We start from the raw sequence: 72,089 nt of genomic DNA on the forward strand, positions 1-72,089 counted from the left end.
TAAAAAGCCTGTCTTCTACCTTATATCGATTTTTCCCAAAAATTTAATAATAATTGTTAATTTTAACCCAGATTTAAAATTAACTATGGATAACTGTAGATAAATGCATAAATATGACTTTTAAATGCTCTAGATTCGTTTGCTCTTTTTTAACGAGCGTATATGATTATTTTAAAGACCTTGAAAGTGGCAGGAAATTGAAGCTGACAAGCTATGGTCACATTTAACAAGAACAACGAGAAACTTTCGTAATTGCAGAAGCAGGAAAAATGAAATAAGTATATTTTTAAAAATAACATGTTTTATAAAAACTTGCTGAGACCAAGAAAGATGCAAAGAGTAATGGATAATTTATTATTGAATAATAATGAGCGTATGAATTAATTATCTTAATAAAAGTATATATTTTTAGTTGAAGCCTTATAGTATACCTACTGAGATTTAGAAGCGCAACGGCAATAATGTAAGCATTTAAGACTTATATTATCTCATAAATAAACATTAAAAAGTATTTTTCAGTGTTATTAAGTTTAATTTGATGCCATCTCTCTCTAAATTTTACGTATAATAAATTTATACGAACCATTTCATCATAAAGTGGATTCTTGCTCTCATTTTTTGCCCATCGTAAACAATTGCTTTCTTATATTCTCATTTATGAAGTATAATACTTATAAAGTATTCATAGTAAGATATATTTATGATAATATCTATAAGCAATTTCTTAATCTCTCGTTGGATTAAACAATATCTTTTGAACCATAATCTTTTTAATCTCCCAACTTCTAAATATATTGAATACGGTTCACTGCTTTTAATTTAAAATCATCAGCATGGATAAAAACAATTTGGTTTTATGAAATATATTTAATATTGATAACGTAAAATGGAAACCAAAATCATACAGACCCCAGCATACGGTTGCTAACGTTACATCAGAAATATGCTTTGAAAAAATACGTTTTGCGGTCGAGCGCTCAGCTAGTACGATGGAGAAAAAGAAAAAGCCAGCAATTGTGCCTAGGTGCACCTCGATATTTCTCTTGCCTATATGTTTATAGTTTATACTCAAGTGGATGTTTATGCACCCATAAATTAATGAAATATTCCACGTTCTTACAACGTTCACAATTATTTTAATATACAGAAAACCTTTTTAATAAATCAAGGGAGAAACATATTAAATTACGACTGGCAATGGGTGAGACACATTCTACCAATAATGGATTAACTGTCGAGCTCACTTGATATACAGTACCTACAGCTTAAAAACAATATCGATTATAGCGCCATGACTATTCAATTAGACGCTAAACACAAGCTAGACCAAGGTTAAAGACTACAATATCAAGTGTTCGATCAACTTATAGAAATAAATCTATTTACTTACTACTTTCCTTGTTACAGATTATCGCTATTATATATTTTTGTGGCTATTCAAATGTAAATAATAATGTACGATTTTTATTACAAAGAAACATTTTTTTGGACAAACAGCGTAGTTTAAATCATGCTGTTTGTCCTTTAATTTACAGATTAGTCTGATTTCTTCATCTTTATCATATAAGGATAATGAGTGTTGTTCAGCGTCATCGGACATGGGAGAAACAATCATCTAGAGATCAATTTCGCCATATTGGTGAAAGTATGAAAACAGTTTCGTGACTGAGTCAGTGGCGCGACATCCGCCGATGTTGCCACGTTTCGTTACTAGGAGACAGACTCTGATTCAAGGAACCTTCGTTTTTCCATGTGACTCACTGGATTATGACTTGTTTGAAGCTTTTGTGAGTACTTTAGTTAATTGAGTTTAAGGCCCTTCGCTCATGGAGCTACTCAAAAAGAACTAGTCACAAACTCAAATTACTAACGAGTTGCCTGAGCGTCACAGCCCATACATGTTCTATGGAGATTCGCACACGACGCGACTAGTTACTAACTGGTGAGTAACGCGTTAGCAACCAATCACGCGCGACGCGTCGTGTCGGTCTCCACGCTACTGGTTTCCCGAGTTTCATTGTTTTTTATGATAAAAATGAACGAGCAAACATTGACAAGTGACTGAAACCTTATAACTTGAGTAGCGTTGTATGCGAGATACAATTTGTAACTGGTTTGTAATCGTAATTACTGATTAGTTCAGTCATTTTTGAGTAGCTCCATGAGCGAAGGGCCTTATATCAATTTCATTAACAAAATCAATTTTATAGGTGGAGTACACACGAGCAGACGGGTCAGTGGTCACCAAACTTCAATTTTTTTATGATTTTTTCTGCGGTCGAGTTAACGTGTCACGTGATGTTGATTGGCTGAGAGCATATTGTCAGCTCTAAAAAATGTCGACCTAGATTTAATGACGGGTTAAGAAACAAAAATTTTAAGAAATTGGTTTCTCGTGTCTCTTTCTCATCGCTCAAATATCTTTATATTTACCAGCTTTTACTTTAAGTCATAGAAAATAGAAAAAATATCAAGAAATAACATTAAGTATGAAATAAACATTAATAATATGCTACAAATGGCTCAACACATGTACTCACTAGGTACTTGCCTTTTAACTACTGTAAATTTGATCTTTTATTTTCATTATGAATATGTTACTTAAGGTTCTGATATGACTAACATGAAAACACACAACAGTCTAACCTTATTAAATTATGCCTAACAGAAAACCCTTAAAACATTACCGTATTACGTGGAACAAATTAAAACAAACACATAGACTGGCAAAAAATGGTAACATTGGCGTTTGCCGCCATTTTCCAATCCCAAGTGCATTGTTAAAAGCCGACGATCAGATTACATTTCAACCTTTATTGTCCACTATTTCTGTTCACAGAATTTACGATATCGTACATTTGTATAAGCCTACACATTATACATTAAAATCGTTATCAGCGCTTATACAATTGAGATAATATTATTTATTGAATACTAAAATATATGTAAGTAGTACGCGCACGTTACAAACAAAAACATTATTGCCTAAAAATTTACTACGCAAACAGTACTTAAATTAATACATTTATTCAACCTTTAATTCTGGGAATCTTTATCTATGACAATGAGATGAGCATGTCTTTATTGTTAAAATAGAGTATGAATGTGATTCAGGTCTCTCTTTTATAATTAAATTAATAGATTAATATGCTTCGTGTACTAATGAAATTCAATTTTGATATTAAATTTACTTAGCAAGTATATCAGTTATTAGAAATGTGATTATTAATTTATGCGGCCATTCACATCATGTCACTGAAACAAATATATTATTTTAATACTTATTAAATTAATATTTACATACCTCATATTAAAACAGACCCTTTATCAAGGTTTTAATTGCTTTGTTTCAATGATATTCAAATTTGAATAATTGAATACATGTAATAATTTAATGTAGTTAAATCAATTTTATATGTACTTAGTTAATTAAAATTCTTGATGTTTCATTTATTTTAACGTGAAAAGTCTCTACATAATGTACTATCGTAGTATTATAATATAACATTATAATATGTATATGGTAACGTTAAAAGTTTAAAACTATTATAATTTATAAGCATATAATTTTTCAATGAAAATTGTTATGTATTAAATATTTGCCTTATCTAAAAGGTACCAACTAAGTAAAGGTATTCAAACCGTAACAAGCAATTTTATATTTCTGAACAATGCTTGTTTCTTAATAGAAGTGTAGGTATAATATATTATGTACTTACCGATTACACGTTTCATTATAAACATAATCTATCGAAGCGAATCCATCATAACAATAAATACAGCTTTACAGATATAAAATCTTGAAATAGAGCAAAATATAAATAATAAAACAAATCAGCAGTGTAAAACCTGGTGAATAAATAAATATCAATATCCCCTCATCAATTCAATATTTTTGTAATATTTACTTTTCTTTCTTTAATTTAAATTATTGATCTGCTGGTTGAAATCTCTGGTCCTCAAAAATATAGATATTATTAATATTTTACACCAAGGACTCAAGTTTTCAACTTGTATTACATGCCCCAGTATTACGCGTTTATCAACTTTTTCCCCTCATTACTACGGCAAAATGTTCACCTTCCACAAAGAAATCTCGTTTGTAATACGATTCGATTTTAACTTTAAATTACTGGGTCAAATAAAATGTAGTCCTACGTATGAGCAATTTGAACAAATCAACGTAACTGGGTCACATTATATTATGATGACCGTGGACTATGCGAGATGCCGTGCTCATGAGATTTATAGACCGCTATTCTAATAGACAAATTACACCCCGCGTATTCTTTGTTAAGTATAGTGACGTGAGAAAATGTATTGCATTACATTTTATAGTCTGTGGTAAGACAAATGTAGAGGTATATTTATGCCGTCAATCCATACTAATATTATAAATGCGAAAGTAACTCTGTCTGTCTGTCTGTTACTCAATCACGCCTGAACTACTGAACCAATTTGCATGAAATTTGGTATAGATATATTTTGATACCCGAGAAAGGACATAGGATAGGTTTTATCCCGGAAATCCTACGGGAACGGGTTTTTCTCTGAAAACGCGGGCGAAGCCGCGGGCGGAAAGCTAGTAACATTATAAGGCGGTCGTCGTAGGTATATTTAGGTGAAATAAATATTAAAACACATATACACAAACAAAATATAATTTATGTAGTAAATGCTGGTAATAATCTTCGTGCAGTAGGTAACTATTACAGCTTACACAAATTAACATAAGTTCAATATTTATTAAATGTAAATGTACAATTATTCTTTGAAGTGTATGCTTAAAAGTCTTCAAGTAAAAATCTAGCCAAATAAGCGTAGAACAAAAGCCTGTCCTAATATATAAGGGAGTAACAATAAGTGATTTCCCTCCTATATTGTGCTGGTACGTGCTATGAAATGCATGGGTGACGACAAATCCATAGAGAATTCATATGCAATTCGTCGAACGCAGATTGTTTCGTGTTAACTGTATGAATATTAATTAATTGCGGTAAGGATACCATGTCGATTGTCGCACATTCCAATTGAGTACGTTCGCACCTTTTGTTTTCGTCCTTCATGGTCTTGCAAGAACTGGTTTGTAACTTCCTGGGCTAGCAAATATTACAAAAAAGGCAACAACTGTTTACTAAGGAGATGCGATATCCCTTTAAGGTTATCTGTCTGAAAATGCAAAAGCGATGTAGGCGCCTTGAAAAGAAAAAGTAGAATAAATAAAATATGCACACGCAAGTAAACACGCTTTAAGGATATTGATTTTCTCAGAAGAACTTATTTATTTAACCTAACTTGTTTTTCTACAGAATTTTCCTCTTTCATTAATAGTTTTAGGTATTTTTGACTTAACGTTAATAACAGACTTGTTATTAACATTTCCGACCTTTAGTCTGATTTTTAAAGTAAATATAAACTGCTTCACAGTAAATTTGAATTCATAACGAGTTTGAAGTTTTCAAAGGTGGTTCGTATTTTTCGAAAATCTATATCATTAAACTTAGAAATGTTTAGCTTTATTAAATATATTTTTATTTTCATTGCTAAACTAGATCGTTAATGTGTCTATAGAGTCCGTCTCGAATAATGGTGCAGTCATTAAACCATTGGACTATGGTTAGTGGGAGAATCAAGTTTCCTCCCTATAGTCAAACACCCTCATTAGATTAAAATTTCTTCAAATATAGTTTAAGCTAAACTGAAATATTGCTAAATTAATCTTAAGAGCTCAAATAATAAAAATTATCTCCAAGTTTCAGTTGGAGAAAATAAATAGAGAAATTTAATAGAGCACTGTTTACAATTTAACCTTGAGTGTGGCTATTTACCAGAAAAAACATATAAAAATCCTTATTTATATCTAAAAACAAAGCAATAAAAGAACTGTAATTCCACGTAAATAAATATTTTTATGACTTCACCATTGTAATTCACATACTCGTACAAGCGAACACGCGCATTGCGCCAATTTGACAAATTTTATTGTTATTGTTCCAATATTTTCCACAGTTATGAACGGGATTAGAAATAAAAACGATTTATTATTTTTATTAAAGCCTAGGTCTAGCCAAACATGATATTGATGACCGTTTAGCGTGTACAAAGTGCGGTGACCGACATGATCCCCATCTAACGATCAACTAACTGCCCTTTGAATAAATTAATTTCGTTGAACTTATTATAATAAGCAGTTGCGACTGTATAGTGTCGACGACTTACTATTATTGTTCTATGTTACCTTATATTTAATCCCCATATAATTAATTTTACTTGCAGACTATAAATTATTGTTCGATGAAACAAAAGTTATGGATATTCGTACATAACAATTGAAACATTTTTTTTTTGTATTGTTTAATAGTTTTCTTGAGGAATTAAATTATTAGAGGAAAATAAATATTCGTTAATTACCAGAATGTAAACCAACCCATCCTCAAGTCAGTCAAATCATCATCATTAGTAGGTATATAAATTCGTCACTACTGGCAATGTGACATTGCGAACACCAATGTTCCTCAGCCAAGTCGATGAAACCGTCGTAAAATTTAAGGCATGTCATGAAATTCTTGATGCATCATGAACATTCCTATATAAAGTAAATTTACCCTTATTATCTGTTACCCAAAGGTAACCTTCGACCTACATAACTTTTTACAATTTTACATAATATACCCTTAAACAATTACGAGTAGGTGTATCAGTGACGTTAAAAACTCCCACCTCAAACGCAAAAACAACGTATTAGTAAATTGGTCAGCACAGCAAATAACTTCAGGATTTGCAATGTGGGCGGTGTTAAACGAAGGGTTAAAAGCGACCACGACACTACGCAGGCTATGCAGGCCAAGTTTGTTAATGCAAAGACTACGAAACAACATTTGTATCACCCCCTAACCGCAAAACAAACTAAATTGTCCATACACGACGCGCTTTACCAAAGCAATTAAATTGTTCAGTGTGTGAACTTTGTTGTTTTCTTGTTATGCAACAACATGGTCGACATAATTTCATAAATAGATAGAACAATGTTTTTTCTAAACATAGAATGTATAAAAATTGTTTAAAGCATAGGTACATTGGTAAGTTCGTATAGTAAAAAATAATATCTATACTTAGTATATGAATTTTCATAAAATATGTAAGGCTGTTGTTAATTTTTTATAATTTAATTATGTCACATCATTTTAACTCAAAGCTTACCAAAGTAATAACTCATTATTGTAGCTATTTTCGTAGTTTCGCGGGGCAATTTGAGAAACTTGATAAAAACTTTATGATAAAATGATTTTAAGGGGAAACCTTCACCGTTTACTGACTATTAAAAAAGTTTGAAGTTAGAAAAGTAATTTTAAGGAAGACTCGCTCCGGGTCGTGTCTACTGTAATTTACTTAAAGTTTCAAAAGGAATTAGAAACAATTTATTTAGTATTAAACTATAGCAGAATTTGGTAATAATCAGACCATGCACGGGGTTGGCAATTTCCGCGTCTAAATGGAACAAATTTTCAAATTCATATGAATAAGTAGGTCGTATAACAGCAGGGAGACGGGCGGAATGCAACTCGTTATTTCTGTTTAGACGATAAGTAATTCACGACGTGCGACAAAGCCCAGATTGTCGCGGGTTGCGAGGAAATGTGAAAAGTTAGCAACTTCACCGATATCTTGGTCGCACATCTGCTTAGGCACGTGCTCAAGCCCCCGTTGTAGAGGGGATTGGATACACTCGCCACGTAATAGCTCTTTAATTATTTAATCGAACACCAATTTATATGTCGTATGTACGTGTGTTGTTTATAAATAATAAAACATATCTTTAATTAAAGTCAATTTGCCATTAAATATAGAAATTCTTGCAATTAGGTATTTATTTTTGTTTAAAACATAAGTTAAATAGGCGATTAAGACCATTGACGTATTTTTATTGATGAGTACATTATTATTTATTAGTTTATGTATAATTATTATTCGTATATTGTATATAATGAATGCTGTTATATTGGACTAGAAAATCATTTGGCGAACCGCGAAGTGCAAGTCAATCAAGCTCTACCAACAAAATATTTAACATTTTAAACAGAATCTCTCAGCTTATAATTCATTGAAGCGATTAATTAATCCTCAAAACATTTTAGACAATTTATTTACCTTCTCAACATTAGACAGAATATATTTATTTATTTATTTATACTCTTTATTGTGCTGCCAAAATACATAAAATACAAACAAAACTTATTCTAAAAGAAAAACAGCACAGAAGGCGGCCTTATCACTTAAGAGTGATCTCTTCCAGGCAACCAACTGATAGAAGGATAAATTATAAACTAGAAATAGGAGGTAGGTAGGTAGAAAGTATACGCAAAGATAAATAAATACATAGTAATGTTATACAAAGATAACAAAAATATTATTAAATAAAGATTATAAATTTAATAAACTAAATACTATAAAACAAACACATACATACATATAAATAAACATACATACATATATGTATAATAAACATACATACATATAAATACATATACCTAAAAAATAATAAAAGACAAAGGACAAGGAGTCATTAGAGAAATAATATATACATATTATAATACATATAATTAGCTAAATATGCTATACCGAGTCAAAAGCCAGATTTAAATAATGATTTCGGACGAGATTTTTAAAACAAGTTAGGGATTGGGCTTGTCTGATGTTTATCGGCAATTCATTCCATAGATTTATGGCAGTGACTGTAAAGGAATTACCAAAGTAATGTGTGCGACGAAAAGGAGTAGACAGAACAAGCCTATCGACCGAACGAAGAGAATAGCTTTCACAATGCAGGAAGTTGAATTTCGTTTTGAGATAGGAGGGGGTCTTAGGGTCAAAAAGAATACGATACAGGAGAAGCAAATAATGCACATTCCGGCGAAGACGAATTGGGAGCCACTTGAGTTTCTTGCGGAAAGAGGAGACGTGGTCGTATTTACGGAGACCAAATACGAACCGAATACCGAAATTCTGAAGTCGCTCAAGTTTGTCTAGTTGCTCAACTGTTAAGTCAGGAAAGCATGCATCAGCGTAATCAATAATGGGAAGGAGTAGGGACTGTGCTAGCATAATTTTTGTCGGTATGGGTAAGAAGTTACGCAGACGTCGTAGAGAACTAGACGCGGCGTAAAATTTCCGACCAAGTTCTTGAATCTGGTGGGACCAAGATAAAGTTTGATCTAAGTGAATACCTAAGTTTTTAACATGCTTACTAAAAGGTATTATAACACCGTTAATATGTACAGCAGGCAATATACCCCAGTCAACCTCAGATATTTGATAAGGACTACCAACTACAATAACCTGGCTTTTTGCGGGGTTGATCTTAAGGCCGAATTGATCGCACCAAATGACAATTTTAGCCAGTTCATTGTTAATAGAATGAACAGCATTTGGTAGTTCATCGAGCGTGGAATGGGTATAAATTTGTAAGTCGTCAGCAAACATATGGTAGGGAGAAGTTAATTGAGAAGTGAGATTATTTATAAAAATAGCAAAGAGAATAGGTGACAAGACGCCACCCTGAGGCACACCGGCGGCAACTGCGCACCAAGTTGAATGTTTTTCATGAATATATATGTATTAGGTATGTGAAAACATATATCTCGAAAAAGAAACAATATTTACTATCTACTTATATTGATATGTAGATTAATAATATATTGTACTAGCTATGCTCTGAGTGATGATATATAATAGCCTTTAGCCTTCCTCGATAAATGGGCTATCTAACACCGAAATAATTTTTCAAATTAGACCAGTAGTTCCTAAGATTAGCGCGTTCAATCAAGCAAACAAACTTAGCTTTATTATATTAAGTATAGATTTAACTTCTATTTGAACTAGCAGGTTAAGTGCTAGATTGTAGCTAATTCACAGATTGGAACAGCTGGATAATGTTGAATTAGCTGAACCGGTCCTCGTTCATGTCCTGACTCAGCACCAATTTGTCCACCCACGTTACAACCATATTTTGCAATTGAGTAGATTATGCGCTTACGTTAGTTTCCTTTTTAAAGGGTAGATTAAACAATTGTTGGAAAATATTTGCAAATAACACAATAAATTTAGTTAAGTATAAAAATGTATTTGAGTTTTTTTCTGTTTTAATATTTTTATTTTCTGTCGCTTCATTAAGTAATCGTTTATTTTACAGTTTTAAGGCAACGCAAAAGTAACAATTTTAATAACTCACATGTAAATAATAGTACATAATTTAATATTTATTTATGTTTAAAAATATGGTCTTTTTTATTTTTTGTAATAAATATTATCTTATCAAAGATTATTTTAAATGATACCTACATTTAGAAGCACAAATAAATTATAATTACACACTGTAAAATCTAATATTTACAATATGAGAGTCGTGACTCGATGTTGCATAATTGAGGCTCTCATATCTTGAGTTTATGGTAGACTAGCTTTCCACCCGCAGCTTCGCCCGCGCAGTCAAAGAAAAACCCGCATAGTTCCCGTTCCCGTGGGATTTCCGGGATAAAACCTATCCTATTTACCGGGATAAAAAGTAGCCTATGTCCTTTCTCGGGTATCAAAATATCTCTATACCAAATTTCATGCAAATTGGTTCAGTAGTTAAGGCGTGATTGAGTAACAGACTGACAGACAGAGTTACTTTCGCATTTATAATATTAGTATGGATTAGCATTACGTTGTCATGAAAAGCTTGACATTGACACACATTAAGGAAACCAAATTAAGTTTTGTCCAGAAAAGTATTTGTTAAAATATTCCTGTTTACGGATTCAAAACTTTCTAGTAATTTAATCCATAATTTCCTTCATTTTGTGTGAATTCACACATAGGTACATATTACGTTTGCTTTTTTTACATGTCGTAGACTTGTCGAAGATATCTAATCAAGTAGAGGCTTAGGTAGAGGCAATTAAAAAATATCCATGAAACATATTGTTATACATAATATTATTGTATAATGTCTATCCGTTATGTCTATAGACTGTAATGTAACAAGTAACGCCATCTTTCGTAAGTTGAACGTAACAAAATGAAAGAACCATAATATTTTAACAGGGTTTATTGCTCTGAGATTTTAACGCTACAAGAGAGCGATCAACAAAATCAAACAATTCAAAACCAAAGTAGCTCGTTAAAATTTTTTTAATGAGCTACTTTGGTTTTGAATTGTTTTTACCTAGGAGTTATTTACAAACTCTACCTAAAAACTTCAATATTCCGTTACTACTGCAATTTTCTACGATACTTATTAGAAAAGCATTGTATAGCATAGCATTTTTGTATGTTTTCTATCCCTTTCCACATTCACCCTCTGATATGGATGGGAAACACATCTTAATGACGCTTTAATTTATTAACAAATGGCCCATCTGTTCAATTTTATTCAACTCTCAGCTTAATTTTTTTTTATTCTAAAGATAAAAAAATGGCTGCCGAGTAGGTATACCTACTCGGCAGCCGCGATACACGCGACATGCGCTACACAGACCAAAAAGTTTGAGACGATGTAATAAAAGTTTCACTTTAAAAATAATATGATTGATTTGGTTTTTATAACACGCAATGTAAACAAGGTTTTTGACATACATATCGTTATTTAGTGTTTTTACAACCATACCATATACTGTAGCTCAATCAACTCAAGACATAAATAAAATTAATGCATAATATTAACATAATTATTCCTTTTAGATACATCAAAGCTCAATTAATTTAATATTTAAAACTACCGGAAGCAAACATGGTATTCTTTAGGACCATTAATTAGAGATTTTAAATGGCAAAATAAATTGAATCTCTAATTTATATAAATATATATGTATAACATATTTTAGTACTAAATGAAGTTTGATTTTCCATCAAGTAATAAAGATAATTACTAGCAGGATTAATTTACAAAATGCCTGTGTCTCATAAATATGAAGAGACAATTTTTGATTCAAGTATCTTGGTAATTCAGAAATACGTTGGTTCACATGTATTAAGGAACACCTAACTCTCTCGATGGTCTCTAGTTTCTGCACTGGAAAGCTCTTATAATAATTTATAGCTCCAACCAAAGACTCACGATTTCTTCTGACTTATACGTAATAAAGTTAATGCAATTTATATCTGAATTGGCAAGTAGAAAAATTACGCAAGAGGAATTTTTATGTGCTTAATTTCCACTCGTTTTCACAATATTATCTAAGTACTTTAACTAGGTAGATAGAGGTTTTTTTTCTTCCCAAATAATTATCAATACTTTAATTTCCCGTTTATGAGAAGTAATCTGCAGACAAAACTATAAAAAAGGCTATGAAAAGCTTTTTTGCGTCCACTCTTCAACAACTCACTTTATGAGCTCGGTTTCAGATTTGCTACGATTGCGTCGTTCGTAAAAAAGCTATAGAGATTTGAATAGCCCATTATATGTTTAGAACAATAAATTCAATCCGATATGCAGTCGTTTAATATTTTATAGCGATAGAACTCGTTTATTCAATTTATAGTATATTTAAAAAGATAACTCTGTCATGAACGCTCCCGAAGGTATCTAGTCACGACCGGGCCGGTTTAAGGGGAGCTAACCTTATTACTCGGGGATCGTCGTCGATTTGCAGGCTAGATTTAGCAAGCAAGCGGTACCGTGATTCATTACCGGCAACTAGCGCCTGGCGACCGATCATTTGTGCGCCGCGCCACCTCGTGATTACTATAACCCTCAGTGGGAATGCACCAATTGCAGCCTGCCCTGCACTCTCATTGAACGTCATTTTGCGAACATATTATGGCAGATAAACGCGGACGTAAATGCCGCTCAACCAATTTTAAAACGATACCGGTGATTACTGACACGCGTTAAAGAGACAGAATGGTAGAAGAGAAATTGAGTTAAAATCACATTTTTTAACATTGTGCTACCAATAATGCCTCCACACTTAATTTAATGCTTATTAGTTATTATTCCAATGCTTCCTTCTTTCCTGTCTGTGATTTTTTCGCAGACGTATTCGGTAAATCTTTCACCTCCTTAATTGAAGTATGCTTTCATATTATGCTTTGAATAAAACTTTATTTTTATGCAAACATCTGAAACAAAAATATATATAACCAAAATTTAATTTAAAAATCTATTAAACCTGAATATCAATGCAAAAATTAAAACATGACTATCATAATCTGTTATTACCTGACTCTCCAATACCAAATGGTATTTGGCATGCCGTGCGTGGAATGGCATGTATAGAGTGTTAATTTTGTTACTTATATTAAGTGGTGAGGAACCGTTTATAGTGGTTAAAATGCTCATCGATTTGCGGTGCAATACGCAATCAGTCGCATTGACAGAGCGGCTCCGATGCGATGGCTCGATGTACAGACACGACGCGCCACTGTCGCGACTACATTTTTCATCCCCCTGACATCCGCTCTGTTAGCGTCAGCGAACTCGTAAATTTATTCGGATGTAACTCATGCGATGGATGGAAATAGTGTTTCGCGTATTGCGTAGATCCATCGTATCAATATAAAGCTAGTTAGCCCGCTAACGCATCCATCAAACGGGCAGCGAGCATGTCGGACATAATTGATTCACATTTAACAGCCCGTTTCGAACAGACTTCGTGTAAGTTCTCTGTAAGTTGAAATACAATCATTAAGTCCAGTTTAATATCGTCAGTAGTTCAATTCAGTAAAAAAAAATGAGATAGGCAGGTTTTTAGAGACAAACTACCTCAAATACGTTAAAATTAAAGTTGCTTAAAATCTATTAAACAAACATAACAAAAGAAAAATATTTCCCAATTCACATAAACCAGTAAATTATACGTAACGACTAACGGGGATTAATTCTCTCGAATAACTGCAAAGCTGTCTATTTGTCTATTTGTATTGGTTGACAAACATGACTTGGTAATTGGTTACAAGTTTAACATCGAAAACTTGAAAACTCATTTATCAAGTATAAATAAATAAAGGGATCAGGATTGAGACGAGTCACTGGTTGCTACAGAGATAAACTTAAAATAAATGGTTCGTGGTTATGTATTCTGTCTTTGAAAGTTTTACAAATCGGTTAACTTGTATAATACATTTAGGATAGGTTCGAGAGCTTCTGAAAAAATACAATAGGCAATGTAACAGAGCAAAAAAATTGTATTTTTAGATTAAAACTTAAAACGATGTTATATTCTTAGTTTAACGCTATAATTGAGCTTGATATCGCTTTCCATCAACGTTAAGCTGGCGACGTAACTAAGTCCCAGTAGCATTATCACGGATATTAAGGTATCTCCAGGATATATCATATAACCGATTATAATATCTATCCGATAGTATAGATAGGTACGAGGAATTAACTCCACTACTGCTGAGAAATAATACCTATTAGCATTCCAATCATTAAAAAATATATTGTTTGTCTTGACCTCATATTAAAAAACGCCGGAATTTAATTAAGCCTTTCAAGGTTTAAGCTTTGTGTTATGCTGCTTATTATTGAACAATACAGAGAAGGCCTAAATACCTATGTAATTTTAATTGTTAGATGTAGAATTTTTATCTGTTTGGACCTGAGATATTGATATCGCGCTAAGAATTGTCTGTATTTGTCAATAATAAACCTGTATTTCTAATTGTTTACGGACTGTACCGTTCCAATATATTTATATTTGAACGTTTAATTTGCCACGATAGTTAAGGTAATCGATCAAATCTTCTGAACGAGGAAAGAACGTAAATATTTGATAGTAGGTTTCTGTGTTAATTATCTTAAAGATAGATGTATTGATTGCTTTATGTTCATTTTATTGTTTTTGTGATTTCGTCAGAGCTTTAAGACAATTAGGTAATTGTATGATGAACCATTTAAATTCTGCAACCTCGATACATATAAATTATGTCTGTGTACTTCATAAAATAATGCACATAATGTTACAGAACTAGAAAGTAATGTACCTATTTTCCTTAAAAACATGGAAGGCAAGAGAAGCGGCTATTAAAGTATCATAATATAGAAACATCTAGTTTCGTAACCATCTTACAACTGTACTTTCTTGTAATAACTTGATATTCATTGAAATAGTACGTTTAAGTTTTTATGTAGTACCTTCCAGTATGGCGTGGATTATTTATCAATGGTAAATTAATACTTTGCATTTCCATGCCTAACGTTCATAACGTTTAATTGACGAGCTGCATTAAGTGTAATGAAGCATATTAGGGGGTAATTAATATTAGCGTAATTATAACAAACTAACGGTTGTCTGCGGTCAGTGGGGAGTTCATCCCTCATCATCATTACTGCACTTTAAACCTTAAAAATGGCATAACTAAAAGCTTTTGTAAAGTATTGATGCGAATGTATTTTTATTATTTATATTACCTACATACAGTCAGAGGTATTGTGTTTATTTAATACTAGCGGTCCGCCCCGGCTTCGCTCGTGGTACATATTTCGCAATAAAAGGTAGCCTATGTTCTTTCTCAGGGTCTAAAGATTGTCTGTGCCAAATTTCATCAAAATCGGTCCAGTAGTTTATGCGTGAAAACCATACATACATACATACAAACCTTTCCTCTTTATAATATTAGTATAGAAAACTTTTAAACAAAGGACACACGTAAAGTAAACACGCGATGAACAGTGATCTCTATATTCCTATGATCCTATCGTGGTTCATAATAAAAGGAAAAGATAGGTTAATCTTAAATAACGTTTACCCTTTCTCTAATTTTATTTTTCTTAAATTTGAAATTCTAATTACAAAACCTGAATCAAAGTAAAGCATTTCATTCTATTGGTCTCATAACAAAGAAAGCTTATTGATTATTTTAGCGTTTTTACATATCTTTAACCCTTTCCCTTTAACCTTGTAAAAGGTGAAATGGTTGCGTAATCGCAAACAAAAAATGCAAGACCCTTGCTTTAAAATATTCAGCTCTCATTTGCGTTGCTAAAGGTTGAAGTTTAGAATATTAAAACATAGCCTAATCCTTAAAAATAATAATTGTTTTACAAAACCCACAAAGAATTATATAAGGCAGGAATATGTATAATTTACACATGGCACAACCACGGTACCAGTGGCATGGTATTGTTGATTTTACACTTATTACTATCATGTGATCTGTTTACTGAATGTTCCATGATGCAAGTTCTTGTCGCTAACTAGAGCCTACTATTATATACCTTCCTAATAAGAAAAATCTATAATGGTCCATACAACCGGCTTAAACATTCGTTTAGTACTTAGTGTTAACGGTACATGTAACTTGTATTTGCAGTAAGCAGTCCCGTTTATAATAACATAAAGTGTGATTAAAAGCTACGTTTTTCTGGTTCTAGAAATCATTAGAGTCTCTTGGAAGAGACTATTTATTACAACTACTAAAGGATTGTCGGTATATATATGAAACTGTGATTAAACCAGATTAAACGGACAGTTAGACAGTTTTTTCAAAGAATACAAATAAGTATAAAAATAAAGTAACATACCTTCACGTAAAATGCTTATTTACATTGCCAGAAACAGGTATGTAATATAGTTCAGTACCTGTGTTCAGTACAGATCTTCAGTTCTGACAACCGTGGCACTGAAGCTGATAGGTAGTCAACCAATAACGGTCAGCGATTGAATTTAGAATTTTGTATAATTTTACAAGAGGAACCCCTTAAGTTTTCGCTTGAATGCAATAAAGTTATTCCTCCTCCATATTAAGTAACTATCTATGAATCTAAGCATTTTTTTTTCGTTTAAAAATTAATATAACTAGTAAGCTATATCATAAAGGTATTTTATGAACTTTTAAAATTATAATGGAATGGTAATCCAATTAATTTATTCATATTCACTAATTCTTTTGGATCTCATATAAATACGTAATGTAATTAAAATATCGAATCTGGACATTCATACTCAGTATACAGGAGCAGGCATTCCTGTTTTTCTAGCGCCAAGGAATGCGGTCCATTGCACCTGCTTTAACAACTTCGTTTAAAACATATCATTATCCAATGCTGTAACAAAAGTATCTCAAATCTCAGTAATTTATCAATTCCTACGAAGGTTTGTGTTAATAACTTGACAACTAGTTAAAGGCCGGTTTCACAACTACTGGATGTAGATGTTTAGCTAATTGTCAGTTAAAATTTTAGATTATCTATGAAAATATATATCAAAGTGTAACTACCTAACTATGACAATATGAAGTGATAAATCTGATGTTGAAGTTGTTTTTTTTAAATAGAGTCAGTCGAAGTAAATAATGTAGAGACTAGAGATAACAGATACAATTATTTATATTTAATTATAAATTTGGAAGAAATACATAAAAATAGGAATGTCATGAAAGACTTACAAATCTATTTTTAAACATAAGTCACTTAAGGCTGCAGTCTAGCAAAATTGCGTTTTCAACAAGTTATTTGACAATTTTTTCCCGGCTAATGAAATGATAAAATTTCATATTCAATTAGTGTTATATACGCAATGCGCGTGAATTTTTTCACATTTATAAAGTTACTTTATGTTACCTTAATCAGGCCTTCAAGATAAGTCTATTTCCCCCAAAGACATTTCGAGCTAAGTTTGTGCACTCACTACGTTGCAACCGATTACAATTTACACAATCTGATCAGCGCATTATTATCCTTATATAGTCGTTATTAAAAACTGCTGAACACAATTGCCGAAAAACTTATGATTTTCTTAATTAGAACGTTATAAATTCATTAAATTTCCCATTTTTTGCCTTAAAAAATCTATTGATAAATACTGCTAAAAGTTATTTTTTCCATTAATTTATTCGAGTTGGTTGAAGACCAATGAGTATTAATCCTTTAAAAAAAATTTTTTTTGAATTTTGATAATTCCTTAAATATTAAAAAAATATTTAAAATAATTAGGAAAAATCCTAGCGAATTTCTTTAGTCGCGCTCCTTGGGCCGGAGCGTTCTGACGTGTGCTCTACGCTCGATTTTCCTTCATACCGAAGTGAAAGTTGCTCTACTTCATTAAATTTAATATTTTTGTTAATTGATTATTTTTATCTTAGTTTTGTGCAAATATTCGTATTTTTAAACATTTGATTTCGATATGGAAAATAAACGAAAAAAATACGCGTGTAACTACTAGAAAAAAAATTATCTTCGAACATAAAGTTAATGAAACCAAATAGATTGCAAAGGTGATTGGCAACAATTTCTTTATTTTACGGGGTGTCAGTAAAGGGATGTATATTTCTTTAAAACTAAAGTAAGCTCATAAATTTTCTTATAATATAATTTTTTTGAAGTTCCAAAAATTTTTATTTTTCGTTTGAGAAATACGAAATATAATATAAACTTGTATTGAGAACTTGAACTTCCCAAGTTCATCCGGGGAAATCCCCATACGGGGAAAATGATTTGTTTACTCCAAAATTGATCCGAGGTGTTTTAATTTTTTCTTCTAGTCATTTTCAACGTAGCGGCATGTTGTTTGATTATTAATTTTGTAACTTAAATACAGGATGTTGGTTTTATATTCTGATCTTACAGACGCGCTGACAAATTTAGTCCGCCATTTCTAGTTTAGTCTACCAACTCTAAGTACCAATATTAAAACGAATGGATTATCATCACATCATCAAAACTCAGATGTAATGGAAGATCACAATAACATAGAAAATTCAGTGGGTGTTGAGAACTAAACAAACAGAAGTAACAGAGACGTGAAGAATAAAAAAAGAGGACGAAAACGATAATTCGTTGATGTTTTCCCTTTTCGTCGTATTGTTAGGGTACATCACCAATCTTCAAAAAACAAAACTGATGATTCCCAATTGCTGATTAAACTGAAAAACAAATAATCGACAACAGTGGTGAAAATTTGCTGATCACAATGAAACATCCTTCAGTGGTAGCAGATTTACTCATTTCAAATGTATCGGTGAACAGCGTAAAGGAGAGGAGGACAGGAAAACATTATGAATGTGGATGATGGATTGTATACAGGGTGTAATCGATAAGTATGTGCAGGCGATTATGACGTTATTATTGCAGGTATCAAAAAACTTAAAACTGATATCGAAATTACTTTACCTAATGAGCAAAATGACAATAATAACTTTTTAAAAGTATAACGAGAAATATCTAAAAAATTTACTTTATACACTCCCATATCAAAAAGGGAAAATGGGACTAGTAGAAGTTAAATGTCTAATTCCGGCAAAAGACATGAATGCGGAAGATGCGGTTAAAAAAAATTAAATATTTGAAATACAATGCAAAAAATAACACTTTTGTCATAGATAAGAATCATGACTATTTTTTCTAAATTCAGGGACAACTAAACGTTGCAGAAGCAGAAGTCTGCTTATTGGCTGTTTGGACTGGAGTGAATAATTCGTTAAAAATATAATATATATAAAAAAGTATGTAACGTTTAGGCAAAATAAAATGATCAAGATTTTACATAAATTGCCTACTGTCAGAATTGATTGATTCGAGACTTCAGCATTCGATGCCCATCAAGGACCCATCCTATATCATTCAAGCGATTGAAAAAAAAGAGATAAATCCAGTGCAACCGATAAAGCATCAGAATGCTAGCAAAACATTTATTAGGTTTATCAATATAAATCTATATATTACACATAATATAATAAATCTGTAGAAGACGCGAAGACTGACATCCGCGCGGACGGAGTCGCGGGCGGAAATAAATATCTTTTGTTTTCATTTAACACAAACATTACATTTTTTTTATTATATACAAAATTTGTTTATCCGTTTTATTAGTTAAACTGAACAACTTTCACTAAGAAACTTAGGTCGAAAAAAATGTATAGAGTTCTGCATTTTGTATGGAAAGCTTATTTTTTTTTATATTTCGTCCAAATTTCTTTGTAAAAGTTGATCAGTTATATAAACATGAAGTTGAAGATATCAATAGAAAGTATTCGCAAATTTTGTGTACTGATAAAAAAAATCACCCGGTGTAATTTTCACGAAAATTGTTTCAAATTGTCATTTTTGGTACTTATTACGAATATTAAATTATGCATACGAATGATTTAATTTTTAAAAATTAAGTGGAGCAACTTTCCCTTAGTACATTTGTATTATTTACATATAGGATGACAGGATGCATTTGTTTGCACTACTAGACCAAGCCCTTAAGTATATGACAGAATTTGATATAAATTTTACACAAGCAGCCACGGCCGCTGCTCTCTGTATAACATATTGGACTACCCCGTATATACATAGTAGTCTTTGGGACTACCCGCTACCGCAATATATTTGCCTTTCTCGCTTGGATTCCTCGCATACAACGACATATAATATGGTAAACATACGGTTAAAGGTAATATTTTAACACTTTTCAAATGTGTAAAGCCTATTTTAAATCTTATTTAAATTCTCCTCATGGGAGTTATACAATTAATTCGCTACTGATGACATAGGTACATAGTTTCTTAGGTAATAAATTTTGTGTAAAAATGAGTAAGCAATTTGATATTACTGTATCATATCAACATCGTAAAATAAAAGTAGCCATCTGGAAGAAAAAGCGCCGCGTTCGATATTGTCATACGTTTTCTGAATAATAATCACATAATCAATTTGTTTTTATATAGCCAAACATAAAACAAATAGGAATCTAATAAAATACTAGTCGATGTCGTCTTCAACTTGAAAAGAAGTTATCGCTCTAAATACAAAATTTTGTTTGCATTTTGGTAGATACTTATCCTTATCCTTTCTAGTGTTAATTAAACGTGAAAGTGTGGTTGTCTATTTGTTTGCTTGTTTGTCTTTCTTTGATAAATTCAAATTCTTAATTTAATGGTACAAAATTATGAAGTTAAATGTGTATATTTAGCATTAAATATAATACATTTTTACAATACATATAACATTTTGTTTTAACCTACAGGCTACATTGATACAAGCACAGATAAAATAATACTAGATATGCTACAAATACTATTAATTATATATAATTAAAGAATGTCTTGAAAAGTAGTCGGTGATGGCAATCTTCAGTGAAAGATGAAAGAAGCTGGAAGGACTTCCAATGATCGATCTTATTATACAGATATTATTAGAGAAAACCGAAGGCTCGTGAAACGTGCTGTCATGCTCTACATGCATGCTTTTTGTGCTAAATTGACGCGAAGAACACACGCACAAGTACCTACCATTATCAACTAGGACATTGTAGGACAGGGCTTTCTAGGACAAAAATTTACTTTACATACAGGAAACTATAGATCCATTCTATGATATACAGAAGATTCGTTTTTGAAATCAGTGTTTCTAAAATTGAACCATTTACATAACTATTTATCGACGAGTTTTTAATAAATTTTAATTCTTATGCACCGTTCAGTATTTTTGCATAAACCGAAAAAAACAAAATACAAAATTAAATTACCTTCATCAACTTATTACCTATGCATCGTATCTCGTATCTTTATCGTTTTGATTGCAGATTGCAAAGGTTTTTAATACATTTCTTATGTTAAATGAATTAACTTTGCTGAAGATTTTAGTCAAATAACAAGACAAGAGTATCATCATAATTCTGTGATCTTACGATTTAATTGCCATTCCAGAGACGTTGTCTGTTCAAACCGTGATCACAGCAGATGGCCACACATTTAAACAATTCTCGTTTGTTCGCCAAGGTCTCGTTATCTATGAAGTTGGTTCAGACTGACGTGATTTCCATACAAATTCGGATAAGATCTATTACATTTTTATTATTATAAAAACAATTTGAATTAGGTAGAATAGTGCTCTTCATAATAAAAAAATGTACTTATTATTTAATAAAATTAACACAAGCATGGGTGGCTATTGAAATTAAAATTAATCTACAATTATTTTTTTAAATCTTATATGGCAGTTTGACTTTCAAACTTATCATTGAGTTTTAGTTTAACTCTTCATTGAGACTTTATATTTGTTTCTACGAGACGTTTCTATACAGATATTTGTAGATATGCATATTATTTAAAATATTACCTCAGGGCTTAGGCCTTAACAATAAATAACCTCTTGATTTATCTTGGATGTTAGGTATGTTTAGTGTACCTACTCTTAAAGAACGTTACTCAGTTACGCAAATATTTGCCTGTAATATCGCAAATAGACGTGCTCAAATACGGATATTGTCCTATTTCTATTATTTTGATAGAAAAAAATCGTACTATCAAAACAGATAAATTACCAATTGACATAGAACCAATTGATTTCGAAGCCATTGAATTACAATTTACAACGAGAACGACATCATCTGTGATATTATTTTGTACCCCGTGGTTTATTTAATAAATTGATCACCAATTTGAAACCTAAAGCCAAACTTCAAATTAATTTATTATCTTGGCATACATAATGAACACAATAGGCCTAAATACATAATATTGGCAAAAGCTCTGAGTTAATATCTATAATCTACCCACGTTTCCTCCTACCAATGGTCTTGTTTAGGTTTAATAATTACCGACTCTGAAAAATTAGTTACTCGTGGATTTTAAATATTTACATAGATAATAGATGAAGATTCAAGAATTTACGCCTACACATAGTTTTAAAATAGTACAAGATAAAAGTGAGGGTGGAGGTTTGTCACAGGATGGTAATGATGTCTCCACAGGTTGACTCGATAAAATAAAACTGGCCGAATTGAGAATATCAAAACCACCAAAAGTTTCCGGTAATAGGTGTAATGTAATGAAAAACACACGAGAACCCACCTAGTGGGAACATGTGTTATAAATTCCAGGTAAAAAGGAAATTTTAGTTTTATGGCATTCAAATGCTTTTTTAAAGAATTAAGTATATTTAAAAAAAATATATTACTTCCAGGTTATTCATTTATTTATCAGACTACCACTGGAATAATTCAGTATTCGTAAAATAAAAATAACAATATGCTTTGGTAGCAGGGAAAAAATATAACATAACTTTATTTTATTCTACATTTAAATACAAGAATATCTAAATGTACTTACAGTGGATTCCATTACATTGAATATGATCTCAATGATATTAAAGCACTAAAGCAAAACCCATAAAATGGCTCTGCATCGACGATAAATTGCTGCACCCGATATTTTCAGCGGCGCAGCAATATAACGCTTTAAAAATTGAACCTGACTCAGCTGAAAGATTAATTATAATACCCATTACGGTGGTCATGTTAATTAATAGTGGATTTAATTATTGCGACTGCTAGCGACCGCGAATGTCTACGCAGACACCGGCTGGCCCATAAATTAGGGTTGCAGGTTTGGTGCACATCACTCATTTTCCGGCTTTCAATTGACAAATCAAATGTTATATTTCATGTGAACCATTTCTCGCGTCTACGAGTGCAATGATTTTATGTTTGAAGCGATTGTTACCTATATATTTAAAAAAGGTATAACTTTACATCCTTCCTTTAATAATGCAATTAAATAATAATTTCACATCTTGTATTAGACAATTTAACCGAAGTTCTAACGTTCAAAATTGAGCGAGCTTTTTAATTTGTTTGCCTGTTTTAACGATATAATATACATAATTAAAGATGTAAATTTTAAATAATTTGGAAAATCCAAAAGTGCACGCCTCATAATTTTTTTTTAATAAATATTTATTAATTATTATTTTTGTTTATTTAATAACAATTAAACCACATCGAATCAGACCCTGAAAAATGAAAGGGTTCTATTCCTGAGCATACTCAAGCGTAAGAGAAAAAAAAAGACTCGATTAGTAAAGTATTTCGGTCGCTATCGTGTTAACAAGAAAAAGGATCCGCACATACAGACACACGGACGTCCAAGACAGAACTTTTTTAAACTGTTTTTTAACTAGTTTAAATAACAAAAATGACATCAAAAATATCATGAACGTTAAAAATAGTGTTTTTTCTTAATATGTGTGTGTATGTATTATCTTACAAGTGCAATGTATGATACATAAAGACATTTTAAGTTTGAAAAATCAGATGTTTTGCGCGAAGTGACAGTAGTACCCACCTCAACGCTTCGCTTATGAGGCGTGCAATATATAACTAGCCGCTCGAACCAAAACTCTTCAAAACCAGTAGTTGTAGAGTTTATTTGATGTAAACAAACTAAAACGTTTCTTTTTTTAATAGGAGTGTATAATATATAAAATTAATGAAGGTAATTTAATTAAGAAACCTGTTACGCTTCGTTAGTACACTTTACCGTTAAATTAATTACGAACAAATAACTAATATAAAAAGATAGGTACTCTAGAAATGTAATGAAGTAATTTCGACAATAAGTGCTTTTACAAGATGGCTACTAAGACAAAAAAAAAATTTAACTTGATCCTTGTTTCTGGAGGCTCTACTCTGTATTATCTATACCATTTCTATACCTATATCTGGTTATACTATTCGCAATTGTCAGAAATTACATATCGTGTTTATAAAAAAAATGTAATTATTTATGTTTCACTTCCTATAGAGCTGAAAATAATATATTCGTATTTTATGAAGATAAACATTTCTCCTCCTAAAATGCAGTCACTAAAGCCATCTATTGGGTTCAACAGCTACTTACATCTTCTGGACTCAGCGATATCACCAAGTCTTTGAATCGACTCTACATTCTTAATTAGTGCGTCCACTTGATCATAGATGGCGCTTTTGAAGTACATTATTACAATTCTCAGATCCATTTCGATTTATTCATAAAACTTCAGCCAATACTGGCCAATACCAAGTTGAATAATTTATTTATAATCTACTTAATACAGAAAAATACATTAATAAAGAAAAATGTGTTGCCTCATATTCATTATCTACACAACCGCAGTGGCCAGCTCGGGTTGAATAAATAAAAAAAAATATAGCATAACTGAAAAAAAACGTGCATAGTATCGTAATTCGTATGTATACAATATCTACTGGTGTCCGAGACATTTCTTCCACAACCTTATCAGGTTTACTTCTATGTTTGATGAAACATTCGTATGATATAGCGTTCAAACACTTTTAATAAAATATGGTATTGAAGGCTTTCTTTAGTTAAATTAGCATTTAGGTCACAAACAATGCCTTAGACCTTAGTATATCAGAGAACAATTTTGCGGTTTACACGATCGTGACTGAATATTATAATACCTACATCTAGTAGAGCGAAAGGCATATAATTTAAAAAGAAGCCGTGTGTATTCATAAACTTGTAGAATAATATGTAATGATAAGTTTTTTGATTTATATTACATTGATAGATATAAATAAAATTGCCAATATGTTAATAATATAAAACGAATTAAAAAAATAGTATTGGAAGAGATAAATAACTAAGTTTAACGCTCAGTATCACGATTAGGATTTGATCTGCATTTTCTACTTATAAAAGTAATACTAAAGTGTCAAAAGTCAAGTTTCTGAAGCACTTTTGAAATACGATTATTCGGTAAAGAGATTATAGAGCATATATGTCACTATATCGGGGTTACATATTACGATCAAATAAGCCACAAAGTCGTAGGAAACCCATCAAGAAACACGCGTCCATCGTATACATTTTTTTGTATATTTCCAAAATAAACAAAATGAAATGAAGATAATTATAATTATTGTGAACAATAGTGATAAATAAATAGTGATTTTTTTTATTAAAAAATAAATATATTAAAAAATGCCAATAAATTACGGTGCCACAGATGAAAATGAAAACGGGGTAAATGGAGAGAAAAATGAATGTAACGAAGATGAATTTACTATAAGGTAATCAAGACTTATTATTTGCTTACAAAAAGCAATCTTCAATTCAGCCAATTTGCGACGCTCAACAGATAAGTAGGGCACAAAACGAAGACTATCCTCGTAGTTAAGATATATTGACACTTCCGTACGTTTGAACAATCGAAAATTGCTTTAATTTTTTTTGTATACAATAAAATAATTCAGTAAATAGAGTCTCACTTTCTCGTGTAAGCCTAAAAAACTGGATAATTGTATCTAATGTTAATGCTATCACTTAATGTAAGGTACTTACCAGCTTTATGTTTCTTTAATCACATGATATGTCGGAAGTTCATTGATAAAATTAAACTTAAACGTTAATTTTAAGTTTAAAAAATATAAACCCGTATCGTATATCTTTCGTACAATTTCTTTTGTTTTATTAGTTTCAGAGTAACATAAATGTAGTTACAAGTTTATTTTAATTAGTTATCCATCCCTACATTAGTCCCAAAAGGCTTCAGAGATTTTAAAATAAGTAAAAATTAATTGAAGTTTTGCGTCAATCACGTGTAGGTACCTATATCAAAGACGATCGTGAATCGACCTATTACTTCAAGGATTTTGTTTTTTGAGAGTTGGCTGTATTAAAACGCACTTTACTGTAAAATACAAATTATTAAGTAGGTATGCGATCACGACTCTATGTCACCACTTCCACACTAATACTTTTTTGCGGATCAAATTTCTATCGTTCCAGACGTACCTAACCAAGTATTGAAGCTATTTTAACAAATATTAATAAAAACAATGAATTTTGTTTAAATAGTATTCCAGTCAAACGAAGAAAATGGTGGCGAATCGGCCAAAACTATCTTTTCGGATTCGGACATGTCTACAACGACCTCTGCGCTGCGATGTGGTTTTCCTACATGATGCTATTCTTTCAAGCCGTTCTCGAAATGAAGGCTGTGGTAGCCGGCGCTATGTTACTCTTAGGTTGGTAATTGTTTCAATTATTCTGTTTCACAAAACAATTCAACATCAGTCATATCTAATATTCATTTTTTTTTAGGTCAAGTCGTAGATGCCTTGGCTACACCAGTGGTGGGAGTATTAGCTGACAAATATAGCACAAAGACAGTATGGCATTTAACAGGTGTGTAAATAAAATCATTGGTATGTGACCAATAATATACGTATCATAATAATTCCTAGAACTATGGAATCTACAAATTAATTATTACTTATTTTAAGTAAGGTTCGAAAGAACATGTACTTATACGAATAATTACACTTTTCCATTTCAGGGTCTGCTCTCGTAGCCTGTACATTTCCCTTATTATTCATTCGATGTTGGGGTTGCTGGGTCCGGAACGACCCGGAATATTTGTCGTGGTGGATGCCGTTTTACTATGCTGTTCTAATCACAATATTTCAAATCGGCTGGGCTGTCGTACAAATATCGCACTTGTCAATGATACCCTCCATTTCGGATAGCTTACAAGTTCGCTCTGAATTGACTTCCATACGGTAAACTTTTGAGATATCAAATTACAGAATCGGTCTTCCTAAGTAGTATATGAATTATATTTGGGGCATATTAAATGCGCTACTTAACCAAATCTATCATTGGTTTCCAGTTATATGGCTTCTGTGATATCGAGTTTGACGGTATACTTTATAACATGGATCGTTTTAAGAGCTACGCAGTACAGCAACTTCATTGGACCTACGGATGATTATAAATTCAGGGTGGGTGAATGGTTATTAAGCTATTTTTTATTCCACTTATTTCTATAAATAGACATTGCTTTATTAATGTCTCTCGGAATATATCCAGGAATCGATTTTTTTTATTTGAGCACTTCTTTTTGTTTTGTTTTGTTTATGTAGATACCGAAGTGTTAACTATTTTTGTCTTTTTTTTTCAGAATGTATCATTAATCATTTCCATTATTGGAGTCATGTGCGTGACGCTGTTTCACACATTTTTTAAACTGAAGTCGAACAATGATCGAAATAAGATTATTAAAACAGAGACAGAGGTCGGTGAAGAAGATCTCATAAAAACTACTAAATCAAAAATAATATACTTTTTAAGAATGCCTCTGTTATATCAAACCAGTTTATTGTGAGTATTTCAATTTTTAGTATTATGAAAATTACGAGAGACTACTTACTACCTACCTACTATTGATAAGAAAGGGACCCACGTAGGTCGTAGAAAAGTAAATATAATATACCGTCGTAGAAAAGTAAGTTAAAGATTTGAAATTTTACATTTAAATAGTTCGGATTTATAATTATTGGGAGGTAGGTACAATATCTATCATCTTCCGTTTTTTGGTGTGGAATCATGGACTGTACCTTTTTCTAAGAAAGGTGTGATAAATAATAATAACGCTCTTCACAATAAACACATTATAAAATCCGAGAATGCAAAATAAATCCGCATCGATCGACCCGTCCTTGATCGCGATTTGCTGTAATAAGTGCATAGGCTTAGTTAAATAGCTTGACACCAACATACATCCTACTGCAAACTGAATAGGGGGCAAAATTGATGATATGAGATAAAATTCATACTTTTGAGCAATGGATTAAATGATCATCAATTATCAGTATAATTAGTTAATAAAATGTTTGCTTATTTTTTCAGATATGTATTCTCTCGGCTCTACTGGGCACTTAGTTTAGTGTACGTGCCCTTATTTTTAGAAGAACGGTTATCAGTAAATCCTTCCGAAGGATCCGAATTGGTGGCAAGTGTACCGCTCGTTCTGTACATATCATCCCTTCTATTTTCATTTCTTTTGAAGAGCAACATTAGTAAAATTGGTAATCAGGTAATTATTATAAATCTTTACATTTTGCATTGCACATCATCATTATTATTTTTTTAGATTTTCATAAACAGATTGTTGTGTGAATATGTATTTTTCAATTCTATTAATGCTCATAATAGGCACAATGCGAAATTATAGGCACAACACATACGTAAATTCCAAAATTCATAGTCAGCAACTGCTTTAGATCTATTTTTTGTTTGATAATTCGTTTTTTTTTATAGCATTCAAATGCTTCATAAATATAAATTTTTAAAGAATATAAAAAAATCGATCACCGGGCGAGATTCGAACCCGCGAAGGTCAGCCGTCGCTCCGGTAAAGCGGAAGACGCGGGTTCTAATCCCGCCTCGTGATAGAATTTCTTCTATTCTTAAAAACAAATATATCTGTTTTGTTTCATCAAAGACATTTTACATGATATTGCATTAGACTCCTTTATTTCTAGGTTGCATATTTAATAGGAAGTTTGTTCAGCCTGATTAGTTGCGTCTGGATAGCGGTTACGATTGATCCGACAGCCAGCGTCGTACAAATATATTTGGTCGCGACTCTTATTGGTAAGATGATTGGTTGATTATTTTAACTATGCCTGTGCCTAGTAACTGAATAATTGCACCCAAATTTACTTCAGTTTAACTCGCAGGGTCAGAGAACACGTAGGAACATAATATCCAACAGTGAACGAATTCCTTAATTGTCTATGCGCTACCGAAACGGAAATTTCATGTATTGCTCATTTTTTCGTTATAGTCCAGTCTGTGGGGAAATGTAAAAGCCTCTGCTCTACAAAAGGTGGCGTAGAAAATGTTTTGAAACAATATTGTTTAGGTATGAAAGGTTAATAAAAATCCAAGTTTTCGACCTTGACGGACCCAGGCGCTAGCCGCCATCTTGAATTAAAGGTGCTAAAATTAGGTATATTTTAAATAACTTCTCAATTGTTTACTAAATCACAAAAGTGTCTATGAGGGGTTCAAAGAAGACAAAATTACCTACATTTTTTTCATACATGATTATTCTGTAAGTCTTAAAGGTAAAAAGTTACAAGCGACGGAAATAATAATATTTACAGAAATCATATAATTTTAATTTTGTTTAAAAATTGTGCAGCAATCTTTTTTTATTCTTTTTGATGGCCCGGGCTGGTTAATGGTGGCTTCTTCATTATCGTCGCTGAAATTTTCTGTTTCATTGTCTGTATTTTTAGTTTCTAACCATGAAATTTCGTCGATTAAATTTACTTTTTATTGATAACTTTACGAATCGTTCATATCGGATATCTTCTAAGGATTCCTTATCCATGTCCCCTCCGTAAAAAGTTACTAGAAAGCGTGCTCCAGCGTCTTCGATTTCTTCTGGTCATGATGACGAAATTTCATGGTTGGAAACTAAAAATACAGACAATGAAACAGAAAATTTCAGCGACGATAATGAAGAAGCCACCATTAACCAGCCCGGGCCATCAAAGAGAATTAAAAAATGATAGCTGTACAATTTTTAAACAAAATTAAAATTATATGATTTCTGTAAATATTATTATTTCCGTCGCTTGTAACTTTTTATCTTTAAGACTTACAGAATAATCATGTATGAAAAAAATGTAGGTAATTTTGTCTTCTTTGAACCCCTCATAGACACTTTTTTGATTTAGTAAACTATTGAGAAGTTATTTAAAATATACCTAATTTTAGCACCTTTAATTCAAGATGGCGGCTAGCGCCTGGGTCCGTCAAGGTCGAAAACTTGGATTTTTATTAACCTTTCATACCTAAACAATATCGTTTCAAAACATTTTCTACGCCACCTTTTGTAGAGCATAAATACCTACAGACTGGATTATTAGGTTTTTGAAATACATGTTTGTTTCATTATAGTAAACTACTTCACTGATTAATTATTTATCATTCTGTTTATCTCCTGATCGGGTACCGATACCGATTTTCTTAGGCCGAGCCAAGTCCCCACTGAGCTTAGCTGCTTCACACAGAAATTGCTTCGCAAGGCTTCTCGCTCTGTGTTGACCCGCAGTTAGTTTTAAAATAAATCTCTAACCATATTTTATTAATAAAATTAATGATAGGTTTAGGTAAATTAATTAAACTCGATATTTTCCTTTTTCAGGAGCTGGCAGTTCCATAACCCTGGTATCAAGTTTATGTGTAACAGCAGACCTGATTGGTCCACATTCGCATCAAGGAGCATCTATATATTCTATTGTAACATTTGCTGATAAACTAGTGACTGGTATTGCAGTTGTTGCTATAGAAAATTAGTAAGTTTCCCTAATATTTTACTTCAATTGAAAACGATAATCTAAAGTACAACTGACATAATTTGTAGTTATAAAATTAACAATATACCTTACATTTATCTACATCAAATAAACTTACTTATCTTTCGTTACAGCAAATGTGATGATGCCCTGGATTGCCCCCAATACTACAGAGGTGTCCTAATATATGCATGTGGAGGGAGTGCCGTTTTAGGAATTTTATCATTATGTCTAACAAATTTAAGAAGAGACAAAAGAAGTCTTGTTCATTGAGTAATGGAATTTAAGTACACTTTTGATGAATTTATAATATCAAGTTGATAGTTCTTTAGTCTCTGAACACACAAAATATTTTACAGATAAACATGTTTTATCCAGAGATTTTTAAATAGTCTGCATTTAAATAGTATGAATAAATGAAAATTGTTGATAATTAAACAGTTTTTTTTATTACTAGTTTTAAGAACATTTCATGAAAATATCATTACTTACATAACTATATATTTATAGAATGATCTATGTATACAACCAGGGACACTATAGAACAAGAAAAATTAAGTCTAGCTCTTACATGTATAGTTCAAAATCAATTCTATTAGAACTATAGAACTGGGAATCTTCACCATTCTTCCTTACCCACACTCCTGTTTTGAAATACCCTTCTGTAGCCCATTTGTTCATTTGATCAGTGGAATGTGGTCCTGAAATTTCAGCATTGTCATCTTGACTCCATTTAAACTCCCATTTCACTTCATTTGAAGAACTTTCACCCTCTTCAGGGTTTTCATTTTTGCTCTCACCATCTTGACCTAAACTCTGTTTTTCTTTTTGATCAAAATCATCTGCGTACATATCTAGTTCTGCATCATCCTTTTTCTTAGCATCCTTATTAATGCTGATGCTTATTTTCTCATAAGTCTCTTGGTATATGTCCATGTTTCCAGTTTTTGTCAATATTTGGTTAGCAAGCTCAGTTATTCTGGTAACTATTTTACTGCCCTCATCAACTATTCCTTGCTTTTTCCTCTTCCAGCGCTCTGCACTGGATATTTTGGAACTGGCACCTGTAACAGATAAAAAAATTCATATTTAATATGCAATAAGATTATTCAATCTTGATATATTGATACTTTGATAAGATGAGGCAATTTAATTAATATACCTGATAAACATACTATGGCAAATAACACAATTTTTAATATATGAATAACTAAGTTATAGATTGATTAAGTTATTATTACAAATAAGTGTAATTTCACTGAAACCTAGTTTTATAATAGAAATAGATATCCATACAAATCTATTTCAATTTCATTCAGCAGAGATACACATCTGACAGATGCACTTTAATGTTATAAAATTGGTACTTTGGAAAGCAAGGAAACAAAAGTATAAATTAAAAAAATAAATTAATAATATGCCTCACCTAGCCGCTGCAGAGTTTTCGCTATAGTTTCCTTAGGTTTCATGTGTTGCAAAATTTCCTTATAATTCATAATGAGGTCAAACTTTTCTTCTGGCTCATCATCCTCACTGTCTGTATCATCTAATATTCCTTTAGCATCATCATCCTTGTGAACCTTGTACTTATCCTCTGGTCTACCCTTAACCTTCACCCAATCAATGTTGTCCAACCAACCATCTCTGATTTCTTTCTCCTTTTTCCAGTGGTAATGACCTTGGGCATCAAAATGACCCTCCTCTAGTTCTTCCTTCATGTTAAATGGTGTTATTGTAATCTGTAACAGCAAATATTCGATGAGATAAAGTAACTATCAAGTTATATATGTAGGTACATAATATACAACAGATAATCCCAAAATTTTATATGATCACATGTAGGTATATGTTTAGCCAATTATTTTAATGTCAACAATGGTTTCAGCCAGTACTGAGAATTTTGACTTACTTCACCTTCCATTCCTGCAACACCGTCTTCTTCCCCCTCAATGTCATCCGCGTTGAGAACATTTTGCTTTTCCTCCTCTGCACCACTATCTTCTTCATCGGAATCGAGGGAATGTTTCTTTCCCTCTTTCTTGCCATCTTTTGCAATTTTCGGTTGTTGCTCATCGGTCTCGAAAGCTACTGTTGATGTTCTTTTAGCCATCTTACTATCTGGTGTTGTGGTTACGGGAAACTACGCTGTCGCTAATCACTAAGAATGAAATGCGATATTGTGATTGAAATAAACAGATTTATTAGTAATCAACTTCAGTTTTCCGTAATTATTATTTATTTCAAATCAAGCGTATGTAGGTATCAATCGAGGTTTCAATTCAAACATTCAAGTGTCAACTGTCAAGTGTCAACTGACCAACTGTCACATCCACAGAGTAAATAATAAATGTCATGTCACAACTCTCCTTCATGTAAAGTCCCTAAAGCCGCCTGTACACGCTTAGTGTTCGATAGTGGTTTTGTTATAAAATACATAAATACAAATACGTACAAAATACAAACAGTGTTGTCCTGTTTGGTTATTCAAATACGACTGATCTAGCGTTTGAAGTAGGGTTGTTGAGGATTCCTCTTCCGCTTCCTCATAATGCGGAAGTTCCGCAATATTTTGGGTTCCTCTACCGTTACCGCATCCTCAAAAATGAAAATAAAAAAATCCTCTTCCGCTATCGCTTCCTCAAAATTTAGAGGAAATTTATGAGGATGCTGATCCGATCGGGCGGCGAATTTACAAAGCCTATTTAAACTATGTATTTGAGTTACGAGTTGGACTCTACTAACGAACAAGAGTAAAGTCATACCGCCATATTTATATCTGCGCCTAACACTTATCTCTAAACATAATAATATAACATTTTCTCTCATACTCAGAAGAAACATATTTTACCAAATAATGTTTGTCAAAAGTCATTTTAAATTAAAAAACAAACAAGTTGTTTAAGCTTACATAATAATATCTACCAGTTAGTTTTTTTTTTTTGTGGAAATCGCCTAATGTCGCTTCTGGCACTGATATAGATTAGGTTTTTTCTGTGGGTTTTTTCGAGTAATATGCATAAACAAAAGCTCATCTAAGTCCGGCTCGTGACTCAAATAGTATAGTACTTACAGGCTTTGTAAATTCGCGATCGGGCGAGCTAACCTCCCCTAACCTTAAACATCAATATGTAGAGACAGGAGAATGGCTTTTGTTTTAATTTTTAATTTTAAAAGTTTTTGTTTTTTAATTTTGATTATAATTTCCTATCATCCTCATCCTCATCCGCTTCCTCTTCCGCTTCCGCTTCCTCATCCGCATCCTCTTCCTCAAAAAAATATCCTCTTCCTCATCCGCATCCTCTAAATTTGTGTGTGAAAATTCCTCTTCCTCCTCCTCTTCCTCATAATCACTTCCTCAACAACCCAAGTTTGAAGTACTCAATCTCATCCGTGATTCAACACAAACTTCTTAGTGACGATTTTTATTACACAATAATATGTTCTAGATTTGTCTAGATTTCTAGAACATAATATTGTATAATAAAAAGTGCGGGAAATTTCGATTGGCCCTGGAGGGAAAGTACTTGAAATACTGAATTTCGTGAATTTTCGAAAATCTTTGAATGCAGTTCTATTTCTTTTTAAAAATATGGGAATGTTTTCTTTCAGCAAAATTTGCTATTTTCAGTTTATAAAGTAGGTACTTTCCCTCCAGGGCCCATCGAAAATTACCACACAGTATTTATAGTGACAGTTTATGGTGTAGTAAGTACACAGATCTTTCGGCACGTGGTAAAATTCGGAACTACTGCCGTCATCTTGTAAACTGTATTGTGCCGTCAATGCATGACAGATTATTGAGTGTTGTCTAGACCGGTTATTATTTTTCCAAGATCAATAATTTTACCGTCTCAGTCCCTCAAACCACCTCAAACTAAGTTCAAACTACTCATCTAGATAAAAAATTTGTGTGATTTTATGAAACCACGGTAAAAGTGAAACTGTTCGAACGGTTCCGAACACTGCTTTGTGTAGCGCATGTAAGAGCGCATGTCGCGCATACACGCGACATGCGCTACACAGACCAAAAAGTTTGAGACGATGTAATAAAAGTTTCACTTATTATTATGCAATCGTAACTACTGCACTCACGCACTACACTACATTAAGTATTAACTGAAGGAAAGTAGGTAAAGTTTCCTATAAATAATAAAAACGGGCTAAACGGGCTGTTCCCAAATTCCCTAAAAACCAACATTTTTTGCATTACTAAATTTATTTTATTATAATCGGTGGTTTAGGAGTCCATTGAGGACAAACATTGTGATACGAGATTTATATTATCATATGTATATTAAGATGTGTGCCAAGTTCAGTAGATAGGTCATAAATTTATTTAAAAAGATAAGACAAAGATAAAATTCTTAGTTGAACTGAAAAAATAGGTATGACTTTTTAATAATTTGAATCATAGAATTATATATTACACAAAGCAAAAATTAATGACCTATTGAACCTCAGTATTTGACTTTCCTAGTTTTTACCTATTATTTATCTATACTATACTTATCTTCTCAAATTGATGTAATTGAACGTTATTATATTTTGTGAGCTTTTTGTGAGGTTCTATTGTCCTAAATATTTGTTTTAGAAACTGGTTAGAACTAGCCAACTCAAGTTAGACAACACTCAAAATAGGTAAATAGTTAAAAATAGCTTTATGCAAAAGTTGCGACGGTTAGGAATGTTGTGGACTCTGTGTGTGGACACGACTCGCTTGACAAGACTAATAAAACTTTTTGATACCATACTTGATAGTGTTTTTATTACAATAAAATTATAAATAGTTTTTTTTCTGATGAGATCACAAATGAGAACAATGTGGGGTCTTCAAAAGAAGACCTTCCAAAGAAGCGCACTCCATCTCAGGCCACATCTTAGCTTACCAGAAGCAGAACGCGATAATATTGTAGTCACCTGTTTCCTTTATACAATACAAAATAGGTATTTTGAATGTTATTTGGCCATAAAAGATCATAAGTGCTCACGTTATCATGAGTTTTTTTCGATGATTGTATTGAATACGGTGTACATTTGTGAAAATTTTGTAGCGAATGGAAAATAAGATAGAATAAAGACAGTTTCTAAAATAAACCAAAAATAATGAAAATAAATCACTACATAGTATAAAACAAAGTCGATTTCCCTGTCCCTATGTCCCTATGTCCCTTTGTACGCTTAAATCTTTGAAACTACGCAACGGATTTTGATGCGGTTTTTTTTAATAGATAGAGTGATTCAAGAGGAAGGTTTATATGAATAATAACATCCATTAAATAGTGGAGAAGTACTGTTATTTTTGAGGTTTCTAAAGTGATGTCGTAAAAAATTACATTTTTTCCGCTTACATTGCAAACGCAGGCTGAACCCTACGAGTTTCATCAAAATAATGTACTAAGTATTATACACATTGAAAAGGTCTATAGAAAAGTCCGCGATGGTATATGTCTATCTCTTATGGATAACCCACAATAACATTTTTTTGTCATTTACTTTTTACGAAAAATAATGGCTAATTTTCGATGCGATTTTAACCAATACAGCATTAATCCTTAACCAATTAAATACCTTGAATACATTGTTCGTTTAATATAGATCTATATGGCCCTTTACACCGTATGATTTAAGTGAATATTTTCGAAGATATTACAGATTTAAAAATTGCGGGACGTAGCGTTTGCGGCGGTACCGGCCGGCCGCCAGGCTATCTATACGAAGTCGGAGCGGGCCGCTATGTTTTTATATACCTACAACGTTCACAGTTTTTCTGTAGTGTATTTAGTATCAGCATTGCACCCGTGCGAAGCCGGGGCGGGTCGCTAGTAATTTATATAATAATAATAAATAAATATTCCAGGAAATTTTTTCACACATGGCACGATATATTCCTCAAGGCCTTGGCTTTTGCTTGTGTAATGGAAAGGAAAAATAAATAAAGGGATTAATAAAACGTAAGCATAATTTTATTTGAAATAATCTGAAAATATTGATAATTTTAATTAGGTATCATCTGTATTTAATTATCGCAATTATAGCGGAAATGCGTAATCGTATTATTTATATCTGGCTACATTTTGCAAATTTTTTTAATTGCATCAGTGTGCTGCTGCTAGCAAATGGCAATATGGCTGTAGCTTTCGTGTGTCGCTGATAGTGCGCGGTGTTCACGTCCAATTTAGTACAGAACGGTGTAATTCTGACGACTTGTAAAGTTTCATTTTTGATTTTTTAGTGATTACCATTACTATTTACCTTATTTTTACCAAAGTTTTATAGCAAAATTACTGAATTTTTACTTCCGTCGTCACCAGAATTCACGCCACGACAAAATGGCGTCGCTTGACAAGATTTTCCCAAAAAATTTAATTTACATTTTTTCAAGTATTGAGTAAAGAATTATTAAAATTGTTTTTTTCTGGTGTTTACTATGGTCTAATTCAAGTGATTTAATGCCTTTCTACTAAAATCAGTACACGTATATTCGCGTTTAATCGAATTTCTTGAATTCTCAGCAAAATGCTCTTGGTAAGTGTTTTTAAGGCTTTTTTGTTATTGTTGTGGTTTAAATTTCCTTAATTTTAGTGTATTTGGGTATATAATAATTCCAGAATGTTCTCGAATCGAAGGGTGTGGTCTTAAAAGAAGGTGAAAAATTAAGACGTAAAAGTGAATAAAACGTTTTCTGTGATTGTTTACAATACATTTTCGTGATTTTATGTATTAAAATATAATTGTTCCACTGTAGAAAGTGTTTCCAACGATTCTTTGTTACGTAATCTTTCGTTATAGCTCAATAAAATCGGTTTTGGAGAGGGACCCATTTTTGCAATTTAACTTTAAAAATTGGTCTTGCATTCTAATACAGAGGTACATAGACATTGTTCAGGTTATCTGGGACTCATTTATTCAGCCTTTCATTAATTTGGTTAGGCTGCATTAAAAATATGCAGTGTTCATTTGAACCCACTTGAGAATACATTTTTTATTGAATTTATCCTTTATTTTTGGATTTATCCAGGTACAATCCGTAGTTTGAGGTTATTTCATACCTCAGGAATACTTGTGCTTAGCATTCAATAGATTAAAATGTGTTATAATCGTTCATTTTAAAGAATACAAAACATTAATGAAGATTTTTTGGATTTAAAAGGTATTAACTAATTTTTTTTGTAAATCAGTATCGGTGACTATACTGAAATGTGGTGAAAGAAATATTGCCATTCTTCAATTTATTGTAAATGCTTACTTCAGTGGAATAACTTTTATTTTTCAATCAGTTCATTGAGCAAAAGATGCCACCAATTGATTGTGTGAAGTTTATATTTTAGTAATAAAATAAATTCAAATATGTTACGTTTCTCTCCTGGTTCACATTTTTTAATGTTAACTAATTAATTGACTCAACACATTGTGTAAATCTTATATTTACCTAGTGTTATGGCCAATCTTCTAATAATTTTTTGACATTTTACCCTGTGTTTTTTAATCATGTCGCTATTAATTGTGCTTGTTAAACTCACGTCTTGTTTTCTTTCTAGAAAGGCTACATGAATGAATCTGAAAGTGAGTCGACAAGTGAAAAGGGTGACAAGAGTGACTCAAGTGGATCTGGATCAGGCAGTGAGAGGTATTTACTATTCTCAATTTATTAAAACTTATCTTACTACTTATACATTTTCAATTACTAACATTACTTTGTTAGTGACAGTGGGTCAAGTTCTTCTGGATCTGCATCTGGGGGAAATACGGGCTCAGAAAAATCTTCAAATCCAGGACACTCACACTACAGCGACGATGGAAAGTTATCATCCAAAGATAATTATGCTAATTCTTCTAAATCTGATCACCATTCTGATAAAGATTCTTCTGATGATACCATCTCAAAACATAAATCAAGAAATAATCATGGAAAAATAAAGTCTGATCTTTGGGAGGATAATCCTGATATTTATGGAATAAGAAGATCAGGGCGGTCGCGTAAAGAGCCGGACAGATTGAAATTGGCTGATAGTGATTCAAGTGAAAAAGGAAGAAGTAGTAATAGAAGAAGTAGAAGGAAAAGGTAATTGGATTTCTTTGATATTTTTTGTTCTTAACCATTGTTTATTTTATAGAAGAATCATGATGATGATGACAATGAGAACAGGATGGTGTTTTGCGCTTTTATTTTTTTAATTCATTATTTATCATGCATCCCTGATAAATTATTATTTATTGCAAGTTTAGTTTTAAATGTGAATTTATGAAAAAGTGTTCAAGGAATAATTAAATGAATTGAAACAGACTTCAGAAACAGCCAACAACTGTGGATGTCTCGTGTTAATGTCTTTCCAGTAAATTTATGCAGAGTTAAGATTATGTTGAATGGGACTGGAAATTATTTTATTTATTTGGACTTATAATAAGCCTGTCTATTGTACTTTTTAGTGATTCCTGGAATTCAGATAGCTCAGATAGTGATAGTGATGTAAAAGGATCACCACCACCACCTTCAAAGAGGCCTGGCCAAAGAGGTGTTCCTTTAAGAAAAAAGAAACCTACAAGAAGAAGATATACTAGTGATGAAGATGAGAGCACCGAAGCATCAGATGAAGACACGAAAAGGTAATATAAATTAAGCACTTGAAGAAATAATTGATTTCATTTATAGGGTGACAATAACATGTGGACATATGGAATTTGAATAAAATTTTGAATTTTATTTGTACTTTATTTTTATTTATTTTCTCCTATATTTTGAATAGTCGTACAGCTACGCGTCGAACTGGGGCAGCTGTTAGTTACAAAGAAGCGAGCGATGAACAAACAGACTCATCTGATTTATTGGAAGTTGATGGCATTGAAGGAGAGGCAGAAGCTGAACCTGAACCTGAAGAACACAGTGAGACGATAGAGAAAATTTTAGGATTTCGGCGCGGAAAGAAAGGAGGTGCTTATAATTTCCTATTAATAAAAGTGAAGATAATATTTTTGGTCTTTTTAAATTTTTAATTTACCCCTTTCATCTCCCATATTATTTACAGTACTTTTTTGATGCAGCTTGCAACAGATGTTGAAATGTAGCAGTCAAAACATTTGAAACTCACTGTAAAACCTAGTTGTATTTATCTATTTTCGTTTTTTTTATTTGTATGCAGTATAGTATGAAATTTTAGCTAATATCTTCTTATCATTGCACAGTCACGGGAAATGTGACTACAGTTTACTATATTGAAGAAAATGGGGATCCAAATGAGGGTTGCAATCCTGAGGATGAAGAAAGTACAGAACCACAGTACCTGATAAAGTGGAAGGGTTGGTCCCATATACACAACACATGGGAGTCAGAAAATTCACTAACTGAACAAAAAGTCAAAGGTCTGAAAAAGTTAGAAAACTATAAGAAAAAGGAATCTGAATTATCATGGTGGAGAAAGCAAGCTGGTCCAGAAGACATAGACTATTTTGAATGCCAATCTGAACTGCAACAAGAACTTGTTAAGTCATATAATTTTGTTGAGAGGATATTTGGTAAATAATTTTTCAATATTTTAAATACTTTAATGTGCAATTTGTTATTCTTGTTACTCTAAACTTTTAATATTTTAGCGGAACAAACGCGAGAACTTGAAAGTGGCGCAACTGCACATGAATATTTCTGTAAGTGGGAATCATTACCATATGCTGATTCGACATGGGAAGATTCTACTCTTATTGAAAAAAGATGGCCAGAGAAAGTCAAAGAGTTTAAATCAAGAGAAGCAACAACATCAACACCATCTAGACATTGTCCTGTATTGAGAAGAAGACCAAAATTCCATCAAGTAAAAGAACAACCAGAATATATGGGAAAGGATAAGGTAATTTTCTTTAATCATTTTAAGTAATAACATATTAGTTTCACCTGTATGTTTGTATGTAACTGACTTGTTTGGGCTCGATTTTGACTCAATTTGAACACAGATTTAGATTAAACGTTGTACAATAATTATTAAGGTTCACAAAATACAAGAGTTTATCTGATTATCCCAAATTATTTAAAAAAAGTATGTTGTTTAGTTTTTTTTAAACTACGTTTGTATTATTTATGACAGAAATGACCATTTCAGTATAAATATGTAATTCTTAAAATGTTTTTTTCAGTCTTACATATTAAGAGATTATCAAATGGATGGGCTGAATTGGTTGATACATTCCTGGTGTAAAGACAATTCTGTTATTTTGGCTGATGAAATGGGTTTAGGTAAAACAATTCAGGTATGTAATGACAAACATAATTATATTATTTTCATATTTGATCAAAACAACTCTAATATTTCCTGTATTTTTAGACAATCTGCTTCCTGTACTATCTGTTCAAATCTCAACAATTGTATGGACCATTTCTGTGTGTAGTACCTTTAAGTACAATGACTGCGTGGCAAAGAGAATTTACACAGTGGGCACCTGATATAAATGTGGTTACATACATTGGTGATGTCACAAGTAGAGATATTGTAAGTATCTGTTACTAAAACAAATTGTTACATAATTATATTTTACTGTGATAAGTATATGATAATTTTTTCTGTTTCAGATTAGGCAATTTGAATGGAGTTTTGCAAGTTCTAAAAGGCTGAAATTTAATGCAATATTAACCACTTATGAAATTTTACTAAAAGATAGACAATTTTTAAGATCTTTTAGCTGGGCATGCTTGCTTGTTGATGAAGCACATAGGTTAAAAAATGACGATTCACTTCTATATAAAGCACTTAAAGAGTTTGATACAAATCATAGGTTATTAGTTACTGGTACACCTTTACAAAATTCTCTGAAAGAGTTATGGGCTCTCCTGCATTTTATTATGCCATATAAGTAAGTGTATCCTTGATTGTCAGAAACAAATATAATTTATAAGCTTAATTTTTGGAATTTCACCTTTTATATCTAAACAATCAGCAGACAGCAATTATAATAATTTACTTTCAGGTTTGAATCATGGGAAGAATTTGAAAAAGATCATGAAGATGCTGCAACAAAAGGTTATGAGAAACTTCACAAACAATTAGAACCTTTTATTTTGAGAAGACAAAAGAAAGATGTCGAAAAATCATTGCCAGCTAAAGTAGAACAAATATTAAGAGTAGAAATGACTGCAATACAAAAGCAATATTACAAATGGATACTTACAAAAAACTATAGCGAATTACGAAAGGGTGTTAAGGGATCAACCAATACCTTTATAAATATTGTGATAGAATTAAAAAAATGTTGTAATCATGCACTATTGACTAAACCTGAAGATTTTGAGTCACGAGCATCTCTTGCTACAACTGATGCTGTAGAGGTATATAAAAAAGAAATTAAATATGTATTGTGAATTGTTCAGTATTTTATTGAATCTTAAAACATTTTTTACATTTCAGAAACTTCTGAGAGGTTCCGGAAAATTGTTATTGTTAGATAAACTATTATGCAGGCTAAGAGAAACAGGACATAGAGTATTGATTTTCTCACAAATGGTTAGAATGTTAGATATATTAGCTGAATATTTACAAAGAAGACATTTTCCATTTCAACGCCTTGATGGCAGCATAAAAGGAGAATTAAGGAAGCAGGCTTTAGATCATTTTAATGCAGATGGATCTCAAGATTTTTGTTTTCTACTTTCAACTAGGGCTGGAGGCCTTGGTATTAATTTGGCAACTGCTGATACTGTCATAATTTTTGATTCAGATTGGAATCCTCAAAATGATCTGCAGGCTCAGGCTCGTGCACATAGAATAGGGCAAAAGAATCAGGTAAATTTTGTTAAAATTATACAAAAAAAACTTATTCTAGTTATCATTTATTTCAATTTATTATAAGATGATATTCGTAGGTCAACATTTATCGGTTGGTAACTGCCAGGTCTGTGGAAGAAGACATAGTAGAGAGGGCTAAACGAAAGATGGTGCTTGATCATCTTGTTATTCAGAGAATGGACACTACTGGCAGGACTGTTCTTAACAAACGAGATGCATCTGGTACAAGTGCTAATAATCCTTTCAATAAAGAAGACTTAAATGCAATTTTGAAATTTGGTGCTGAAGAACTTTTTAAAGATGATGATGAAAATGATGAAGATCCAGTTGTGAGTAATATGATTACAGTTTTGTTGAAGTATGAAGGTTAGGAAACATATTTTTAATGATGTTTAATTGTTCAAATACAGTGTGATATTGATGAAATCTTACAAAGAGCTGAAACTCGTGATGAGGGACCTGCAATGGCTGGCGATGAGCTACTTTCTGCATTCAAAGTAGCTAGCTTTGCATTTGATGAAGAAAAGGCGGTTATGGGAGTTAAAAAGGAAAATGCAGAAGATGAAAGCAAAGACTGGGTAAAATAGATTTATTATTTTGTTGAGTTTTTATAAATTATATGTTGTTAACATTATTAAATTGTTTGAATTGATATCAACAGGATGACATCATACCAGATCATGTTAGAAAAACACTGGCCGAACAGGAGAAAACGAAAGAGATGGAAGATTTATACTTACCACCACGCAGAAAGGCACAACAAAATAATATGGATAACAGTAAGTTTGTCATTTATAGATATATTTATTTGTTAAATATAAAAAATTTGGTTGTCTGTAAAGTCGGTTTACTGACGATAGTTGAACGTGACAACGGCCGATTGTGCTTCTTTGTCGCTCGTTCCGCGCTCTCGCTTGCACTTCAAGCCTTACATGGAACGCCTCAGAGCGAGGTAACGCTGCATGAGTCATGTTTTTTCGTGCGTACAGCCGACTGCAGTGCAACGTCTTATAATAGGCTATTTGACAGTATAAAAAATAAATTACTTTTTTGTGTAATCCATATATATATAAGGTTATTGAAGCGATTTAAATTAATAAATGATATAAATAATAACTTATTTATTTATAAATCGTCGAGAAAAAACATCATATTTTTTAAAATGACCACGTGACCGAAAACATCCATGATTGGCTGCATCTGCCATGACGTCACAGCGGCGTAAATAAGAAGAGATCCCAACGTTTACTCACGTCGTTGCTGAATTTCGCTTTTGGTTTTGTTTCTTGTATAACTTATTTCTTGTGATTCAAGGTGTCTGTAATCAGTTTTGTTCTTTATGTGTTATTTTTGTTTGTCATGGAACCTAATTTCGAAAAAGCAGACAGTAGAAATCTACCTAAAGTGGACGCTATATAATTAGGAAATAATATTGTAATACTGTGCTATAATGGTTGGCATGTTCTTTAAAAACAACCAAGATTTTTACGCTCCTCAATTGAGAAATGTGAAAACAGCTACGTAAGTTAATATTTCAATCGTCATTCATTACCTTTTTAGTTAATTGTACCTACAAACATGAATCACAATAGCACAATAATTATGAAGTATACATTTTTTAGATTAAGTCCTTTATTTTTCATTTCAGCCATCCAGTTTATAGGATTGACGTGTGTGTATTGATTATTTTCAATATCAATACAAACACGTCATCATCAATTTATATATATCATTATCTTACCTCAAGCAGGTAAGTAATGAGACGATTTATACTATGTATTGCAAATAAAATAAACTGCCTACTAGGTATTCAACACCATACTTACATCGAAGTGGTCTTCACAAAAAAATATAACTGTTATAATTGATATATCTAATATCACTTGGATTTCTGCGAGCTAACTGCAACCACTTTCTACGCATTTTTATATCTTTTGGAGCACATATAAATAGTTTGTCAGGGGTTTTAATAGTCGTATTTCTGCATCCAGGAACTACACACCACCTATAAGAACTCATTTTCTGGTTTTTAAACAGATTAACTTAATTATACTATAATTAAAACAAAAACGAACAATAAGTACTAGGAGCAAGTTGATGTTTACGCCGCTGTGACGTCACCATGGTCGCGAGACGCCATATTCTTCAAAATTGTGTTTTGGCGGCGTATTTGAATATCATGTTTTTATTTTCCATTTTCTCAATGAATAACTACAAAAAATTAAGAAACATGTGTTTTGTGTGCTCTATAAACGTATCTTAATAATTTGAGACAGTTTTCAAAACCTTGTCAAATAGCCTATTCGATAGAGCCGACTCTATCGAATTATAAGACGTTGTCACGTCAAAATCTAAACTAAATATTTAATGTTACTTGAATAGTTATATGTCGATGATACTTTCATGGAAGTTGTATTTCTGGTGCAGAAGGCGGTCGCAAGCGTCGTGGGCGGGGCAGTGAGAACGCGGAGGGCGCGGACGGGGACGGGGACGGGGACAGCGACGTGTCGTACGCGGACGTCAGTGCTGATGACGAGCGGCCCAGGAAGAGGGGCCGACCGCCGGCTAGCCATAGAGAGAAAATAAAAGGCTTCACTGATCCTGAGGTATACTTTAGCCTTTTGATGCCATGTTTTATTCACAAAAATATTAACCCAAGAAAATTAAACTAGATAGATAATTCATATATGTTTTTCCTGCAGATAAGACGATTTGTAAAGAGCTATAAAAAATTCTCGGCGCCATTGAAGCATTTGGACAGTATAGCGTGTGATGCTGAATTACAAGAAAAACCGCTGGCGGAATTGAAAAAATTGGGAGAAATTTTACAAGATAGGTGCAAGGCTGTTTTGAATGATACTGCAGATGCTTCAAGTGAGTAATTAGTTTGAATTCCTGTGTTTCGTGTTGCATTTGCCAACACTGAACGATTTTTGTGTTGTAAAATAATACTAATTTAACTATTTTTGTTAAGATGATCATAGTGACGGTCGAAAGAATGCAAGAAAGTCGTTTAAACTCGGCGGCGTGTCTGTTAATGCGAAAACAATGGCGGCATGCCAAGATGAACTTGCGCCACTCGACGATTTCCTACCTGATACCAAGGAGGAAAGACTGAAGTGGCAGTTAGATTTCAAGTAAGTGTATAATGAATACTAACAATTCTTAATCAATAATTATTGGATTTTTGTTAAATGAATTTCCTTTATTCAGAACGAGACCAGCTAACTTTGATGTCGACTGGGGAGTAGAAGATGACTCTAAACTACTTGCAGGCATTTATCAGTATGGAATGGGCTCCTGGGAGGCTATAAAAATGGATTCTTCATTTGGTATTGGTGAAAAAATGTTGACAAATGAGGATAAAAAACCCCAAGCGAAGCATTTACAGTCTAGAGCAGATTATTTACTCAAACTTATTAAAAAGTTGTTTGACCAGAAAAATGGCAAACAAAAGCAAAGAAAGCCTAGAGTGAAAAAGGGTACAAAAGAACCAGTAACTAAAGATATTGTTGAAGATGATGGAAGTTCTGGTGAAGATCATAAAAAGAATACTCGTAGTGGTAGAAATGATAAAAATGATAAGGTATGTAGAACAATAGTAAAAAAGATGACTTAAATAAATTATATTATAGAATAAATTATATTCATTTATTTAGGAACATATACAAACAAACACTAAAATTATTATGACAAATTTTTCAACAGAATTATTTATTTATGTATTTATTTCCAAAGGGTAAACTCAAAATGGAAGAAGTTTTAACACATGATGAAGCATCAAATGACAGAAAGGAAAAAGATAAGAAACGCACAAAGAAAGAAGGGAAGGATCGGACCAAAAATGATAAAAGCAAAAAAAGTAAAAAACCTGCTGGCCCAATGCACTTTACTGCTAATAATGAGCCAAGGGCTTTAGAAGTTTTAGGGGATTTAGATCCATCAGTTTTTGAAGAGGTACATAATCATTATAACGATACTTATATTTGTTTAAATACGTAATTTGTTTTAATCCTAATTTTAAATCTACAGTGTAAAGAAAAGATGAGACCAGTGAAGAAAGCACTAAGAGCACTAGACAATCCTGATCAAACATTGACTGAAACAGAACAAGTATCAAGAACAAGGGCTTGCCTTTCACAAATAGGGAATCAAATAGATATATGTTTAGAAGCCTATCCTGATCCAGAAAAGAAAGTAGAATGGAGAAGTAATCTCTGGTACTTTGTGTCTAAGTTCACAAACTTTGATGCAAAACAGTTGTATAGGTTATATAAGTACGGCCTTAAAAAAAGCGACAGTAAACATAAAGACGGCAAGCATAAGGAAAATGTCAAAGTAAGTTTTTATGTAATTGCTAACACTGTGATACTGCTTATTTGTCAATCATATATTTATGCTGGCCTTTTGAATTTTCAGTCAAATATTAGAAACAACTTCAATTCAAATAATCATGTTAAGTCTTTCAAAAAAGAGGCTAAAGGAGATGAAAACGCAGAGCGTAAAGAGAAGCGACCGAAGATTGGCCGCGAAAAGTTTGATAAGAACGAAAAGAATGCACATGCATCTGGTGTTAAGAGAAAATTAGAAGAGGGTGAATGTGACCCTGATTCTAATGAAAATAAAAGACACGAAAGGTAGTTATATGCACGTCTATTGTACCCTCGCATTTTCATTATCATTTCATCTTCATACCTTTTTTGTTTTATTTGTTAATTTAACCACGCATGATCCTTTCGATTCTGTTTTACCCTATCATCGCTAACATTTCCTACTCATCTCGCTTCTATACAGACATAAGCATAAGGATCGCAAGCACAGGGAAGGGAGTCTGAAGCGAGATGATTTGTCCTACAGAGAGCGGAGTCGGAGCGAGCGGGAGCGGGACCGGGACAGGGAGCGGGATCGAGATAGAGATAGAGAGCGGGACAGGGATAGGGAACGTGACAGGGATCGGTCGCGGACGAGGAGGGACAGCGGCGGCGGCGGGCCGCGCGTGCGCCAGCCCTACGCGCCGCACGCGCACCCCGAGCACGCGCACGGCCACGCGCCGCACTCGGCGCACGCGCACCCGGCCTGGACGCCGCCCGCCTACCCCGGCCCGAGGCAGTACCGCGGCGACCGCAACCCCAGGACACATGATAAGAGAAGGTTTGTTATTATATATTTCATTATTGATATATTTTTACATAAGATATATTTTGTAACTTTTTTGTTTGTAAGAATTGCACTGTTACAGAAAATGTTACAAATTTATGTTTTCAAATTTAATGGGATTTTGGTAATAAAAGGTACACGTAGTATCTCAATTTTCTAGTCGCCTTACACGAATAGCACACATTGACATGTTTGCTAACTCGTACAGCAGGTTCGGCGGCTACCCTCCCATGGGGGGCCCGTACAGCGGGTACTACGAGGGCTCGCCGATGGCGGGCGGCATGGGCTTCCCGCCCGTGCGCCCGTACCCGGACGACTGGCGCGGCTACGCACAGCCCGAGTACCCGTACGACGAGCGGGAGTACGAGCGCGAGGTCTACAGAAGAGACTACGATCGCCGCGCGCCGCCCACATAGCTCACCGAGTTTGCGATATGGACGCTTTTGTAAATATAGTACATAAGATAGATTTTTTTGTAAATAAAAGTAGCCTTTAGAGATCTCTTTCCGCGGACACTGGTTTAACCGTTATAAAGTGTAAGTGACAAAAAGTGCTGTGTTTTTATCTAAGTGATAAGCGATGCGCATGAATGTTTGGACCTGAGCTGAGACATTAAGATAATGACTGTTTGTAAGTAAGACTGTATAGTAAATTTATTTATTACCGAGTCTGTCGATTATTTGTTAATGTACAGATTTAAGATGGATACCATTAATTTTATATTGTTTCAATTTTGTTGCCAATTTTATTGATTTGAATAATATTTTTTTATCAGGTGTAAAATGATTTTTTGTATTTATTTGAAGCCGCAATTTATAGGTACTTGACAAATACATTGGTGATATATCAATAGATCATAGTTGGTGTACAAAAGTAGAAATTGAAGTAGATTTGCATATAATGAAATCATGTGCAACTGAATCTTTGTATAATTATGAGGAATGCAACAATCATAATATTTGTCATTGCATTTTAGCAGTGTACAGGAAAGAGTTTAATAATATTTCATTTCTCATACTTGCATTTTCGGGTCCGAATAGGACTCGTATGGTCCTATTTTTATACAATATGTAAAATCTATTATTCTCTGTTACATGAAATAAAGTGTAATGAGAGTGAGAGCGTCTTAATATGGTGAAAAACCATGATAATAAACATATTAAAGTTGACGATGTGCTTTATTTAATATCCTTGTAGCATCCAAAAACAAGAATGCCCCTACGTAATTTTTTTTCAGATCAATAGGTCCGGTGCAGATATGGTGGAGCGCAGTGCAGAGCATTTTATCATTGTCATGCTATAATCGACATTGTCCTCATTAAAATAATATTCTAACAATTAATACAACGAAAATGCTCTGCGCTGCGCTCCGCCATATTTGCGCGGGCCTTAGCGCGGGCCCGTAAAGATCCCTTCGGGTGCCTTCAGCGATGAATAATAATCTACAAAAATGGTCTGATATCATTTTTTCATAAAATGGTAAAAAAAAGTTATATCGAAAAATATTTAAATCTGTCGAATTTCTGAACATTGCCGCTTATAACATTTTTATTTATTGTTCTATGACAAAAAGTTACTGGACCAAAGTTGAAATTATAAGTTATCTAAATATTCAGAAAAAAACGTCTCATCTGTTTATCAGATGGCTGAAGGTCGATCTTATTTCTTATAGGTTATATTGCATTTTATAACAATGTAACACTAGCGCATCAAGGGAGTCTAATGTAAATCAACTAGTACCGCAAAGAGTTGGTTTTGTTCCGCATATCCTGCAATTTGCATGAAAAGTTGAAAGAAATTTTTCTTAATTTTCATAGATAGGGAGGCGAGGTAGCTAAATGGCGTAATTCAACGGCGTCGTCGAGACTTATCAAAATCGAAAGATAAAATAATTTCGAAAAGAAAAGTTTCTATGGTAAAAACCATTTTAGCGGTGGGTTTGGCGTGTACGGATTTTCAAAAATGTAAAAATAAACAGTTACTTGGGCATTCTCGAGCGCGTCAGATATTCATACTACGTATGCCCCAAGTGCCTCTGATAACAACGGTATACTAATCTGCCGGTTTGCGTGGTGGGGCTAGGCATATAAATTCGTCAAAAATGCACAAAAAAAAAATTTACTCGAGCGTGTCAGATTTTCGGAAGGGATGTTAAGTAGGCCCCGAGGAAGCTCCCCTTAAAAAAACTGACGATTACGGCGTGACGATAAGTTACGATGAATTTTTAAAAATGCAGAAAAAAAATGCAGATTAAGAGAACCCACCAACATTTTTGTCAGATTAAGAAAATATGCTTTCAGGATACCGAGATAAACCTCCCCTATGAAAATCTGACGCGCTTGAGTATTTCAGACTATCGATTTTTTTTTACTAATCTGATCGTCTATCCTAGGCGCGCGTCACTACTTATAGAGCTAAATATTTAACAAGGTTGTTCTATTAGGTCTAAGGTATCTCTCATATCTTAAACTGCCACGCTCGAGTATTACAGAAAATTCTCCTATTCGCCTCCCTATCTATCATACCTACGCGGCGGGGTATGTTTGTTGCACAATTTAAACAAGCGGAAATAAAGATACATGCTCAATGATATTATGAATATTTGTCATAATGTTATTTCAAGACGGTATGAAAATAGTTAGGTCCTTGTAGAACAAATTGGAAAGCCTGTTGAAAGTAAGGTTGAAAGCCTAGGTACCAGTTTTGATACAATATTAACCATAAGTACCTACTCTTTGTTGCCATTTATACACACTATTCTGTAATTATTCTTCATGCACAAATCCTATTTTTTCCCTAGAAACATTACAATGTATGTACATTTAATTTTACTGCATGAATAATATGCAATACATTTATGGTAGGCGTTTTCAATAAAGCTAAAGTACAGTTTTCATAATTGGAATGGATAGAATCGTTAACGGACAATATGTAGGTACTTACCTGTGGTACTTACTTATCCTCATTAAAAGGTAAAATTTTGCACAATAAGTAAGCTGTTGTTCAAAATATAATTAAAAAAAAAGACCCAATAAGCGCGAATGCGATCATAGCGTTTTTAAAGGCCGCACGGGTTTTCATGCTTACGTCAGTTTTATACCTATATAGCTAAAGGCTTGTTATAGGTATAAAATAATACAGGTACATAATATTATTATATGTATGTTGTATTATTAGGTAAAACAAGCTTACGCCTTACTCCAACCCGGTTACTCTTTTTAATACATATTCCCAGACGTCTCAATCTATCTTTCAATTCGTATCCTTTATTCGATATCTAGGTATTGCAAAAAATATTCTAAAGAAATTGAGAAACTTTAAAACATACGTACAAATCTCTCCATTTCATCAATGATTTGTGCGCATGTCTCTTAACGTTCATCGCAGCTTCAGCGCTACAACAACCACTGTTTGCCTGTCCGGCAACGGCATTCAATGTACGCGTGGAAATTATATTTTCATTATGTACCTATAAGAGTTTCGTGACTTAGTTGTACTAATAAATAAAACATAAAATTTAAAAATATACAGTTCTTGAGTTCATTTCAATTGTATTTGTGTGTTTAATTGAAGTTGTCGTTTGTAAAGGTAAACAGCGATTAATTTAATTAGATTAAATGATGCGAGCAATAGCGTTATTCAAGCTCGTATATTGATCGAGTTTATCTGCTGTTAGAACCACTAATCAGTTACACACATAATATTATACTCACATAATATTTAAAATGTTATTAAAATTAACTAGAAAATTATGAAATCGTTGATGAGAAAGAAAATAATACTTATAAAACATAAAAGCATTGTCGAATTACTTTAATTGGACAACGAAAATATTTTCGCCTTTTAAAATTTTTCTTTTTTTTCAGCTATTAAAAAGTTGAAGTGGTTGACTTATAATGAAAATATTTTCTCCTGTATTTGCATTTTCATAATAATACTGGAACTATGTTTGCTAAGCCAATTAGTTTAGCAATATTAATATCTACAACCCTGGGGTGCTATTTGTTTCCAAACGGTGAGCATTCAATATTTAATTAATTTATATTAAACCAACCAGCAGTTTAATTAAAAAGTTAAGTAAAAGATATTATGATTGTTACAAAATGTAGAGTGGCAGTACATAAATTGATATCTAATCGATAAATTTAAATATTTCGTAGATTGAATTGTTTGTTACAGTCTATTGATGTGTTGTGGCAGACGTGCCGGACCCTTGCCGTGGTGTGAGTTGCGGGCCCGGGGAGCTGTGCCGGCCGACGGCGGACGGGCGCAGCTACACGTGTGAGTGCCCCGCTTCGTGCCCCAGCTACGGGGACCATGAGGGTGCCCGGCCACTGTGCGCCAGCGATGCTCACGATTACAATGGGGAATGTGAGATGCGGCGGGCGGCTTGCGAGACCAATACGAATATTACCTTCAAATACTTTGGCAAGTGTGGTGAGTGCATGTGGACTTCTTTTATGTATGAGTATTGTACGACCATTCAGAATTTCATTTTACGATGTTTGCATCTTATCTTCAGATGTGTTCTTATCTTCTCTTGTGACTGTGTGTGACATAACATTGTTTTAGATCCATGCGCTGGTGTAACTTGTCCAGACCCAGAAGTTTGTCAATTAGACGATAAAAGGTCACCATCGTGTCGCTGTGCCGAACCGTGCCCACTAGAATTTTCACCAGTGTGTGCATCCGACGGGAAAACTTATTCCAACGAGTGTCAGATGCACAGAGAGTCATGCCGTGCTAGGAAACAGTTGAAGATTATTTTTAAAGGACAGTGTAGTTCTGGTGAGTAAAATTGTAACATGAGCATTTTAGATACACAGCAGCGTTGATGTTGCATTCCTTGGTGTGGGATTACAAGTAAAAGATTGATGAAGCTGTTTAATTAAATATTTATTTATTTATCGCGCTTCACGTGTCTCCCTACGGGGAAACTAATGAAAAGAGTTTACGTTAAATATTCATATGGCTTCGCAGCTTTTATTTTCAATTTCAGTTTATGATTATAAAGTTCTGGCATTATGCTTTAAACTTAAGGCATAACATGATATATTGTATGGGATAGGTGTAAACCCATGTGCTGAGGTCGAATGTCGTCACGGCGCTGAGTGCCGCGTAGAAGGCAGTGGTGCAGTGTGCGCGTGCGCGCCGCCGTGCGAGCCCGTGCTGCGGCCCGTGTGCGGGTCGGACGGGCGCACGCACGACAGCGAGTGTGAGCTGCGGCGCGCTGCGTGTCTGCTGGGAAGGGAGTTGAAGGTGCTCCATGCGGGTGCTTGTGGTATGTAGTGGTAGTTTGTTAATTATCATGTTTAATATTTAATTGTAATTTTATATGTTAGTAAAGACGGCAGACATACTGCATTAAAGTTTTTAATTTATATTGTGGTTGCAGTCGAATTGCAATAATAATCTTACCGATTTTTGTGGAAGGAAGCCTATTTTTACGATAATATGTAGAGCTACAAAGCGTACTGTTTATGTGTTCATTTTAATAATAATTTAATTAATTAATGTCGTGCAGAGCATCACCACTGGTGTTTATGACTATAAAAAGTCCCGTGTCCCCGTAGTGGGGTAAGGGGCAGATGCATTATGCATACATCTGTTTCACTGATCGATTTTCTTTAGGGACAAGTAGGTGATCAACCTTCTGAGTCTTACCAGACCGAGACATTTTTTTTTCTTCGTCTCCACCGGGAATCGAACCCAGGACCCCTCGGTTCTACGCTCACGCGTCAACCACTGTACCAAGGAGGCGTCTAAAGGCAGCGGTTTATGACTATACCTCTACCTAAAACCAGGTTCGAACGGTGTATGCGCGGACCGCGTGTGCCCGCACGGCGGCGAGTGCGTGGCGTCGGGCGCGCGCGGCGTGTGCCGCTGCCCGCGCTGCTCCAACGAGTTCGCGCCCGTGTGCGGCTCCGACGGCATCTCCTACGGCAACCGGTGCAAGCTGCAGCTCGAGGCGTGTCGGCATCGGCGAGACGTGCAAGTGCTGTATGACGGACCCTGCAGTGAGTTTCTAGAAAGTTCCTTCTTTGCCAAAACACACCAGGTTCGAATCGTGTATGCGCTCCAACGAGTTCGCGCCCGTTCGCGCCCGCTCCGACGGCATCTCGTACAACCGTACCGGTGCAAGCTGCAGCTTGAGGCCTGTCGGCATCGGCGAGTAAGTCCATGCAGTAAGTCCTTTTGTTTATCGTGTGTCAGTGCTTTTGTTTATCGTGTGTCTGTGCTTTGAATTTATAATGTTTTCAGAAATATAACAATGTGAACTGAATAAATACGAACGATTGATCGAAATGTTCCAATAATTGTTATGCGTCTCTATTTCTGCTGTAATTAGGAAAAACAAAATAGAATTAAATAAATTAACATTAAGAAATATCCTGCACTATTTTTAATATTTAAAATTTAAATAAATTTAAATTTTAAATGAAAATGTATGTTTTTACAGATGGTTGCGAAAACAAAAAGTGCGAATTTTATGCGGTCTGTGAAAGTGACGGAGTATCAGAAGCAAGCTGCGTATGTCCTAAGCATTGTGAAGAAGGAACTGTAAGTGTCTGCTTATTAGTAAATGTCGGTTAATCGAGCTGGATATATATTTGTGTAATTTAATTTAAAATGCTGAACTTTAATTATATTTGTATAACAAATAAATAAATAATCATAGGAAACCGAAGAGGTGTGCAGCAACGATAATCAAACGTTTAGCAGCGTGTGTTCTCTGCGGGATAAAGCCTGTCGCGAAAAGAAACGAATTTTTGTGAAACATATGGGGTCCTGCGGTAAGTGATAATTGTGTTTTTCTTAATCCCACCTGCCACAAATTTATAAATAGCTTATTTCCATTTAAAATATTATGGGAAAACTAAAATTAAAAAAAATATGTTTTTCTGTTGTATGTTTTATCGATTACGTCCAAAAATACAACTTGTATTACATATTTGTCTTAATTAATTACAGAATCTTGTCACAATGTCCAATGCCCCAACGGCATGTGGTGTTCGCGCGGTAAATGCGCTTGCACCGGCCATTGTGAAGGCGCGCCCAGAGAGCCAGTTTGTTCCGACACTGGGAGAACTTTCCAGAACGAATGTGCTTTACTACAAGCGGCTTGTGAGGCAAGGATGAGGGGTGAAACGCAGATACGAGTCGCGTACTACGGGGAATGTACGGAAACTGTGGATAATAGTAATGAAGCAGGTTAGTAAAATATGTAAAACTTGCTTTAGAAGATAAGGGGGTAAGTAAATTAGACAGGATTAAACGTTTTTCTGACGATGAGTCTTGCTTAATCTCTGGCGTGAATCTTCCGAAACTGCGCTTCAAGAGTCAGTTTGTTCTGACTCTGGGATAACTTTTCAGAAAGAATACGCGCATGTGATGTTAGGATTATATGCGAAAGACAGAATACGGAATGGTGGGATGCGTGTACTAAAAAATATTCACGTAAATGTACAAAGAACGTGCAATTAGATTATTATAAAAAGGAAATTTAATATAACCATTATTTTCCAGTAGCAAACAGAACATCCAAACCGGGTGACACCGCGAACGAAATAAGCGCCATAGAATCAAGTAGTTCTGGGGCTGTATGCGCACGAGTGCAATGCGCGTACGAAGCGACCTGCGCAGTGGATGGGAACGGTCAGCCGCGGTGTGCGTGTCTGTTTGACTGTGCGGCCGCTAGTACTGGGGCACCCGTTTGTGCTTCTGACTTGAGGCTGTATCCTACTCTGTGCCATATGAAGTTGGAAGCGTGTAGACGGCAAGAGGACTTGAGGTTACGGCCTTTGGCTCTGTGTCGAGGTTTGGAGGTAATTTCAGATATTTAATAATTTTAATTCGTACATCTATTATATTTTAATTATGACCTTTTGTTGCATTATTTTCGATGCTTTTTAATTGCTAGTCATGTTATTTAGATGACCGCTGACCTTTGCTTTAGTATTCGTTAATGTTAGATACATAATATTGTATACTTGATCTTTTCAGTACATTAGATATTTATTTTGGTGCCTTTTTTACAGTTGGTTCTTTTTTGTGCACGCTAAACTAGTATTAGATCTGCTAAAGGGATCTTTACACTAACACATTAATGAAACAATATTGACATTTTACTTAATAATTTATTGTTTCTATAAAACTATTTTTCTTTAGTTCCGACCGTGTGGTGATGACGAGCCGCTAACAGATCCAGAAGGTCGTAAGATGGATTGTGGCGGTGGTCCTCATCGCAAAGATTGTCCCGCTGGAAGCTACTGTCATCACACTGCTAAAGCGGCCACGTGCTGCAAGAAAGGTACAGATTAACAAACTAATTGATACACAGGAATCTAATAAAGGCAGTGTTTTAGTGTATTTAAAGTAGTCTGGTGTTACTTCGCGATTAAGTAGCAACTATTCTCTATATTAAGGTGGGTTTTCGCGATCAAAGAAGCATTATAATATGCAAAATTTATTTATCCATAATAGTTATATAATTTCATTAAACATATACAGGACTTTTTGCGCGTTTATAATACAAGTTTGTATAAGTCAAAAATAAGATATTCTCTAATCTCGATATTTCGCAGACAAAGGCGTAGTAGACAAGAAGGATTGCCAGGAATCCTGGTATGGTTGTTGTTCGGACGGTGTCACAGCAGCCAAAGGTCCCGGAGGAGCTGGTTGTCCTTCCCAATGTGGATGCCATAGACTTGGCTCAGAAACCGAACAGTGTGATAGTGAAGGTCAATGTGTGTGTCGCCCTGGAGTTGGTGGGGAAAAGTGTGATCGTTGCGAGCCAGGATATTGGGGACTGCCAAGAATTGGGACAGGACACACGGGGTGTATACGTAAGTAAAAAGATAAAGTTATTTATGTAGTCTGTATAGCCCTTTTGTTTTGTTCCTGGCTCAGAAACTGAACAGTGTGATAGTGAGGGCCAATGTGTGTGTCGCCCTGGAGTTGGTAGAGAGAAATACGATCGCTGTGAAACGGGGTATTGGGGATTGCCAAGAATTGGGACAGGACACACGGGATGTATACGTAAGTGTACAATTTTTTAATCTAGTGTGTATCGGTCTTTAGTTATGTACTTGGCTCAGAGACAGAATAGTGTGATAGTGAAAGCCAGAAATGTGATCGCTGTGAACCGGGATATTGGGGACTGCAAATAATTGGGATAGGACACACGGGAGATATGTGAGACCGAAGAATTATAAAATTGAATCATTAATCATAAAACGTAAATCCGAAACATTGTGCTTACAATAATTATTATACGCTTTATTTTTAAAATAATTGGTAATATCTCGATTTGCAAAATATTTCTAACTAATAAGTGAACAATGCTCCGTTATAAATGTCACTCTAAAAAATCCATTACAAATAAGTGATAACAACTTGAACAATCGATTGAGCCAATGCTGTTTTATTGCAAATATAAAATAGTACTCTGAGTCTATAACCCCATAAAATTGTCGTTTATTATGAATCTAAGATTTGTTTTAAATATATAAATTAGAAAGCGCATAATTTTATTTCACAGTTAGTTGTTACATAGGTATTTAATGACTAATATATGATTTGTTTATAGCTTGCGGTTGCTCTGCATTTGGATCGGTGCGTGAAGATTGTGAGCAAATGACGGGACGCTGCGTTTGCAAGCCCGGCATACAGGGACAGAAGTGTACTGTTTGTTCCAATCATGAACATACTCTTGGACCTAATGGATGCTTTGATCGTAAGTAAAGTAAAGTCTATAAAAATATTTTACTTGCGTATTTTATGGATAAATCATGTTCTGTGGCTACATACATTCGTGAATAAGATTTGAATTTTCATTAAAAAAAAGATTGCTTTTAAAGTTTGAATGCGTAATGTATAATTTCTCTTCAACAGCGGAGTCGACTCAACTACCAGCGACAAACTGTGACCACATGACGTGCTATTTCGGCGCATATTGCGTTGTGCGAAGCGGCCTCGCAACTTGTGAGTGTGCGGCCACGGAATGTGCGGGAAAAGAGCAACCCGCTGTATGTGGCAGTGACGGTCGAACCTACCTCTCCACTTGCCACCTACGAACCCACGCCTGTAGAACACAATCCGATACAGTGGTACAAGCTTTCGGACCTTGCGGTGATTCCCCCACCGTCCGTCGAGGTAGCCGTTCGATTAATACCGAAAATCGCTCGAGTCCCGCTCTCCAAGCCGCTAAATCAATCATTCCACAGAAAAAACACATCCAATACGCAGATGCTTTGGTAGACACGAGCGATAGCGGCAAACCCGACAGTCCTGAACCCGAATTGTCTTGTATTGATCTACTCCCGCCAGTCGAGTATCGCTAGAGTTGACTGCTTATTTGTAGACCGTTTGTACTTGTAGTTAATCGTAGATATGTACTAATTAGAAAATCTGTGTGAACATTAGATCTTTACGTGTTAATAAACAGTGATTGATTCGCAGAGAATATGCGCACGATACATAGTGTGGTGATAAAAAACGAAATGAGTAGTGGCTGTAGTAAAAAAACGCAAGATAAGATGCCTCTCGAATATGATGAATACGAGGAGGAACAATTTGGCGCGAACGACGTTGATTACGAGTATCCCATAATATACGACGAGTATTTCTACGAACACGAGAACGGGTTGTATTCCGCTCCATTGTTCGATGGGCGGGCCCGAATGACAGCTCGCATGTTATTACCGGCTAAACGATTCGATATTTGGGCTGAAGTTTCCGCCGTATGCGGCAGAGGCACTTTAATGAGCGCTTCGGGAGTCAGGGATTATTTATGGTTGGGAATTATCGATGGCAAGGTTGAGATGCGTGTGGACGCGGGTAGCGGGCCTTTGGAGCTTCGTTCCGGCAAAGTGAATATTGATAACAAGTCTAAATTATGGGCGAGGAGATATAAGAAGGATGCAGTGTTGAATGTTGGAAGTATAACTGCGAGAGGGACTACGCAAGGCAGAATGACGTCAGTAGACGTGGAACCTTATTTACATATTGGACTGCCACCACATAATGATTCTGTGTAAGTATGCAATAATTATTTTAATCAGGAGGTTAATGTGATGGATATTTTAATTATTAAAATTGGCGTATTTTTAGAACAGTGGCAACTAAGAGAGTGATAATTAAAAAAATCATCACTTAACCTCTTCGATTACAGATGATGTGATAGACAAAATATTACTTTAATTTATTTTTACAGCAGTATAATTAACAGCTTTTTTATATCCATATAATATGTCCAGATCACAGGTCTAGATCTATTCAAGCAATATTAAGATTTAACAATACTAGAATCATAACACAATTTCGTAGACAAAATACTCAGTTCTTTGAAATTGAAATAAAAAATTGGTTGTCTGTAAAGTCTGTTTACTGGCGATAGTTGAACGTGACAACGTCCGATTGTGCTTCTTTGTAGCTCGTTCCGCGCTCTCGCTTGCACTTCAAGCCTTACATGGAACGCCTCAGAGCGAGGTAACGCCGCATGAGTCATGTTTTTTCGTGCGTGCAACCGGCTCTATCGAATTATAAGACGTTGTCACGTCAATAAAACCAACAAGTCCAAAGCCAAAACGAAACCCAATTTCCAGGCTATCAAGCTTCACTATCCCCGGGTTCGTGGGCTGCGTCCACCGCTTGCGTGTGAACGGGCGTGACGTCATACCGCCCTCTCGCGGCCTGTCCGTAACATCGCACGGCTTGCGTGCGTGCACGCCGCAGAATTTAGCGGAATTAGAATGCCCTTGATAATTAACAATTATAATTTATAATTAATGTTTTTTGGAGAAATAATAGATTGATACTCTTTGGAGTCTATCGAGTCTTCTATCGAGTCTTGTTGATATTTTTGTGTATTTATTGTTATGTGAGGGTGAGAATTTAAGACTATTCAGCGGTTTTAAAACGACAGTTTTGCAAGTATTTATGCGGTTGAAGTGTAACAGTGTGATAGGTAGATCGTTGTTTATTCGTTGATAAGTCTTAGGTTCAAAGTTATTAAGTTAAAAAAGTTATTACATATACGCCAACTATGTTTTATGTTTGCACTTTGATATGTTTAGAATATATCAAAAACGAAACAAAGGGGACTCTTTTAATCGTAGAAAATAATTTCATAATTTCAATTCAAAATTTGATATTGTATCTCGTACATAGTATTAAATAAGTAGTCACTTTAATAATATGTGACTAATAGAAATAAATATAAACTTCTTCGACTCTAGTATAATAATGGGCCAAAAAATAAAACTAATTGAGTAATCGAAGTTCCATATTGAACATAATTGTTTTGCTAGTTTATAATTCCAATATTATAAATGTAATCATGAAAATTTTATGAATAATCTTGTTATCGATAAAAAAGTATATTTGATGAACTAATGAAAAGATGATTTCTAAATTCTAGTTCTAGTTATAAATATTTAAGTCTATTGTGATATAATATATAAATCTATCTGAACAATCTTTACATATCTGTAATTCTATCGAAGAAAATAATATTTACATTTTCAAAATTACTATTTTTTTCAATAACTTCTCCGATCTAGATAATTAAAACTTTTGTAAAATATTTTCATGCAATAAATAATGAATATTCAATTTGTATTTTCTTTCTTCCTTATATTAAGAAATAATAGGATAAGTAAGCTTCTGTGTCCTTCAATTTTCGACGCCGGTCCATTATTTTCTTATCTGTATTTCTCCCCTTATTCCTTTTATAATCCCTCTTATCGCTGTCTCCTTCATAAAAGCGGGGACTTCAAAATTTTAATGTATTATATTGCTCAACGGACTACGTTTTGCAAATCGTAAAACCTTTATCTTAAGCTAATAATACTGTTAGTGTTAGAATAGCGATTAGCAGAGATTAGATTAGAGTTTCTATTCTTTTGTATTAAGTCATACAAGCATAATATCAAATAGAAAAGAGTCACAGTAAACTGAACTCAATTTCAATACCACAGCAATGTTTAAATATAATGTCATCTTATTACCTCCATCAATTTTTACGATCAATATGAATATTTTACGACTAGTGAAAGTTCTCATATTTGGTGAGCTCAAGTGGCACTTAAGATTACTAGCAGGTACCAAATGTACACCACTCAAGCGGAAAGCATTAATTTTGTCATAACAATCGCCCTACTCGCTCACTCAACCGCTTCTCTTCCAGAGTTTAATATAGCTAAAAGCTCCATTCATATCTTTACCCTACCATTTTTTTAATGTGTCATCTTGATGTATTTTATCAGGCGGTAATTTTATTCCGGGATTACTCATTGCTTTTAAAACTTTCCCTTGAATATCTTGTTTATTGCGAGGAATAAATAAGAGAGACTTTATAAGCCTTCGTATAAATTTTATTAGATCTCTTATTTTATTTTGCGTATGACTGAAAAATTAAAGAATCTTCCTGATGTGTAGGAACAAGAACTAAATTAATGTGCTTTGTATTACTAGCCCGGAATTTAGATCACGTTGGTTATGAAAGTGTTTCAAATAGCTTTAAGCGGACTGTAATGAGTTGTTCAGTATATAGCATTTTCACGGGAAGCGCCTACTACGAGACATTGTTAGAATTTTCAAACGGGTTAATATCAAGAGAGGTCGAGGAATGTTTAATTACCGCTGTGACATCCAGCGAGATACTTGACGCCACCCGAACCGTTATTTATTTTCATGCATGTCGCTCTTTATATATTTACGTTAGCAAAATACGAGCCTACATCCATTTATTGCTATTTGTTTGCTCATCGTATATTTTTGGATTTTTACATAAACGCAATAAAATATTATACATGTATGTATATTAATACGCCGATTAATACATTATACAAGATTGCACTTTACCTTTCATCACCTCTCCTATTACAATGCATGCGACATACGTGTTGTGTAAAGCGATAAACAATTAAATAAAAGTATAATTTTGACCAAATTTGGCAACATTTTCCCCCAAACATACGTTTTTTATAATTTAAATATTATTGAATAATTCCTATTTAAAAAGACTACAAATAGGTATAACTCCACTGCAGGCTATTTGAAAATGCTAACCGTATTTCATATGGTCATACTTTGGTGACAGTTGTGAAAGTAATCGCAGCAAACATGTCGGAAATTATCCTGTTGTAGGCTTACCGGGATATATGGGCTCGTTCATAATCCTCACACAGAATGTATTATGGACTTCGGTTTCATCTAGCACTGTTGATGTGTAGGGAGACGATGTCGTGACCCACTTGCATATTTATGTGTTTGCTTACACGTTAGAGATTTAAAAGATACCTTACGAAATGATGGTATAAGATAGATATAGGTACTTTTGACGTTTATTTCATTCACTTGACGAGTAAAATAAAACTGCAAATAAAAAATAGGATAATATGGAACTCGCAAGCATAAATAGCTTGACATCAGGTACGGCCTTATCAGGGTAATAAACTGGCGTCGTTATTACAGCCAAAATGAGTCGCTTTAGGAAATGCGAATGATTAAGTATCATGTGCGACTACCTATTATTGCGATAACCACTAAAAACTCATTTGTGCCAGAAAAATATTTAATTTTGAGAATAATTTATAGCTGAAATCGAAAGGATCAGTTTATATTAAATTCTTCTACAATTCCGTTGCTGACAGTAGATATCATAAATATTACCCAGAGATTTTAATTGCAATTTAGTAGAGAGCCTTTGTAGGTATGAATTTTAATTCAATGACCCTTATGCGTTACGCGGTTGTGGGGATGAATTATTCGGTGCGTACATGTTTCCTAACATTGCTGCAAATTAATGTAAAAATGCTTTAATTGCCAGAATACTCTAGACTTAACCACCCCTTTGCTTTACCTTGTTAATATACTCTACATTAGCATTACCGCACCAAGAGCTTTGAGCTTTTGACTGCCGTTGTAGAGCTTCATAACTTTCAGTCTTATGGGACAAGAACACAGGAAAGTCTGTAGTTGATTAAGAAGTTTAGTTCTATAATGAGTATTTTGACTATTAAAAATCAATGAACTACTTACAGTTAAATGTTAAACTGTCAAACACTGTTACTTCTATTACTCGATAATTTCGTATCAGAAAAACATGAACAAGCATCTTATGGCAAGAAACAAATTGATTTTTGATGTCGCCTCTTACGTCGCGATAATTTTCTCCGGCCGTCTGCCGCCTCATTTACCGACAAAAACTTATTTTGTCGGTAAACATTAATAACGCTATGTAAAAGGAGCTTATACTAAAGTCATTATGTATGATTCACTTTCAATTCACCTCCGATTGATGTTCGTTTACAATTTTGCGCTGAAAATTATGTCATTATGACTCGAGTGCTTTTATGGTTGCTATTTAATTAATTAATTATATACAGTTCTTTTGAAGAAAGTCTTTCCTTATTGAAAAATGCTTTAGAATTTACTTACAATGCACTTATTTGATTTAATATTACATGGGCATAATTCATATAACAAAGTGTGTGATTAGTTCAATAGTGTTCGATATCCTGTTCTACTACTAGGTGTCTTATTACATGATATATAGTGTTATTATATGGTGTACAGCTGTAGCAATCTGTATGTAAATATGTGGGGTAAGTGAACGATCTGGTGTGAGTGGGTGCAGCCTGCGCGGCGCGACAGCCTCCGGCGCGTTCTGCGCCCGTGCGCACGCTCCTATCTCACTTTAGATACCTGTTCTAATCCACGAGTAATCTCAAAAGCATTACATTAATACAAACAGATGTAAACGATTTAGCTTTGTCATGTTGCACTGTGGTTTATTTTAGATGCAAAATGTGGTTAGCGATGAACATAGCGGCGTTGACGCTAACGTTGCACGTGATCAACGCGGATGTGAACTTTTCGGGAATCGAGCGAACTGACTACAAGCGTCTGCAGCAAAAAAATGCTTGTCCCACTTATACCACACATGATAAGGTGCTGCTTAAACGTGTTACTATGATATCAAAATATATTTTTACGGGAAAAGTGCATAGTGTACATTCAGGTAACAATACAAGGGTGTACAAAGTTAAAATTCGTCGAGTGCTAAAGGGTGATTTGAATGAAATAAATGTTCCGTCTAGATTTGGCAAAGCGGCGTCATTACGATTCAGCGATGCTACAGTTTTAGTACAAAGTACATTAGACTTGAAATGCCCTCCATTACGTGTTCGCACTTACGTCATATTTCTGACTGTAAAGAAAAACTGCGATGAAGAAGGTCCTGTGCGACTGAAGTTAGTTCTCGAACCGGTGCTGCTAACTCTACGGAATATTGATATTATTGAAGCCGCTATTAAAGGTAAGAAATATGTAAAAGTTCATGAAGTAAGTTTTTAGCTTGTAAGTATCTATTTAAAACTTTCTTGTATAACTTTCTGATGTAACTATTTTCAAAGTGCCTCGTATTGCATCTTCAACATTTAATCCTACTAATATTATAAATGCGAAAGTTTGTGAGGATGGATGAATATTTGATATTCTTTCACGAAAAAACTACGGGACTGATTTGAATGACACTTTACAGTAATACAAATATTATAGACCATACATTAAATGAACACATGATCAGCTATAGAAATCGCTAGTAAATAAACAATATTTTTTTTATTCTCAAATATATCGAAACTATTCAGTGACTTTCTACTATAAAAACACAATCGCCGAACTAACTGAAAACAAAAATCATCGTAGGTTTTTAATAACCGGCGATATTGCGAATACGCCGTCGCCCATCAGAGAGATGGGAGCATGATTGGTATAATAAATACGCTACTGTATCAAGCCGTTTATGTAAAAAGTTAATGGAAATGCTGGTACTTTAACGGTTGTAGGTACGCATTGAGTAAACAAGTAGGCGGCAATTAGTTGCAGGGCGGGGCGTGAGGCAAAGTCGTTTGTGATGACGGAGAACTTATTGCGATTAATTATATGGAGGCTCACTGTTTTTATATCAATATTTTTAGTTGAACCGTTCGTTCATTCAAATACATAATTTCATACATATTTCATGTATTCATTTGTAAAAAATAACAATCAATTAGATCAGTAGTAGAAGATAAGGTGTGGAGTAGGATTTTGCTTTACGGTTTTTTTTAAATATAGCTCAAAGCTCTTCATTATTATATTCACTGCTACAATTTTATTGATTTATCAATATAATATTATCACACCTTATCTTAAACGTTAACATAGTTCTCAAATATTTCATCAGTTTTATAATTTATTAATTATATTCTTACTAGCTTTCCGCCCGCGGCTTCGCCCGCGTTTTCAGAGAAAAACCCGTTCCCGTAGGATTTCCGGGATAAAACCTATCTATGTCCTTTCTCGGGTATCAAAATATATCTATACCAAATTTCATGCAAATTAGTTCAGTAGTTCAGGCGTGATTGAGTAACAGACAGACAGACAGAGTTACTTTCGCATTTATAATATTAGTATGGATATCAACCCAGAATTGGGAAAGGAATTAAGGAAAGCGTCAGAGAGCTTCAGTTCTTCATGAAAAGCACTACAATAATAGGTACTAAAGGGGTTGTTATTATTAATAGCGACACAGTAGTTATTGTACGCTAAATGCTCTTATAAACATTATGACAGAACGTAGGTAAAATACCTTTATTCTGAATTCCATTTACATAGTGGTTGTAATCTCCATGGAAAATGGCTGTGACATGCGGATCGACGGCCAAACGTACGTGATGAAATTATAAGGGTTACGTTTTTGCCATTTGTATTTAGCAACTATAGAACCATACACTTAAATGTTGTTTTGAAACTCAATACTCCCTTTATCATAAGCGGTATCTTTACAAATATCAAGCTCTGAGGTTTAAATTAAATTTTAATCATACCCTTTCTCTTTACTTTGCTTACATAAAAGCGGTAAGATGATATAAACTACCTTGTACCTACGTAGGCGTAAAGGATATTGCGTCAAATAATGTTCGTAAAGGTTTGTAATAGATAGGAATTTGCCAATTGTGTATAACTGAAAAGGAAACTAATTTAAATAAAACGATAACCGTTTGTATATACCGAAGCAATTACGAAATATTTATCTATTAGTTGTCGTAGGGCAGTTTATTGAGCGACCACCTTTCCTTATATTTTATGTTTGGAAAACAAAATAATGTTAAATGTAACATCATCACAATGAGTTATTAAAGTGAAGCCAATAGCCATCAAAAGAAGCTTCATAATAGCTTATTCAAAGTTATTTATGATAGATGTATCATTAAGAGCTTTTGAAGAGATGTTGGAATAAATATTCAGTTCAATCTGGAGGAGCTAGTTCAGACTTATCTAACCGCAAAATTTCCCGCTTTGTTTTCATAAAATAAGGAAATTTTTTACATACTGATTTTCATAAAAATGGTTACTTTCGTATAAGTGTCCACCGAAGCAAAAATACATATTTAGAACTCTTTATTATCCTTAAATTTTTGCTAACTCTATCATGAAATGTTAAGGAAGTCCAAAATTCTAATCGTCCGAATCCGAACTCGATCTGCATGTATTACATTTGTTTCGAGGTGAGATTCAGTTTGCCGAGCAAGGCCATATTATGAACAAGATAACTTCAGATGCCACAGGAATATTAAATCTAGTTCCATGTCCCCAGAAAGTTGCCTCGTGTGCAAAAGTTTCGTTTACCTGTGTGCCCGTTCCCGTTATATTAGTGTTATGAAAATCTAAAACTTACCTGGTTTCAGTTAGGTTATACTAATTTTAGAACACATGAACGAGAAGCCCTTATTTAAGTTGGCTAGCTGAAACATTTAACTAACTAATACCTATGTATTAATGCATTAAGAGCCTGACAGTGCTTAGAAAGGTATTTTTTTTATAAGGACTAAAAGTTATGTATAAAGTCAAGTAGACACTAAATATAAAGTAATAATAAACGACAACAACTCCAATAAAGGTTACCTAGGTACGTCCGTTTACGTTTATGGCACGAACATCATGCAGTATAAACTGGGGTTCTGACAATGACTTATTTGCCGAGTTATAAAAACGAGCCACGAGTACATTTTATGTTTATTTCGGCCTTATATTTCACACGTCGTCGTTGCTAAGATTATAAGAAAACATAAAGTATGAAACCTCCATGTTTTATGTTGATTCTAGCGGGAATCGGGGCGTCCTAAACAGTAAAATGACTGGATTCTTAGATCTTCTCATAAATTAAAGTGTTTTAGTTCTTTTGTGAATTTATTACTGTAATAACTATTTGTGTGTCAGGGGACTTTTCATGAATATTCCTTGCCTTACTATAAACTATTTGAGGATTTTTTACAACGTATAGTACCTAACTATACAATTAGATACTAATACTAATATACTACGTATATTAGTAGACTAATAATAATATACTACGTATACAACTAATACCTGTATAAGAATCTTACTTTTCTTCTATAATATTTGCCTCAAGTTTAGCATAAAAACAGTTTGTAAAAGTTTACATTATTGAAAAATAGATATAAGTAACCTTTAAGTAACATAATTAAGATGGTTGAAGTAGGAGCAAAAACGAAAAATGCTGTAAGTAAGAAATATACATGGAATTAGGTAAAAGAGACTAGAGAGCCAAGGAAATGAACGAAAATAAACAGAAAAAGTACCGTAAGGCTGAAAACTTCTAAGTATTTCCGCAATTGTTTGTTACAACAAATCTTAAGTAGAATGTGACAATACGTCGCCAAGACAGATTTTTATATTTCCTTATTCACAGTTCCTATTGAAGTTGGCAACGAAAGCAACTTTTACGAAGTTTTGCGAAGTAGGTTGAAGCTTAAATCTTAAATAATAGCTCGCATCCTAATCGAATTTCTTCAACGTTTCATCTAACCGATGCAAGTGAAGTATTTTAAAATATAAATTGTAGGTATATAGAATATATGTTATTTGTTTTCAGATAGTTAGTTACCTATCTAATTAGAATTTGCTATGTTAATTATTACTCTTCTGAGGAACTTTTTTGTAATGACATCGAAAGTTCAATTATTAATTTTTATGTTTTATTTTATTCGGAAGAAATAATAGACTGTACTTAGTTGTAGTTGATTTCGTAATACAGTACATACACCTGGGTAAGGTATACACAGAATATACAATAGTATTCGTAAGATAAAATTATTGTGATGATGTAGAACTCAAAATAAATGAATACGTAGAACGGAATTCACGCTTTTGCAAGTTTAGAGAAAAAGCATACATTTTACCTACATGCTTATTCACGTGTGCAAAACGAGCTTGAAACTGAATGTAACTAGATTTCACAGAAAATACTTCGACTCTTCTTAAAATGAATATTATAATATTCATGAGCAACTAGAAGATAATCAAAATATTAGTAAAAGTGGAAAGCTTAATGTCTAAACTTCGCAGGTCATTAAAGTTGATGATCGAGTTTGTTTCAACTTGGCTTGGCAACTTCGGATCCTTTGGGAAAACAACACCTCCTGAAACTCCCAGACGCCTGCACCCGTATCCAAATAGTTTTTGTTATGAAAGTTTTTCAATTTGCTATAAATTCATCGGTTTTTATCAAGTGGATTCAATCACCTCGGGGCTGTTTTAAATGGGATCGTATAACTTGTCTTTATTGAGTGGTAATAATTGTCTTGTCTCCGTTTTAACTGCTCAAAAACTATTGATGAGCGGCGTGTTCGATTCAATGAATTTATCCGATATAAATCGGTCTTCCATAATTGTTTATGTAGGATTAATCGTTTGGTTCGGGTCGATTCGCCGACGGCGTGCCGAGTCTCTACTCTCGTATATCACAAACTTGACGTGTGATTCAATTAAAGCAGCAACTGACAGCGGCCAGTCAGATGCATAAAACTCATAAAACACTTTGTATACACGCGCTTTTAGTGCGCGGTTATGGGAACGATCTTCCACTATTTATTTATAAAACTAGCGGAAGATGGCTAAGATATTATGTAATTAAGAACTCAAACATTAATTTATCTTTTTTAATTCAAATTACGTTATTATAAGAGTTAATGCTACTAACTTCTAAGATTTAACATGATCTTTTTATTGGTTAATATAAAGTAAACGCTTGCTTGATCTAGGTGCATTTCAGTTTACAATTAATTGAACATAGCAAGTTGCTGAGCGAAAGCCAGGAATATTTCAATTAAGTGTCGGAGCATATGCTGGCAAGTTAGTGAGTAACGTCTCATCCGGGGAGCGGTTGTTAAATCTGGTACAGATAATAAAGTGGACTGTATTTACGACACGCTTCAAGCCAAGTTATAGGTCGATTTGATTAGCTCGATAGTTTACTGAACATGATTACAGCAGCTGTGAAACTTACGTATTTAACGATGCAGTAATTATTATTTACTTACCGCAAACATGTTTACAAATTGTGTTGTAGGTATAGATTGGTGTTGACGAGTTCGTTTTTATAAATTGATTTTTGGATACAGAATTTCATTAGTTTCACGTCCTATAACTTAATATCGCGAGGTGTCGCTCGGACGCATAAATTGAAAACCGTTTTTATTATTACGGCCTCCATTAAAACCTTTTACGATTCGGTGGCAACTCCCATTTCGCTGCCTCCAAACACGTCTTATAATTAAATTTATTTAGAACGTTTTATACTTAATGTAGTAGGTTCCAGTCTAAGGAACATTAACTTTCGACATTTCCATTGAGATAGGGGCGCTATAATTTTTAATACGAATTTAACAATTAAAATCAATTCTAAGAAGACGCCGATGTGAAGTGAAGAAGATGTAGTTACGGCAATAATTAACTTGGAATGTTTCTACAGAAAATCAATGTTACTTAGTGCTGTTAATCTTGTTAGAAGTTGCTGATGTGTGGATATCAGAGGATTGAGTTACTGGAGCTCGAAGCTGGACATTAGGAGAATTCATCCTTGATGAGATGAACTTCTCTATTAGATGAAGAAAGAAGCTAGAATTACTTTACTACAGTCACTTGAAAGCTATAGCAAATACTTTAATGTAGGTATATAAATCCATACTAATATTATAAATGCGAAAGTAACTCTGTCTGTCTATCTGTTACTCAATCACGCCTTAACTACTCAACCAATTTGCATGAAATTTGGTATAGAGATATTTTGATACCCGAGAAAGGACATAGGCTACTTTTTGCCCCGGGAAATAGGTTAGGTTTTATCCCGGAAATCCCACGGGAACGGGAACTATGCGGGTTTTTCTTTGACTGCGCGGGCGAAGCCGCGGGTGGAAAGCGAGTGTATAATATAGTTGCAACACACCGACCCTTGTAAGCTCTACATATATTTAATTTTAAATTCATTTTCATTGTTAGTTTTAAAGCATTGCAATAAAAATAAATGTTTAAAACAACACATTTGCACTTAAGTTAAATCCAGATATTTACTGATCGTTCAACGGACGCAGCTTAATAGATTTGAAAAATGTTTCACGCAAAAAGGAGGTAAAGCAACAATACAATTAAACCCATTTATTCATACGTTCATTGCCATAATAAAGCAACCAGAGCATTTCATTTGCGTTGAAGAATGCACTCATAATTTAGCTCGTGCGAAATATTTTCTCTATTTATAAAGATTTGCGTGTGTGATTTATGTGCGACTTAGAAGTGCGAAGGTAACGAAGACATGGCGTGTTCTGCGGTGGTCATTAAATAAGGGTGAGGATCTCAGGTGTCGCTGGGGTTACATTAGACCGTTTTATTTAGCGCTCGCTTCTTTATCCTTATACTTTATACGCCCTATGAATTTTATATTTTTACGATTATGTTTATACGGAATAATGTAGGTTCTTTTATTATGAATAGTTTGTATAAAGTTATCAGCAATGTTTCGTATAGTAAAGGGTGATAAAATGTCAAACAAGCAATAATTTATATGAGATGTTGATGAATGAATAAAATAGTTTTATATTTAAGGGAAAATTAAATACACCGCGAAAATTATTCGTTAAAGGCCTGTTTCTAACAAATTCTTAATAAATCAGTTAAGTCAGTTTAATAAATAAAAATCAATGATCTTTCTTTCTTTCTTTAAATATTTTGTAGGAAAATCGATCAAGTTAGTAGGTTTATCGTAAAATGATTAGGTAGGTAGGTTTGTACGCTTGGTCTGATGAATTTAATAATTATTATCATTGGCGGTTAACGTATTTTCTCTACTTTAACTATTTGTAAACGTATATGATGGCTTATTAAACATGCTAATAGTTCTTAACAGTTGATGGTCCATAGCTGAGTCTTCAAACAGTACGTATTTACGTGTACTTAGTTCCTACTATGCGTAGATTCAAGCCCTCAAGATGTATGTATAATATTACAGCATATTGATATTAGACGCATTATTGGAAAAAATAATATTATAAGTAATTAACATATTTAAAATTCTTTGTATCCTTTAAAAACAAGTAATTGAAATTTAAAACGACACGGCGGTATATTCGCTTTGTGTGGTTGAGCGCTTAAGCACGAATAGTGTTTTATTGTACCAAAGGATTATTGGAAAATTTGTCAGAGCCGGCTACCCTTTTGTTTACGTTTTATAATTAAATTCGTTACGTTCGCACTGAATATAGTTACGTATACAGTATATTTTTTTTCAAATAAATTTACACATTCAAAAAGTAGAGCTATTGCTTTTGTAAAATAGAATTTTTAACAAGTACAAAATACAAATATCAAATTTGATCAAAATTGAAAAAAAAAAAAAACATATACGCATTGTTTAGTTACACAGGATAATGATTTTTTAAAACCTTTAATGTACCTAATGGATAAGTAAAACGTTCTGCAATTGTTGTCGATGCGCTATCTCTATGCGATAATGTGGCTTAAATTGCGTAATATTACCAGAGGAGAATATGAAGCTAGGGTCATTGTTATATCTTAGTTTTATGGAGGCAGCAAACGAGCGGCATTGTGTTGAAGCGATCGATTTAAGCGGCGATGCAATATTGTCGAGCAAAACGACTACAAAAGTTGATTGCGCTTTTGAATTGTACGAATACTGTACTTACTCTACGCCGACCTACAATAGCTCTGGCCTCGACTGTATTTTCAAGATTATCTCTCTACATCTACTTAATAATATGAAAATGCGTAGGCAGAGCTGGATATGATAAGGAATGTAAGCTTTTAAATCGTGGAATTCGTTTTCAAGGATGCAAACACCGAGGAAAAGGATACCTTGTTTTTAAATTTTTTTAACATGTAAAGTAGCATTATAAGTAATTTTAAAACTATGCTGTCATAATTGCAATGAAAACTTGACTCCGCTATGCAGATG

The 72,089-nt window shown here is 33.6% G+C and overlaps 4 protein-coding genes across 13 annotated transcripts; 3 read left to right on the top strand and 1 right to left on the bottom strand.

Annotated features, from left to right (window-relative positions):
• The first annotated feature begins 1,676 nt into the window (after window positions 1-1,676).
• Window positions 1,677-31,257, top strand: LOC149907815 (major facilitator superfamily domain-containing protein 12-like). 2 transcript variants are annotated; one of them, XM_090102921.1, is made up of 10 exons: window positions 1,677-1,787; window positions 26,551-26,720; window positions 26,797-26,880; window positions 27,032-27,254; window positions 27,365-27,476; window positions 27,656-27,855; window positions 28,384-28,570; window positions 29,019-29,130; window positions 30,695-30,845; window positions 30,980-31,257. In XM_090102921.1, the coding sequence occupies exons 1-10, from the start codon at window positions 1,768-1,770 to the stop codon at window positions 31,116-31,118; spliced, it is 1,398 nt and encodes a 465-aa protein (XP_089959047.1). In that variant the 5' UTR covers window positions 1,677-1,767; the 3' UTR covers window positions 31,119-31,257. The 2 variants fall into 2 exon arrangements, with proteins under 2 accessions (XP_089959047.1, XP_089959046.1); XM_090102920.1 differs by lacking the exon at window positions 1,677-1,787 and adding an exon at window positions 25,534-25,763.
• Window positions 31,258-31,277: 20 nt separating this feature from the next.
• Window positions 31,278-33,124, bottom strand: holn1 (CD2 antigen cytoplasmic tail-binding protein 2 homolog holn1). Of its 2 annotated transcripts, none has more exons than XM_090102922.1 (3): window positions 32,755-33,124; window positions 32,272-32,584; window positions 31,278-31,909 (listed from the first exon to the last, which is right to left on the bottom strand). In XM_090102922.1, the coding sequence occupies exons 1-3, from the start codon at window positions 32,953-32,955 to the stop codon at window positions 31,413-31,415; spliced, it is 1,011 nt and encodes a 336-aa protein (XP_089959048.1). In that variant the 5' UTR covers window positions 32,956-33,124; the 3' UTR covers window positions 31,278-31,412. The 2 variants fall into 2 exon arrangements, with proteins under 2 accessions (XP_089959048.1, XP_089959050.1); XM_090102924.1 differs by having other exon boundaries at window positions 32,760-32,892.
• Window positions 33,125-36,961: 3,837 nt separating this feature from the next.
• On the top strand, window positions 36,962-48,936 carry Chd1 (chromodomain-helicase-DNA-binding protein 1). 8 transcript variants are annotated; one of them, XM_090102926.1, is made up of 24 exons: window positions 36,962-37,370; window positions 38,384-38,472; window positions 38,548-38,907; window positions 39,273-39,449; window positions 39,590-39,774; window positions 40,026-40,355; window positions 40,434-40,684; window positions 40,968-41,081; window positions 41,156-41,320; window positions 41,401-41,681; window positions 41,796-42,153; window positions 42,233-42,607; window positions 42,688-42,939; window positions 43,021-43,188; window positions 43,272-43,392; window positions 45,035-45,216; window positions 45,313-45,484; window positions 45,585-45,747; window positions 45,824-46,196; window positions 46,349-46,567; window positions 46,643-46,948; window positions 47,030-47,247; window positions 47,405-47,761; window positions 47,976-48,936. In XM_090102926.1, the coding sequence occupies exons 1-24, from the start codon at window positions 37,362-37,364 to the stop codon at window positions 48,181-48,183; spliced, it is 5,433 nt and encodes a 1,810-aa protein (XP_089959052.1). In that variant the 5' UTR covers window positions 36,962-37,361; the 3' UTR covers window positions 48,184-48,936. The 8 variants fall into 8 exon arrangements, with proteins under 8 accessions (XP_089959052.1, XP_089959051.1, XP_089959053.1 ...); XM_090102925.1 differs by having other exon boundaries at window positions 43,272-43,389; window positions 45,032-45,216; XM_090102927.1 differs by having other exon boundaries at window positions 43,272-43,389; window positions 45,032-45,216; window positions 47,979-48,936.
• Window positions 48,937-51,561: 2,625 nt separating this feature from the next.
• On the top strand, window positions 51,562-59,545 carry LOC149907818 (agrin-like). Its single transcript, XM_090102933.1, has 15 exons — window positions 51,562-51,782; window positions 51,968-52,204; window positions 52,340-52,555; window positions 52,836-53,048; window positions 53,572-53,784; window positions 54,228-54,328; window positions 54,447-54,561; window positions 54,740-54,979; window positions 55,295-55,593; window positions 55,937-56,078; window positions 56,353-56,613; window positions 57,357-57,503; window positions 57,662-57,922; window positions 58,229-58,802; window positions 59,374-59,545. The coding sequence occupies exons 1-15, from the start codon at window positions 51,713-51,715 to the stop codon at window positions 59,528-59,530; spliced, it is 3,246 nt and encodes a 1,081-aa protein (XP_089959059.1). The 5' UTR covers window positions 51,562-51,712; the 3' UTR covers window positions 59,531-59,545.
• Window positions 59,546-72,089: the final 12,544 nt, after the last annotated feature.

This window comes from Colias eurytheme, chromosome 6 (genome assembly GCF_061535395.1).
Source record: "Colias eurytheme isolate Ceu_HAF_F1 chromosome 6, ilColEury1 Martin Lab GWU primary, whole genome shotgun sequence".
NCBI classification, from domain to species: domain Eukaryota; kingdom Metazoa; phylum Arthropoda; class Insecta; order Lepidoptera; family Pieridae; genus Colias; species Colias eurytheme.

Excerpts from the sequence above, each read along its gene's own strand:
- LOC149907815 (XM_090102920.1), top strand. The coding sequence starts at position 25,675 with ATGCCAATAAATTACGGTGCCACAGATGAAAATGAAAACGGGGTAAAT. Across the intron at positions 25,764-26,550 it reads GAAGATGAATTTACTATAAG|TATTCCAGTCAAACGAAGAA; the intron begins GTAATCAAGACT and ends TTGTTTAAATAG. Across the intron at positions 26,721-26,796 it reads CGGCGCTATGTTACTCTTAG|GTCAAGTCGTAGATGCCTTG; the intron begins GTTGGTAATTGT and ends ATTTTTTTTTAG.
- holn1 (XM_090102922.1), bottom strand. The coding sequence starts at position 32,955 with ATGGCTAAAAGAACATCAACAGTAGCTTTCGAGACCGATGAGCAACAA. Across the intron at positions 32,585-32,754 it reads TTGCAGGAATGGAAGGTGAA|ATTACAATAACACCATTTAA; the intron begins GTAAGTCAAAAT and ends TTGCTGTTACAG. Across the intron at positions 31,910-32,271 it reads GAAAACTCTGCAGCGGCTAG|GTGCCAGTTCCAAAATATCC; the intron begins GTGAGGCATATT and ends TATCTGTTACAG.
- Chd1 (XM_090102926.1), top strand. Across the intron at positions 45,748-45,823 it reads AAGTGGCAGTTAGATTTCAA|AACGAGACCAGCTAACTTTG; the intron begins GTAAGTGTATAA and ends TCCTTTATTCAG. Across the intron at positions 47,762-47,975 it reads AGGACACATGATAAGAGAAG|CAGGTTCGGCGGCTACCCTC; the intron begins GTTTGTTATTAT and ends TAACTCGTACAG.
- LOC149907818 (XM_090102933.1), top strand. The coding sequence starts at position 51,713 with ATGTTTGCTAAGCCAATTAGTTTAGCAATATTAATATCTACAACCCTG. Across the intron at positions 53,785-54,227 it reads GCTGTATGACGGACCCTGCA|ATGGTTGCGAAAACAAAAAG; the intron begins GTGAGTTTCTAG and ends ATGTTTTTACAG. Across the intron at positions 54,980-55,294 it reads GGATAATAGTAATGAAGCAG|TAGCAAACAGAACATCCAAA; the intron begins GTTAGTAAAATA and ends ATTATTTTCCAG.